Genomic DNA, 67,139 nt, shown 5'->3' with positions numbered 1-67,139 from the left:
CCCTCCTTCCTCCCTCCATCCTCCCTTCCTCCTCCCTTGTGGAAACATTGCGTGAGAGCGCCGCTCTCCATGTCCCGACTATGATTAATGCAGGTAGTACCACACACACACTGAAACCACGGATCTGGCAGGGTTCTGCGTAGCTCTCAGCATGGGTCTGCGGTTCTGTGTGGAGGAGTTACACTCCCGCCTGAGGCTTAGAGCAGCTCGTGGGATCCGAACGGGTTCTAGAGCAGCTCGTAGGATCCAAACGGGTTCCTTAGAGCTGCTCGTGGGATCCGAATGGGTTCTAGAGCAGCTCGTAGGATCCGAACGGGTTCTTTAGAGCAGCTCGTAGGATCCGAACTGGTTCCTTAGAGCAGCTCGTGGGATCCGAACGGGTTCCAGAGCAGCTCGTGGGATCCGAACGGGTTCCAGAGCAGCTCGTGGGATCCGAACGGGTTCTAGACCAGCTCGTAAGGATCCGAACGGGTTCCTCAGAGCAGCTCGTGGGATCCGAACGGGTTCCTTAGAGCTGCTCGTAGGATCCGAACGGGTTCTTTAGAGCTGCTCGTAGGATCCGAACGGGTTCCTTAGAGCTGCTCGTAGGATCCGAATGGGTTCTAGAGCAGCTCGTAGGAACGGGTTCCTTAGAGCAGCTCGTGGGATCCGAACGGGTTCCTCAGAGCAGCTCGTAGGATCCGAACGGGTTCTAGAGCAGCTCGTAGGATCCGAACGGGTTCCTTAGAGCAGCGGTCCCCAACCTTTTTCCTGCCACGGACCGAGGGGGGGTAATTAAATAAAAAAAGGAGGAATATAATCTTACCAATAAAGTTTATATTACGCACTTGCAGTAACTATTAAAGAAGTATTACACCAGTATCTACTCAACATTAGTTGTGGTGTCAATAAGTACTTCTGTACTTCATGTTCACGTTTTTTCTTTCATAAATTCCACATTCTTGTCTTTTACTTCAGGGTTCTTGGTCTCTCTGTGCCGAAGCAGTTTTGAACCCTTCGCTGCCTCGTTAACGAAGCAAGGCAGCTGCACACAAACCCGAGTCTGAAGTCTGACTCCTGGTTTGTCCGTTTGTTTTCCTCCTGAGATCGACTTTTGTTTGTTTGTTTGTTTTTATTAACTTTCGCTAGTTCACGTCTGTTTTTAGTAATTCACAGCTCGAATGTTACGTTGGAGAAAATCCGGTCGTTTTTCAAAATAAAACTAATAACCGATACAACGGAAACGTTATAAATGAGTTATTCTTTCTGTGCGGCCCGGTAACAAACGCCTCACGGACCGGTACCGGGCCGCGGCAGGGTCTCTGTGTGCTGAATACCGGAGACCTTCTCCAGAACCGTTCAGCATGCAGTTCAACCCGAAAGCATCTTCCGATCCGAGGGGGCCTCCCGGCTGAGATGAAGACGACCTGCATGTCCGTTCACGCCAAACAGAAACGTCTTCATCGTTCATCGGTCTTCAGGCAAGGTCAAACGACTGATCGAACACACACACACACACACGCACGCACACACACACACACGCACACACACACACACACACACGCACACACACGCACACACACACACACACACACACACACACACACACACACGCACGCACACACACACACACACGCACGCACACACACACACACGCACGCACACACACACACACACACACACACACACGAGGAGGGTGTGTGGAGAACACGCACCGTCGCCGTTTCTCACACAATAAAAGATTTATGGGCTTCAGTGGGCTTCAGGCGGCCGCTTCCTGTTCAGCTTCCGGGGGGGGGGGGCACGTCTGCTTCCATCCATGGTTCTGGCTTGATTTGTTGGACCTCATCGCCCACCGGTACCTCCGGAGTGGGTTCTCCGGGTCGGCAGCGCAGAACCACAAGCAGGACACTTGGTTTCATGTCCTTGTGGGTTCAGCAGCTACTTATTGCAAAAGGCAAATCATTTATAATCTACTTATAACGATGTTATGCGATGTTATGTAATAATCCGGATACGTTTGCACAGATGACACCATTTTAAAAATAACCAACACCTGCAAGTATGTATGAATAAAAATAGAAATAACACGCAAAGAGCAGTAAAACATGACGTTTGATGGAAATAGTTTAGAAATAGAAGTTTGTGTTTAGGACAAGGAGAAAACAAGTACAACCGGGTTGAACGCCCGGTGTGATGTTGCCCTTCACACCGTGACGCAGCGCGGGCGCGTTACGGGGACATTCCGGGGGTTTATGAGTGTTTACGGTGTAAACTTACATTTTCTGGACCGGCTTCTTCCGTTTCTTGGCTGCGTAGAGGGCCGTGTTCGCCAGCATGGTGGATTCAGAGCGGCTTTATCCCGCGATGGACGTGCGCGTTAACGGGAGCGGGACCCGCTCAGATCCCTTTAAAGTTAGTCCGCCGTTGAGTCGGCCCCGCGCGCGCCCCGGTTTAAAAAAAAAAAATAAGAAAAATAAATTACGTAAACTTCCGTTACGTAGCTAGCCCAAACATTAGCAAAACAGCACGACGTCGTTCCACGCCAGCTTACCGAGCACACGGATACTAATACCCGCTAAAAGTCCCCGGTAAGTTCCGGTAAGTGTTCCGCATGAGCGCGAGCCCCGTTGTGATTTGACAGGGCTGCTGCCGCGCGCTCACCTCCCAGAGCGCGAAGGCTCGCGCGCCTCACTATAAAGGCAGATCAAGAAATATTTAAGGTGGTCCAAATGTAGGCCAAATAAGTCTGTCAGTGCAGACGGGGACTCGGAAAGAGCATCAAACCTGGACGACCTTAACAATGTCACAGCGTTATATTGCAGCGCAGACACTATAAAAGTTATAAATTGATAACTTTACTGTTAGTAAATCCACTCACAAACTACGATAAGATACTTTTCCTTATCATAAATTAGGGTACAAGATCATAAATTAGCATACAAGAGATTTTCCAGAGACTGTGTGATCACATCTGGAGAAAATGTCTCGCATGAGTCATGTTTCAGTTGAAATAGTAAAACCTGTGAATTTGTCTCTGCGGCCTGGAGCTCTTCTGAGTTCAGCTTTCCCACCGTGAACTATGGATCCATACTTCCACCAGGGAGGGGTAACGGAGCCCCCCCTGGTCACCCTATCCTTCCAACAAGCTTTGTGGAAATTCATCTGGCAGTCTTTTCCTTAATTAAAAAAAAAGCAAAATCGTCTCCTGCCTCCGCCTCCCATCGGCTCCACCTCTTGGCCCGGCTGATTGGGCTCAGCTACATAAACAACCTTAAGTATCGTCGTTTTAGTGTGTTTTCTCTCCTGTAATTAAAATCTACTTCCCATTCGGGACTCCTTCACATATAGGAATAGTTCCAGGTTGGGCTAGCAGGCCCGAGGGGGAACTCCTCCTGGCATCCATGTTTCCATGGCAACACGTTGGTTTTTAACGCCAACACACGGCCGAACCGAATCCACGGCGGTGTAGCTGCAGCCGGTATTTAAATGCACCCTGTTTTAGCTTGTTGTAACCTGGCAACCAGAAGGGTGGAAGGTCAAAGGTCAACAACGCAGCGTTTAGTTCCCTCGAACTGTCCCAGGAGACAGAAGACGGGCCGCCCTTCATCGCCCCCTGTGGCGGAGGTGCAGAGGTTGGGGTGTCCCTCCTGCTCCAGAGAACAAGGGGCAGAATGTCTCCTGACGGAGCCGGGACGAGGCTGCAGGATGTGAGGCGGCCGTCCAGCTCCGGCCTGGATAAATCACTGCTTGACACGGATATGGTTCCACATTCCAGGGATCCAGTGGGAATATGTTCCTGCCAAAACCTCCCTCCTCTGGAAAACATGATAGAAAATGAGTCGGCTCTCCCGGGACACTCAGAGCATTTTGGTTCTTGGAACGCCGAACCGTTTCATCGCGTTCCTCCTGGCCAGCGTTTGTTATGAACTGATTGGATGCGTGAGTCACAGATGAAGTTTCCAACCGCCGAGGAGCTGCCTCCTCCTCCTCTTCCTCCCTTCAGTGTCCCACCTGGGGGGGGGGGGCTGTCAGACCCCGGCCTCATTAATCTACAAGGAGCGCCGTGAGGTCCAGCAGTAGCTGCTCGCTGTGACGTCACAGGAGTACTTCCTGCTCCTCCTCTATGACATCATCAGTTCAGATTGGGACGCCGCACCTTCTCACAGGTGGAAGTTTTCGTCTCCATTTACATTACTCTGTGATCCAGGATGTTTAATGAGGAACATGAATAACATAAATAAATGAATAAATAATAAATAAATAACATAAATTATGAGTCCCGGATCAAGTTACTTTGGTTTCCCTCCTTTCTTCCTGCTGATAAAGTTCTACTATTTGAATGATGGTTCACTGTTGGCAGGAAGTTTTCTGCTGTTGCATTGGTTTATACTTGGTCCAACAGCACCGCCTGGCGGCCGACGGCGGTATTGCATCAAGACAAACCGTCACAAACTGGATTGAAAAAGTTCACATTTTACTTCAGAAATTAAGAACAGAATATATTCAATCCAAGAACATCAACTTTTAATAAACATGGTTACATTTTAGATTCATTTCTGTCTCTGAAATATGATTTTTAATTCGTAGTAAAAGCATTTATTCGTTTATTTGAAGCACAATTACTGTAAAATAATTTAATTTTAAGATCTAAATCTAAGTTTAAATCCTTCTTCTTTTTTAAATGCCTCCTGCATCAGCAGATAAACTCACATCCTTTATATTCAGCGCTCTCTCGTGTTGCCTTCAGGTCCTCGTGGACACTGAGGGAGAGGAGGACACGATGAAGGCCGTATTCAGTTACCCAGAAGAGACACAGTGCGGAGATCAGTGAGCCGGTGTTTGTCCTTCATTCGCCCTCCTTGACCTTCAGAGGAGCCGTGCTCTCTAGTGGCGTGTCGTCATCAGACTCTTCATCGGCGTCGTCATCGTCAGTCTCGTTGGCGACGTACGAGCCTTTATGCCTGGACAGACTTTTACTTCATCTCGACTCAGAGTGAAATCCGATCAAAGTTTTATTTCCTGCTTTTTTTTGCTTCAAAACCTTCAGACGGCTGATATCGTCTCCACTTTTGATTTAAAGGACTTTAATCGTGAAATGTAATAAAATATTCGTTTATTGTGATGCTTTTACTTTGGCAGGCCACCGGAAATTAACATAAATAAAACATATTGGTTGGTTTCTCCGGAGAGAGTCGTGATGACTATCTCCGTTTCTGCCCCCCTGGAAGGTGAATTTTTAGGGCCTTTTTGAAGGAGGCCAAAGAGATGCATGTTTTGAGGGCAGGAGTCAAACAGTTCCACCCTTGGGGGGGGGGGGGGTATTGTAAAAAGATGAGCTGCATTATGAGTTGTTTAACCCTGTCTTCTAACCTGAGCCATTTTAGGATAGCAAAATGTCTAGGAAGAAGGTGAGCGATAAAAGCTCTTCATCCTGGTTCCAGCGTTCCTGTTCATCATTCTCTTCTTGATGGAAATGAAGAAACTCGCCAGGCTTCCCGTGGCCACGCTCTCCCCGATGCCGGAGTCCACCCCGGACAGCGACACCTTCAGGCCGCCCAGTTGGCCGAGAGGAAAGGGCGCCACGTCCAGGAGGCAGCGGTGGGAGCCGCGGCATCTGAACACAGAGATCAGGGCAGGGATGCATTCAGGGGCACAACGGCGTCTAAACAAGTCAATGAAGTCGTAACTACCTGAGTGGGGGGGGCATGTCCTGGAAAGGCACCCTGCCACTCACCAGCTCACAGGCCGCTATCCCTAAACTGTAGATATCGGACTTGACCCCGTAACCGTGCGGGTCCTACTGAGGCCGACGCCACGCGGAGAGTGCAGACAGACCGTGTTGATGCTGCAAACATAATCGTCTCAAGTGCTTTTAAAGCTTTACAACAGCATTTTCAATATACGAGAATGAACCAAAAAAAAGAAGCAAACTTTAGATGCATTGCAGAGAATACAGTTTAATCATGTGAGAAAACACCAGAACCGATCAAAGGGACGCTCTTCAGTAGTATTCGGTACTCAGCCTTGACTCCGTTGTACATCTCTATAACTTTCATTCCACATTTCAGATCTCAGAGGCTCTGGACTGTTAGAGGGAGGACAAATAGATTATTTTGGGACTTCAGGGGAATTCTTGTAAAATTAACTGTGTCTTATTTGCAAACTTAAGTATATCCTCAGCACACAGAAGTTGCTGCTCGGTACATTTTCTTGTTCAAACATAGATTAGAGACGACATCTTCTCCATCCATAAATTCCCAGCCAATAAAAGCCACTCATTTCTTACAGCGCACATTCATTCTATCTTAAGATCTAGAGGAGAGGAGATCCACTGGGATCTACTGAAGTCACATGATTTACAAGGAGAGCGAGACAAAATCTACTCTTGGAAAAACGATCTTTCCGTCTCTCAGCCGAGACTGATGAGAACACTAAATAACTTCACGCCAGTTGGAGTTACCCTGAATTGATCTATATGTTGATTATTTAGTCATTAAGGAGCTATTTGAGATGCATAATAGACAAAAAGGTTTTTCTCTAGATTTGTAACGTCTCTGATCTCACTGGCAAACCGATGTGATGGAAAAGTGATTTTATTAGCTTATTGGATGAGGATTCGGCTGGTTGGTTTATAGAGAAATCATGTGCATTGACAGCTGTTTATCAGTGGTTTCATTAGACATCCTTTACCTCGCCTCACTGGCAAAAAAGAAGTATAACGAAACACATCTGAATATGCAGTAAACCTTCTTAAAGCATTTTATTGTTCCAATCAACCACTAAAAAGATAGTGGTTCCCATGGCAAGTTCAAGACTGAACATCAAAGCCATTCCCCACCACCACCCTGAACGCTTGGTGGCTTTGTTCACGTTTTAAAGATCAAAGCATCAAAGCATCCGGAAATGGTATATATATAACGGATGCCACAGTTATGGTTTTATGGACTTAGCTTCCGTCTGGTAAGAAACTTTTATTCTTTACACCCGGTCTATCTCTTGTCGAGCCATTTTGTATGGCCCTTTGGTTGACTCTGACCGGCCTGTGTAGGGTTAATTGGAAATGACAAAATAAACATTTTTAATTTTACCTCATGCATGGACTAAAACTGCATTCAGTGCCCGCTCAATATCACAAATGGTGAAATGTTCACATTTATTTTACCAATGTTTTGAGAAATGTAATTGAATAAATTTATTTTTTTAAGGCAACCAAAAAGATGTATTGCTTAATTATAACATAGATAGATAGATTATAATGTATTCAACTATTGAAACATATTAGATATAGCTTAGCTTACTAAATATTTAGTAATTGATCCAATATATAAATGTTCCTAATTGTTTTGTTTGTTTGATAAGAAATAACAGTTGTATTTTCAAGTACTATATAATGTATTGTTTGCTATTTTTGTGTACTTGGTCGATATATGGTTTCTTGTACACAAAAAGGTATGGTTTTGTTTTTTAATTTTTTATTCTGCTTGAAATAAACTAAACTAAACTAAACATGTACATGTTTAGCTTAGTGCTTTTTTAAATAAAGTTTAGTTTAGTGCTTTTTTAAATAAAGAAAAACTATTGATATGATGTAGAATTGAGTTCAGACCGTCCAATGGCTGAACTGATGTAGAGTTTGAATCCACCCGTTTGAGTTGTGAACAGTTGACGATGTTTCTAATGGCTTCACGTTTCTCTTCCATTTAGAGAGAACACTGTTGGGTTGGTTCGTACGACAGGAGAGAAGTACCGTTTCGTTTATGTCCGTTGGCATGAGTACGGCTGTAAGCACATTCCGGCTTACCGCCGTGAATTTCATCTACCTGGAGCTCGTGCAGGTGACCAGAGCATGTGGCGAGACCATCAACAGCGGTCAGGCCAGCATGCAGTTCTGCACCGAGCTGCAGGAAAGACTGAAGAAGGTTCTCCTTCAGGTATGCACTGTTCAGTTCTTCCAGTCATAGATGGGAATCTTGACTTCTGTCTGTTCACCTCACACGCAGTAATATATTCTAGACTGTATTTACTGACGTTTGGACTCGTTCCTGTCTTTAGAGTGTCGTGGCGTGCCGTCCCGCTCTGGATGTTGTAGAAACCGTCTTCACCGTGCAGAATCTGCTCGGCGCTGGCACCTTTGGGTAAGTCAGATAAGACGTTTCTTGTTCCTACCGACTCTCTGGATTCTCTCTCCAGTCCCGGAGGATGCTGACGTTCTCTTTTGCCTCTCGTACAGGTCCGTCTCCATGGTGACCAGCAAGGCGACCGGTCAGCGCTTTGCGATGAAGTCCGTCAAGCACGGGTCGGTGCCCCCCGCCATGCTGGGCTTAGAACGAGGAATTCTGGCCTGTGCCAGCAGCCCGTTCGTTATCTCCATGCAGTGCTGCTTCTGCACACAGACAGACACCTGCATGGTGATGGAGCTGATGGAAGGTAAGTGGACACACATGAGCTCAATCGTTGCCGATCAGTCACGTACAAGTGTTGTGTGTAGCGCACGCTAACGCTTCATGTATCGAGTACACGTTTGGACCCAACAGGTCTAATGGCTGTCTGTCTCCTTCCGACCTCGTAGGGGGTGATTGTGGTGGCCTCCTCCAAAGGGGAGGACCCCTTCCAGTAGACCTGGCCCGACTTTACATCGCAGAGACAACCCTAGCCCTGGAATACATCCACGGCTACGGGATTGTCCACAGGGACCTGAAACCCGACAAGTGAGTCCCCAGCCCGTCCTAGATGTGAGATTAGATTTAAGGTTTATTGTTTCTCTTTTGGGATTTATGTTTTATGTTTTTATTGCTAATGCCAGAGAAACATTTAGATTGAGCTTCCCTGATGCGTCTGGAGAATTTAGCGGTAGCCTTTTCTCCAACATCTCCAAAACCAGTACGCTCTGACTATCGTAGAAGGGCGGTTAGCCAGACATGCTAATGAATGTAGCCCAGCATAGAACAGACAAACAGTCAAGGTTGCCATAGGATCTAACAACAGTCGTGTTTCTGCTGTTTCCATTGCAGCATATTGATCAGTTCCACCGGCCACATCAAAGTCGCTGACTTTGGCCTGGCCGAGATGGGCAGGATCAACATGGTCTCCAGGCTGCTGGAAAAGCCGGATCGCCTGCGAGTCACCAGAGAGTTTCACTGTTCTGAGGTCAGTCGCTTCTCTTCTTCTCTACATCAATCAAATGCGCATTGCTGGGATTATTACTCGGGTTTGAATTCCTCTCATTGATTTCTTCCTGCAGATGATTGGAACTCCGGCCTACCTGGCCCCTGAAATCGTCCAGAGGACCTGGTACGGGAAGCCGATCGACTGGTGGGCCCTCGGCGTCGTCTTGTTTGAGCTTTTAACGGGGCAGCTTCCATTCTTGCCGAGCTCAAACAATGACATGTACCACGCCATCGTTCACGGTAAGACTCTTTAGATCCACATCATAGCAGATCTGAAAGTTGTCTTGTCCTTGAACAATGATTCAAATGTCTGTTCTCCAATACTTTGTGATTGACCTTCTAAAAACTCTCACCTCAGTCCTTTTGGTAACAAAAGTCTTCTTTGGCTTCGTTTCCAGATGACGTCCAGTGGCCCACAGAGTGCGCCGTGCCGGAGGAGGCCCAAGACCTCATCTACGGGCTCCTGTACAAGGACGCCACGTGCCGGTATGGCACAGGTGAGTGGGAGGACAGGTGGACTAAAGTACACCGTAGAGACATTTGGTCAGGTGTAGCTCTCAGGACAGCTCAACATTTACAGACATAAAACTACATTCATCATTAACCGATTCTTCATGTTTTTCCAGGAGGGATCCATGAGATCAAGGGACAGTCCTTCTTCAACAACCTTGATTGGAACACCCTCCTGGAGCAGGATGTCCCGTGGGTGACGGGGAACAAGACAGGTAAGTCTGAACAGACGAACCCAGACTCCCATTTGACAGGAGCAGAGCGGTAGCTGCTTTGATAGCGGGCAGTTAGCGGCGCTCATTTCAATCTTCTTTGATCTTTAAACAGTTCGATTCATGGTCAGGGCAATACCCTGAAATCTTCAGATTTCTTTTCCCTCCATTTTGGACGGATTTTGATTACCGGGACGTTTAGAGGCGAATACATTTGGATCAACGTAATAACAGCTGATTTATTTGGTGGCATTTCATGTTTGTTTTTTTCTGTGTTCTCTACAGTCCAGCCGCCAAAGGCCCGGGAGAAGCCCATCAGCAGCATTCAGAACAAGCTGCCTGTTGATTGGGCGAAACCGGATCTGTCACCGGGTGAAGCCCGCCAGGTAGGAGACCCTCTAATGAGACCTTCTAGTATCCGTTTCACCTGTCACGCGTTTTACCTGCGACTTTTACGGGCTGCTGTTTGCCACCGCTCTTACAACTACTGACTGCGTTATCTTACTAATTCTGTTCATTTCATCATTTGCTTCTTCCAAGCCTGTAAAGGAGCTGCAGGAGAACCAGCAGGAGGTGGTCCGCCTCCAGAGACTCCTGCTGAAGACGCAGCAGGAGCTCGCTGAGGCCGCCCTCCGTCACAGGGAGGTGCTCGGTCAGCTGGACACCAGCAAGGAGGAACTTCGGGCCATGCAACAGCAGCTCCTCACCTCCGCGGGGGACAACCAGCTCCTCAAGGGAGTAGTTGAGCAGCTGCGGGGGGAGGCTTTCCGCATGAAGCGGCGTTTCGCAGAAATGCTTGCGGAGAAGGAGGAAGCCTTCCGGAGGGAGCTCCTCAAGCTGAAGCAGGAGCTGCGTGAGAGGAGCGAGGAGGAGGTCCGCTTACAGGAACTCCTGCTTAAGACGGAGCAGGAGTTTGCTGAGGCGGAGCTCTACGCCCTCCACCACAGGGAGGTGCTGTGTGAGCTGGACATCAGCAAGGAGGATCTCCGGGCTGTAAAACAGCAGCTCCTCACTTCCTTTGAAGACAACCAGCTCCTCAAGGGAGTCGCTGAGCAGCTGCGGAAGGAGGCTTCCTCCCTTAAGAAACATTTTACAGCAATGGTTGCTGGGAAGGAGGAAGCCTTCCGGAGGGAGCTCCACAAGCTGAAGCAGGAGCTCCACACCTCCTTGGAGAACACCCAGCTCCTCAAGGAGCTAGCCAAGAAGCGGCGGGGGGAGGCTTCTCAGAAGGAGCAACGTTTTGCCTCAATCCTTGCTGAGAAGGAGGAAGCCTTCCGGAGGGAGCTCCACAAACTGAAGCAGCAGCTCCGCATCTCCTTGGAGGACACCCAGCTGCTTCAGGAGCTAGCCAAGAAGCAGCGGGAGGAGGCTTCTCAGAAGGAGCAACGTTTTGCCTCAATCCTTGCTGAGAAGGAGGAAGCCTTCCGGAGGGAGCTCCACAAACTGAAGCAGCAGCTCCGCATCTCCTTGGAGGACACCCAGCTGCTTCAGGAGCTAGCCAAGAAGCAGCGGGAGGAGGCTTCTCAGAAGGAGCAACATTTTGCCTCAATCCTTGCTGAGAAGGAGGAAGCCTTTCAAAGGGAGCTGCTTGAGAGGAGCGAGGAGGAGGTCCGCTTAGAGGAACTCCTGCTCAAGACGCAGCAGGAGGCCGAGCTGTCCGTCATGCGCCACAAGGAGGTGCTCTCTGAGCTGGACACCACCAAGGAGGCTCTCCGGGCTGTAGAGCAGCAGCTCCTCACCTCCTTGGAGGACACCCAGCTCCTCAAGGCAGCAGCTGAGCAGCAGGAGGAGGAGGCCGAGCTGTCCGCCATCCGCCACAAGGAGGTGCTCTCTGAGCTGGACACCACCAAGGAGGCTCTCCGGGCTGTAGAGCAGCAGCTCCTCACCTCCTTGGAGGACACCCAGCTCCTCAAAGCAGCAGCTGAGCAGCAGGAGCAGGAGGCCGAGCTGTCCGCCATCCGCCACAAGGAGGTGCTCTCTGAGCTGGACACCACCAAGGAGGCCCTCCGGGCCGTAGAGCAGCAGCTCCTCACCTCCTTGGAGGACACTCAGCTGCTTAAGGAGCTAGCTGAGCAGCAGCGGGAGGAGGCTTCCAAGAAGGAGCAAGAGGAGGTCCAGTCCCTGCCTCAGGTGAGCCGGCTCATTTTAATTTCACATGTCTACAGATCACACAACAAAACCTTTGGAGATGAAATCAAACATGCCGTTTCTGTCTTTTCAGGAGCTTCCAAAGAAGAAGGGAAAGAAGGCCAAGCGCCTATTGGGCTGCCTGTTTCCCTTCGTTAAAACGAAGAGGAAACATTAACGTCCCTCTGGACCTGGACCCCTCCGATTCTGAACCCGCGGCTGAACCCGGACCCGGTCGGGGTGGAGATCCCGCCCCAGTGGAGGAGTTCAAGTACCCGGGGTCTTGTTCGCGAGTGAGGGAAGGATGGAGCGTGGATCGACAGACGGGTCGGTGCAGCGTCTGCACAGATCCGTCATGGTGAAGAGAGAGCTGAGCCGAAAGGCGAAGCGCTCTCTTCACCGGTCGATCTTCGTTCTCCTACCCTCGGACCTATGGTCGACCGAGCTGTAGGTAGTGACCGAAAGAACGAGACCGCGGGTACATGCGGCCTGAAATGAGCTTCCTCCGTACGGTGGCTGGGCTCTCCCTTAGAGATAAGGTTGAGAAGCTCAGTCATCCGGGAGGAGCTCGGAGTAGAGCCGCTGCTCCTCCACGGGGGGAGGAGATCCTGCCCCAAGGGGAGGGTTCAAGTATGGGGTCCTGGTCACGAGTGAGGGAAGGATGGAGCGGGGATGGACAGACGGATAGGTGCGGCGTCTGCACAGATCCGTCACGGCGAAGAGAGAGCTGAGCCGAAAGGCCTCCGCGTTGAGAGGAGCCAGATGAGGTGGCTCGGGAACCTATTCAGGATGCAACGGCTCTTCTTCCTCGGGGAGCTGAAGCGGGCTGGACTGCTTGCAAACTTTTACCGGGCCACGATAGAGAGCATCCTGGGTCTCAGTGCGACCGTGTGGTACGGCAGCTGCACGGCGCAGGACAGGAAGGACCTATCCCGGGTGGTGAAGACAGCTCAGGGGATTGTGGGTCACCGTCTGCCTGATTTGGACTCAGTTTACACCTCCAGAGTCCAGAGGAGGGCCAGACGCATCGCCACAGACCCCACCCACCCGGGCCACAGACTGTTTGTCCCGCTTCCCTGATGGGAGCGGAATGTTTTGCACTATTGCTTGTGATTCTAACTCTCTCTGTGTGTATATATTGTTTCTCTAAGAAAGAGAATTGAGTTTTTGTATTTGATTTAGTATTTTATGTTCCGATGTTTGTCTTAAGCCGTGGGCCTTCACGCGATATTATTATGTTGGTGGACACATTAACGTCCCTCTGGACCTGGACCCCTCCGATTCTGAACCCGCGGCTGAACCCGGACTCCCCGACTATGAGCGCTAAAGACAGAAAGTGTCCTTTAGCAATGAAAGACAGAAAGTGTCCCTTAGCAATGAAAGACAGAAAGTGTCCCTTAGCAATGAAAGACAGAAAGCGTCCTTTAGCAATGAAAGACAGAAAGTGTCCCTTAGTAATCGTCTTTCATTGCTTGTACTTGTGACATGCTCAATGCAATAAATTTAATTTTATCTTATCTTAATGAAAGCTGAGTTTTCTTTCTTAAAGCTTTTGTTCTCTAAATTTCAGGCAGATTTTTAAACAAAATGTCCTAAAGAGATTTTAAAAAATCCTGCAGAGGTGACTTTGTTTTCTAGATTATCTAGTGATGCAGTAAAATCATCTGCTCTGATGCTTTATCTGGATCAAGAAGCATCAGAACATGAAAATCACCGATCCAGTAACAATCCAGCAGTTCCGGTCATTTATTGTGGGTTTAGTTTCTTTCTTAGCGGTAAATAAAGATCTCATTTTGTTTGGAATCCCAGACGTGGAGACGGGGGGCCCCGCGGGCATCAACGTCTCGGCTCCTATCTCCACGGCAACAGACCCTGGAGGCCGCTCCCTTGCGCCTCACGCTGCTCTCTGAAATCAGGCTGATTAGACGCTCCCCGGTCTGCGTGGCGGCGTCGCACGACCTACCCTCAGTCACCGTCTCGGGGTCGACCTCAGTGAGAGGAGGCGGGGTGTTGGGAGGCGTCCTGACCACAGGGGGGGGGGGGTTGTGTGAACGTCCATGATGACATCAACCTGGAAGGAGGATTAAACAGAGACGGGGTCAGCCCGAGGACTTGAAAGGGGTCTATCCTGGACTCTTTGTCCTTCTACAGGAGCGGCGCCTCGCCAAGCAGGAAGTCACTTTAATCTGATCTCATTTCTGCATCAACTCCCAAACGCGTCTCGGAGAACATCAGATGAACGAATGGGACGCAAACAGCAGCTCGGAAAGTGTCCCGCAACCCCCGGGGTCCGGATCCGTTCCCTCCCGATCCAGCATGCAGCTGGACTCCAGCTCTCAGGCGTCTGCGCAGCTGCAGCTGGTAACACAAGAGATCAGGCGTCTCCACGCGCCTTTGAATTGCTTGGAGGCTCCAGAAATGTTGACCCGAGAGTCCTCGCTTGCTATCACCATGGTGATGAGCAGATACACATTGTGAGTATTTCCTCCTGAGTTAATAAACTCTGGTTGATGACCCTTCAGCTGCAGATGCGCTGGTTAGAGGGGCGTGAAGTGGCCGCAGCGCCCTCTAAAGGACACGCCGTAAAATGCACCAGACCTTCCTACCTTCCTTCCTTCCTCCCTTCAGACTCCTCCTCGCTGCTGCCTCTCCTGCCCTCCACCAGAGTGCGGAGCTGTGCTGACCTTTAGTTGTCACGACGATCTCCTCCTGTCTGAATGAATGCCCCATCAGACGTGGAGCTTTCAGGAGGTGCACCTTTTTTTTCTTCATTTCTCCCAACCACACGAGAAAAGGCATTTAAATTATGGAGAGCCTAAATCTCCTTCACGCGTTCTCTTCCCTGCCACTCTGGATTTGAACCGGTTCCTCTCCGTCGCCATAGCAACCGACATGGTGTCATCCTACATGGCATGAGTGGCCATCTCACGTCGCATCCCTGATCCTGTAATCCTCTCCTGCCTCCACCCCCCCGACGGGATTATAGGCCTCTGTACCACACACACACACACACACACACACACACACACACACCTGATGGCCCATAAATCATTTTGGGTAATTGGTTCAACAGGAAAACCTAAATGGCTCTGCAGCTCAGAATGAACTCGACGAGTAATTTAACATTACCCACAATGCAACGCGGCACAAACGCATGCAGACAAACGGCCCGTTTCATTAACGGCTCTAATCCTGCTTTAATTCCGGCAGCAGACTCTTTCACTGTTTGGCAGCTAATCTGTCAGCACACACACACACACACACACACACACAACAGCAGCATACGGGTGACCTCTCAGCTCGCAGCAGGCCGCCGCCGCCACCACCACTGCCGGAGGGGATTAAGATGTCCAGGAAACACTCTTCATCACGAAGAGTAAAATCACACAAGAGGAGACTCCAGACGCCATTCATCAGTGAAGCAGTTTCCTCTTGAGCTCCTGAAGAAGGCGGAGACAAACAGGCCTCTGTCGACCTCACCTGACCCAGGTCCCGCCCCCCACCTTCCCTCACTCGCCCCTAATCATTTGGGGGAAATGTTGAAGTTGTTGTAAAATAAGCTTCCTCTCTCTCTCTCCTGGAGGTTCAGGTGACCAAATGGAACGCGCCATCACCCACTTTCAAAAACAAGCCGAGTCCTGTCGCATCAAACCGGTGACCTCGCAGCAACAGGAAGTGACCTCCGCGTCGAGGACTCGGGACAGACGCGAGACGGAGCGGATTAACCCGTCTCCATTAATGTCCCATCTCCTCCTCCATCCTGAGGGTTAGGGCCTCTCTCTTCTCCTTTCTCCTCCTTTAGGCATCACATTCCCGCTCGCTATGCGTTTGTAGGAATTCCCATTCAAGCGACGTGCGAGATCAACGGAATTCCTGCACGGCCGTCTCTTCCCAGAAGCGGCCCGGCTTGTCATTCCGATGCGGAGCGAGCCGGGCTGATAGCGGCTCCTCGCCGCAGCAGTGAAAGGATCCCACAGCTCCCATTCAGCCCAGATGAATGGGAGCATCGAACCCAGTCCGAGCCCCCCCCCCCCCCCCCCCGAGGCCCCTGATTCGTAGGATTTAAGGAGGACGATGCTTCTTATGAGGCCTCGTGTTGGTGGTCTTGTTTTAAACTTTGGTATCTCCCTCCAGCGCGTCTGGGGGGGGGGGGGGGGGGGGGGGCAGGATGCATATTCTGGAGCACCGGGGGGGGGGGGGGGGGGGGCATTTATAATAAATTGGTAATAAAACCTCACATTAAAAGTACGTTTAATAATTCGTTTATTATTTATTATAATAAATTATCGCTTATTACATTTTATAAATGTGTGTAGCTCCTTCGCATCGTCCATAGCCACGCCCCGTGCCGTGACGTCACGCGGTCCCTGTCTCAGCAGCTCTCCTCCAGTCCCCCGGGCAGACCGAGGCAGGCACGGACCGCTCGGGCTCGTCGGTGTGCCCCCCCCCCCCCGTTATAAACTTACCGGGTCGGGAGCGGATTATTGTCCGGACCCCCCCCCCCGACACGGTTTGATTTCCTCTCGTTTGATTCCAACGCAAAAAAGATGAAAGAAAAACGGAGTAGAAAGGAGGAGTGACGGCTCCACATCGGCTCTCTTCGCTCGTCCTCGGAGCATTCCGGCCAGCAGGAGGTCAGTTCACGCTGAAATGGACCCGCTCGTAGTTCTAGCCGGAGCTGAAATGGACCCCGAGCTGCGCTGCTTTTAGTAAAACAGCCATTTAACAGGACGTCGGCTGCGCTCACGCTGAAAACCTCTCGGTGGTCGCGTCGTTTTCCTGCGGCTCTCCGGCGCTCCGTAGTGTCCCGAGCCAGCCGAAACGAACTCGCCTCAAGCGGCGATACAATTTAACTTTACGACGTCTATTTACAGTTTGAGCAAATAATTCGATGTTTGGTCTGCGTTTTTGGTTCAAACGAAGTCCAGAGATGAATTCGGCTTCACTTCTGCGCCGCCATGTTTCCCCTCTGATGGAGTCAGAGAGAATTCCGTTCGCCGGACAACCGACTCTAAACGTAAATCATTTTAGTCGCTATTTGAACTCGTCATATTCTTTGCTGTGTGGTTTAAATTAACTAATAAACACGTGGAGATGAATTCGGCTTCATCCAAATGAACAATAAGTCCAGTTCTGCTGTGTTTCTGTCCATCTGTCCTTCGCACCAATCAGAACTCCTTTCACTGCTACATTGTGATTTCTAATGAAATGTCCCCTTACGGCCGGATGTCTCCGTGTCTCTGCTGGTTCCAGGACGCCGGCGTGCAGAGACGGATCCGGCTCCCCGGCTGCTCTTCCTGTGTTGTCCCGGTTGTGTCTGAGGAGCTCCATGGTGATTCTCCGTGGGGCTTCCAGGGACTTTTCCCCGTGACGTCGGGCTTTCCGTCCGTCCGTCTGTCTGTCTGAAGGAGGCCTTGCCGCTTTCAGCCTCCTTGTTTTTTTTTCACCGCAGGCTGAAAATGACAGGAGGTGACAATTAGAGTGCACCTCCTCCTGCCACTGAGGTCATCTGATAAGCTGAAAATCCTCCTTACTCCTCCATCAGCTGCCTCCAGGCTCCACACAAATGACCGACTCTTATTTGTCCTCTTCCTCTTCCTCGTCCTCCCTCCGTCTTCCCCTCCTCGTGTCTTCTGCCACCCACCATTCCTTGTCCTCCTCCCTCTGATTTATCTGCCTGTTCCTCTCCTCCTCCTTTCCCTTTCTGCTGATTCCTCGCTCTCCTCCTGATCTTCATCTCGTCCGTCTCCCTTTCTTCTTCACACACCCCGATCTCCTCCTGCCCTCTTCTACCTCCTAATTCTTCTCTCCTCTATTGTCCACGTCCCCCCCCACTCATGTTTCTCCCCCCCCCCCTTTGCTCTTTACCTCCCTCTCCCCTTCCCCGTCCATCACCACCTGGCGCTGAAGGGTCGTTCTTCCTTCCTGGCGTTTTCCACCGTGTGTCTGTCGGTCGTCTTCATCGCCTGCTCGATTCGGCAGTTCTGCTTCTCCGCCGCCTCGTCGCCGCCAGACGAGGGGTTTTTATCGCCCCCCCCCCGATCGTCACAATTATTCATCCGTCAGCTCGGTTCTGTCTGAAACTGGGTCACCAAGTTTGAGACGCACAAAAAAAAACACACTGCAGAAATGTGATGTTCTGATGTGTGGGTATAAGCTGGGTTTAAATCCTCCTACCCACAAAGCAGCAAAAAGTTCAGCTGGTGAACTTTTTTTTTTTTTTTAAGAGACAGAATTTATGCACAAACGTGTGTTCAGCGTATAGAGGTAATTACACATTTACGCTGACGTGTTATTACTAGTGACTTTGGGAACCCGCTCCGATCGCACATGCCGCCTCAGGAAGTCGCTCCAGTTGAACAGTCCTATGCAGATCTGGTCGACGCCCACCCTGAGATCCTGCCTTTGTTTCCCCCCCCAGATGAAAAGCTGCCAATGAGCCAGCGCTGCAGTGTCGGCCATGGCTGCCCACCGAATCATCAGAGTGACGAGCAACAGCCACGTCCTCCCTCGCTGCAGGTCCGAGGGGACGCTCATCGACCTCAGCGATGGAGTCAGCGGAGCCGGTCTCGGCGACGTCAAAGGTCCGACGCTCACTTTGTGTTACGGCATCGTTAGAACTTTAGAAGTGTCTGTTCCTTCCGTGTTCCGTGTATTCTGACGAGGAGAGCTGAAAATAGGAAACGATCCAGTTTGTCTTTCTGGACCTTGACGCAGATCAGGTCCTCCTTAGCCGACCGGTCCGTTATGCCTGAAGGCTCTTCACCGCAGCGTTTGTAGAACTCAACAAGCCTGATTGAAGTGCTCTTACCTGAAGTCAGGCCCAACCGGCTCTTTGCAATCAAGACGAATCCAAAGCATCATAATTAGAGCCTTACGTTGTCATTCCGTCTTTTGCCTTTCAGTGCCTTCTCCCAGTGCCTTAAGGCTGGACACTTCGGCCTCCTACGGAGACGCACAGGAAGTGGTCGCCATCAAGGATTATTGCCCCAGCAGCTTCACCACCCTGAAGTTCTCCAAAGGCGATCGCCTCTACGTTCTGGACACATCCGGTGGGGAGTGGTGGTACGCCCACAACAACACAGAAATGGGCTACATCCCGGCCGCCTACGTCCAGCCAGTCAACTTCAGGGACTCCTCGCTTAGCGACAGCGGGATGATTGACAGTCTCGGGGAAGGATATGAGGATGGGTCAAAGGAGTGTGGCGGTTTGGGAGAGTGGACAGGGACGAGCCACAAACCCTCCGTGAACCCCTTCACCTGCCCATCGGACCGAAACTGCAAAGACATCGGTGGCAGGAACTCGTCGGACCTTATTCTGTTTGACGCACTGGCGTCGCCTTCATCTCGCTCAGACTTCGATACCGGCACAGTCACGGCCAACGGGTTCAGCATCTGCCCCCTTAGCAGTACCACCAGCGGCAGCCCAAACCAAGAGGACGAGGTCGTGCCCAACCTTCAGAGGACCAATCCGTTTTTTAGGAGTAAACGTTCCCACAGTCTCTCAGAACTGTCCGTTCTGCAGGCGCAGGCGGACCCAAGCTTGCCATCTTCAGGATTCTTCTCGGGCCTGCAGGCTCCTGCCCCGGAGCAGTTCCAGAGCCGAGAGGACTTCAGAACTGCTTGGTTGAACCACAGAAAACTGGCCAGATCCTGCCACGACCTCGACTCCCTGGGTCATAGTCCAGGATGGGGCCAGACGCAGCCGGTGGAGACCAACATTGTGTGTCGCCTGGACAGTACCGGCGGAGTTGTTCAACTACCCGACACCCACATCAGCGCACACCTCCCTGACGGCCACGTCAGCCGTGGAGACTACCAGCAGATCTCCATGAAGGCCTTACTAGACCCTCCGCTGGAGCTGAACAGTGACCGTTGCTCCACCATCAGCCCCGTGGTGGAGATCAAGCTCAGCAACATGGAGACCAGGTCTTTCATCACGTTAGAGATGAAGGTGTTGGTAACTGTGAAGAAGGAGAGTAGTCACAGCGCAGAGATGCTTTGTGTCCGAAGCGACTGCAAAGAAGGGCCCTACACGCCCATCCCCAGCGCCTACATGTACGAAGACACCGTCCAGGTGCAGCTGGACGCTCTGGAGCCTTGCATCTACGTGGCTGTTGTGGTTCGGTCCCAGAAGCTCAGCCAGAACACGACCGTGTGGGACCACATGCAGAGGAAGGTAACTCTGGGGGTTTATGGACCCAAGTACATCCACCCTGCCTTCAAGACGGTTGTGGCCATGTTTGGGCACGACTGCGCACCCAAGACCCTGTTGGTAAGCGACGTCGGCCGACAAGCTAGTTCCAACCCCCAGTGGCCCTCCAGCTGTGGGGGAAGCACCAGTTCATGCTGGGGTTCCCTCAGGACCTCCAAGTGGGACTGTACTCCAACATGTCCAACTACCAGGTGAAGGCCGGCGAGGGTTCGGGTGTGATTCGCGGGTTTCAGGTCAAACTGGGTAAAGTCAGCAGGTTGCTGTACATGATCACGTCACACAATCCCAACATCATCTCAGACTTCACTCTCAGGGTCCAAGTCAAGGATGCCGTGGGCTGCATCCTCACCCAGTTCTGTGTCCAGACCCCCCCGCCGCCTCCAAAGTCTGGCGCGAGGATAACGGGCCAGAGGAGGTTTCTGAAAAAGAAAGAGGTGGACAAGATTGTCCTCTCGCCGCTGGCCGTCACCTCCAAGTACCCAACGTTTCAGGACCGGGGCGTTACAAACCTTAAGTTTGGCAAGTTGATCAAAACGGTGATTCGGCAGCACAAGAGCACTTACCTGTTGGAGTACAAGAAGGGGGACGTCATCGCCGTGCTCAGCGAGGAGAAGATCAAACTGCGAGGCCAACTGCGGACCAAAGAGTGGTACATCGGATACTACCAGGGAAAGATCGGCCTCGTCCACGCCAAGAACGTCCTGGTTCTGGGTAAGGTGAAGCCCATCTATTGGTGTGGGCCGGACCTAACGACCACGGTGCTGCTGGAGCAGATCCTGAAGCCCTCCAAGTTCCTCACGTACATCTACGCCACTGTGCGGACCGTTTTGATGGAGAATGTGGGCAACTGGAGGGCGTTCGCCGATGCGCTGGGGTACCTGGATTTGCCTCTGGATTACTTTTGCCGGGCGGAGCTGGACAACGAGCCCGAGAAGGTCGCCTCGGTTCTGGAGAAACTCAAAGAGGAGAGTACGAACACGGAGAACAAGGAGAGGAAATCCTTCCAGAGGGAACTGTTGATGGTAAGAAACGCTCTCTTCCTGTTTATGCGCTGCGTTCACAAACGCAGGAGGCTTCGATGGACGCGCTCGCGTTGGCCGTTACCGCTCGGATGAATGTTGAGGGGACACGGGGGGGGGGACACGGGGGACAGCAGGCGGGAAGCAGGGACATTACAGAGCGGATGCTTTGTCAGGGTCCCTCGTGTCCCTCTGCTGCGAGCCGAGCTGAAGACAGCCTCACTTCCTGAACAGTCACTTCCTGTCTGGTTGACGAATGCCTTTCTCACCAAGCGATTTCTTTCAGTAGAGTCTCGGGCACTTTATTATGGGATGTTGTTCTGCAGCTGTTCACACAAAGTCAAAGTAAAGTGGACAGAGACTTTCCCAATTCTCACTTTCAACATTCCCCTTATTATTAATGAATAGTTAATTATGATGAATACATGAAATTAATGCCTTCAAACTTCAGAGCCCAAAAACAGCACGTGAAAAATGTTCTGATTGGACTGGAGCCTCCAGGCTTCCATAGCTGACTCGCTGTGCTAACCTGCAGCAAGGTGAGACTAGTCTCCCATCTGGATGTCCAACCGGCTCCGCTTGCTTTATCGGAAACATTTCAAACCAACATCCCGTCGAGTTTCGTGCTAATCTGTGTGCTGGTAATCTGCAGCCCGACCACGCGCGGTGAGCTAATCCGGTTAGCGCCGTCATCCCGCCGCGCTGGAGGTAAATGCGTCCAAAGTCCGGTTTCCTGCAGGACGCGAGCTTCACGCTCCACCTGAGCCGACAGCTTGTGAAACGTGAGCAGCCATTGATCAGGACGGCGCCGGCGGCGGTCCGGGGGGGAGGGGGGGGGGGCACCCGACACCGCCCCTGCAGATCCGTTAGCGGCGTGACTCGAGTTACGGAGGAGCGAGGAGAATAGTTTAATAATAGATCCATGAGGCGGCGCCGATCGCCCAGAATCCAGTTCCAACCCGGTTTATTGATTTAATATTCGCTCCAGTTTTAAGACGAGTCGATCCGGCTACACAGTTAAATGTCGCCGCCCATCTGACCTCCATGACCTTTATGTTAAAGCTACTTCCTGTTGCGCCACCTGGCTGCTTTAAACCCCCGCCCCCCCCCCCCGGCGCTCTTGCTCTCGCTCCTTTCCAGGAACGATCCGCTCGGCTCCTGTTGCCGGTTCAGAGACGGACCGGAACGCTGTTCACCAGATGCACCTGTCTCTCTCTCTCCCTCTCTCTCTCCCCCCCCCCCTCCCTCTCTCTCCCCACCACCAGGCCCTGCTGAAGATGGACTGCCAGGGTCTGGTGGCCAGGCTGGTCCTGGATTTCGTCCTGCTGACCACGGCGGTGGAGGTGGCGTCCCGGTGGCGGGAGCTGGCCGACAAACTTGCACGAGTGTCCAGACAGCAGATGGAGGCATACGAGGCCCCCCACCGGGACAAGAACGGTCTGCTGGACAACGAGGTGAGACGACCCCCCCCCCCCCCCCGTGCCTCCTTCCGTTCCATCAGCCCGTCCTCTTCCGTCCCCCTAACCCTGATCCCGTCCCTCCAGTGCATGTGGAAGCCGGCCTACGACTTCCTCCTGACCTGGGCGGCGCACGTCGGGGACAGCTACCGGGACGTGATCCAGGAGCTCCACCTCGGCCTGGACCGGATGAGGAACCCGATCACCAAGAGGTGGAAGCACCTGACCGGCACCCTGATCCTCGTCAACTGTCTGGACACCCTCCGCAGCTCGGCCTTCTGCCCCACCGGCTACGGAGACTTCGCCGTGTGACCGTCGAGGATGCGTCGTCACCCTTTTCGGGGTGAGGCTTTCCCCGCCTTCAGGCCACGTTTGAATTGTGGCGACTCTGATTGGTTCTCGTCCAGAAGTAGACGTCCCATTGGACGCTGGCGACACTGGAGGATCTGCTCCTTTTTATTTTTATCCTTCTCTCTTTTCTACCTCAGCCTTTGTCTTCATCACTTCCCGTCTCCATGGGAACGTCTTCCCGTCTCTCGTTTCCCTCTTACCTCCCACCTTTGATGTTTTGATCTCCCTTATCCCCCCTCTCTCCACTCGTTCACCCAGAAGAGGACACCTCGGCCCCTTCAGGATAACCACACCCCTTCCTGGACATTTTGTAGGCGGGACCTGTCCTATGTGATTCTGATTGGGTAAGACTATGAGCCAATCTCAGTGCTCATACAGGAACTTCACCAGCGAAGGCCATCCAATCAGCAGGCGGGTTTGGAGACGTCCCGCCTCCGGCTGGCGTTTTTTAACTAGATTTTCAGTGTTTAAAGTTTCTTACAGACCAACATGTTAGAATTAGCTTGCCAAAAACCATTAGCACAATGCTAACGCTCCCTCGGACTCAGTACAGATGCAGTATGTGTGTTTATACAAAATTTATTTTTTATATTAAACAGCAAACTATGGATTACCGGCGCCGTATTCATGTTCACTCTTTAAGTTATGTGCAGATCGTCTATCAGCTGATCAGTCGTCTCATTTTAGCGATTTTTAAAGTCAAAATGGCTAAATTTACTTTGTTCTTTTTCTTTTTTGAGCCAAACGTGTAATTCTGGCTCTTCTGTGTAAACGCTAACGCCGCTTCCTCCACCGTTTAGCGAGCTAGTGCGTGAGCTAATGCTAATGATCTTTGCGTTATTCTGCTTTTCCAGAGTAGCCGAGTATTTGTGGGAACTTTGGACGGCACCGGTTCCAGCTCGGTCCATCGCACATGGATTCTGCTGAAACCGAAAAGGATCAGCAGCGTGTAGCCAATCAGCTTTGATCATTCATTTCTACGTGTGTGTGTGTGTGTGTTGTCTGGTTTCACCGCGTTTAGTGTGGAACGCGGGCGCGGACACGCTGATCTCCTACGGCCTCTGAAACCTGCTCCGTGTTTCTGTCCAGAAGGTTTCAATAAAGCAGGAAACGTGATGATGTCGTGGTTTTTCCCGGGGACATTCATCCTCGGGGGGGGGGGGGCTCCTCTGGAGAATAAAAAGGGTCGAGATGAAAAGCTTCGGGTCCGTTTCATCTCCCGCCGGAGCTTTTAGAGGAAACGGGCCGGGCTGGTTCCACCTCGGGCTCTTGGAGGAACAAAGATAAAAGCCCATTTCTCTGCTCTTGGTCTCGGTTCGGATCCTCCGGTTCTTTTGGCTGCCGCCGCCCCAGAAGCTGAATAATTCAATACAGGACGCTCGTTTCTGCCAAAACCACGAAGAAGGAGCTCCGGTGAGTCTTTGTAGTGAATGTTGCTAAATAAAATCATCACCGTGGTAGCAGAAGTTCCACCGTCTCACCGCTAGGGGTCGCGCTTTCAGCAACGACGTGCGCAGAGGAAACGCACCTTGCGCGAAGCCCTTTCAAAATAAGATCCTAACTGCAGCGGCGTCTGTCCAGGAAGTTAAATGCATTCATTTTTAGACCGACCGGACGTTTTTATTTTGTATTTTTGACGCATTCTTTCTTGGCAGCGCGTCGCACGCCATCGTTTCTAAAGTCGGCGGTTACGCATCGCGTCTCGCACACACGCGGGGAGACGCGATGCGTCCGCGCGTAATCTGCGCATTTGGGAAGACGCGCCGCTGCGTGCGCGGCGACGCGGACCTCTCTCGGCGCGTGATGCTGCTGGAGTGACTCCAGGGATGCCGCGGCTCGTCCGGCAGCCTCCACGCATCCAGGCGGTGCGCCCCGCACGTCCGCTAAAGGCGCGAACCGCACGATCCGACCCTGGCGCGCCCGCCATGGATCCCTCCAGGGGCTGATCCTCCTTCCCGGGCTGCGACATGGGGAACGGATTCTCCAACCTGGGCGCGTTGCACATCGTCATGCTCGGGCTGGACTCCGCGGGGAAGACCACCGTCCTGTACCGGCTGAAATTTAACGAGTTCGTCAACACGGTGCCGACCATCGGCTTCAACACGGAGCGCATCCGGCTGGGCGGCGCGGGGGCCTCCAGGGGCATCAGCTGTCACTTCTGGGACGTGGGGGGCCAGGAGAAGCTGCGGCCCCTGTGGAAGCCCTACAGCCGCGGCGCGGACGGCATCGTGTACGTGGTGGACTCCGTGGACGCGGAGCGGCTGGAGGAGGCGCGCACCGAGCTGCACAAGATCACCCGCTCCCCGGAGAACCAGGGGACCCCCCTGCTGGTCATCGCCAACAAGCAGGACCTCCCCCGGGCGCTGCACGTCGGGGAGGTGGAGCGGCAGCTGGCCCTGGCCGAGCTGAGCCCCCCCACCCCCTACCACGTGCAGCCGGCCTGCGCCATCATCGGGGAGGGGCTGGACGAGGGCATGGACACGCTGTACGGGATGATCGTGAAGAGGAGGAAGTCGCTGAAGCAGAGGAAGAGGAGGCAGTGACTGATGAAGGGCCCGGTGGACTGATGACTGTTAGCCGGGGTCAAATAGGAAACCCACAAAACCGTCAGAATGATTGCGAAGCTGGGGGCCTGCCGGTGCCCCCCCCCCCCCCCAGATGAAGGACTTTCCAACACAGCAGAGATGTTTGTGCGTCTGAGATGTTTTACTCCAAAGATGAGGCGAATAAATCTTCTCTTCCACCCTCCTTCGTCTCCTTGGCGTCCCTTCCTCCACTCTGAGGCGATTAAAGACCAGCTGACCAATCAGAGCCCTGAAGCCTCGGCATTGTGGGAAACGTAGGAGCTCCGCCGAGCAGCCGTGGGATGAAGTTCGTGTCGCCCCAGAGGAGAGGACCGCGTTTGCACCCTTAAAAGAACGCTTTTGCGCCTCGAATGACAAATATGTTCCTTTTCTCTTTACAAATCTGAGAGACGAAAACTTAAATACACTAAAACATACTTATTAATCAAGATATATGAATTGATTATTGATCTTATTGCAGCTGCATGAACCGAACACGCAAACCTCCTGTACGGAGGCCGAAGAAGAGTACTACATGCCTCGAGTACTACATACAAGTACGACATCACATCTCAAGCCAGCGTAGACACCGTCGCCAACGGTGTCGGATCGAGCGTGAACGGACCGAGAGTCAACGTGATACCGTTGCCGTTGACAACGGGCCTGACCTTCATGCGGCGTGGAAGACGAAGCGCATCCCGAAGGCCTCGTGGAGCCCGTCGCGCCGGCACACAGACGCGTTCACCACGTCGGGCCCGGCGCCGGTCGGCGTGCGTCAGTCGAGCGGTCGGACCGGGTCATCTGCATAACAGAGCAAAAACGAGGTTGATCTGGTTACCAAGCAACGAATGCATGCGATACATCAAAAGCCTTCATCAAAGTGCACGTTTTGACCTCGCTCCAGCATCTTCCCGAGCGTGCACGGCTTCCTGAGCGTGCACGGCCTGCACACTCTCTGGTCCGGGCGCCGTCGGCATGAACGATGCACGCTAAGCTAGCAGCTCACACTCACAGAGCCAGTTAAAGGGCCCCAAAGCGAGGACTGCTGGGTGCACGTTGGGTGCACGTTGGGTGCACGTTTACCGACAACGTCCACATGGACTAGACTGGATCAAACTGGAATTGATGTTCATTTCATAATTAAAGTGTTTCCATTAAGTTTGGTTTAAATGCGTAATAATGGAGCACTTATTATTATGAACATAATATTACATGATGTAATATATGCAAGGACACGCCCCCCCTAGGCTGCGCCTTCCCCGTCGGCTGGGAGGACACGCCCCCTACACTGCCTCCTACTGGTACAACTTTGTACCATTTGCTCTGAGCAGTGATTTTGCATCTCTAAAATTAAATGCAAAATTATTTTAAAAAAAATAAAGAACTCAAACGGCTTTGGAATCCGATTCAACATTTAAATGGGTTTTTACACAGTCGTCGCCGTTTATTTTCTCCTTTTTCGGTGCTTCTTACCTTCTTCCCGTCTTTTATCGTCTTCTTTTAGTGCAAATCGTGCACATTACTTCCCAACCTGGAACTTCTCCTGCGTCGCCCTTCCTTTTGAGCGAATGAATAAAGTTTGATTGGTACAAAGAAAGCTGGGAAATAACGGAATAATTTTGGTTGAATAAACAAAACGATCTTCAATCTAACAGTGAAAGTGCTCCAGTTAATTATTACTCGTCCCGTGTGCGCAATTACGCGTGCAGACAAGTAGCTAATTAACAACCCTGAATCATCTGTTGCTATTCTTGACTTCCGTGTTCTCTGGTTCCAGGCGGAAGCAGCTGATGGCTCCTCCCCTTACCTGCGTCCAACCTGAGCTTCGTTTCATCACCTGGTGCTCGTGGATAGCATCGCATGGTGAATAGATACTATTAACACAAATATAAACAATGAATCAATTTATTAATCAAGTCAAACAAGACTGAATCGTGATATTTGATTTGTTCGTATACGTAAAGTAATATTAAAATGATTTTCTGAAGTTGGCGTCGTGTAACATCTGATCAAGAGAATAATAAAGTATTTGTAGTTACTCACTTTGGCCACAAGAGGGAATCATAACGCCACTGTCACAGAAAGACTGTAAAACTGAAACGTGTAATATGGATATTAACCATAGGAGGGCAGTATAGGAACGAAATTGGTCACGCTGGAGGCCATTACCAATACATGTAATTCTGTATATGAATGAATGTATATTTCCGGTGGTCAGTCAAAATAAAAGCATCAAAGTAAACGGAAGTATATTTTAATCAATTTCACGAATCAAGGGTGAGAAAATACTGGTGACGAGTTTAAAACATTTTTTACATCCTTTATGAACAATAGTTGCTGTCCAAATAAAGATAGAGTTTTAAAATAAGCCAAAAAAAAATCACCAAATTAAAACCTTTTAAACAACTCGTGTATGTAAACAAATTTCAGTGACGTGCGGTGAGGTTCGTGTCTGGTGAGGCACAGTCAGATTTACAAATAAATGAACCTACAGCTTATTCATCATTTGATTGGCAACATTTAACGTGTTTTGTTTAAAAATTGGTACCAGCATTTTTTACATATCGTCACAAACCTGACTCATCAGTTTATGACAAAAAGGGGAGACCACACATAATCTGCGTACCTACAAAATATTTCATGAAATTATATTTCATGAAATTATTAAAATCTGCGTATCAGTGTGCGTGCAGCGTTGAATGTGTGTGGATGCGTGTGTGTTGATCAGTTAAAGTTTAACTGTTAAACACGTGTTCTGAGACGTGTCTGTGTCCAGCTGGGGCTGCGCTGCTCCCCGACACGGGGGAAGAGAGAGAGAGAACGGCGGAGTTATGCCAGCGATGGAGGAAAAGCTGGGCTTCATTTGACAGCTTATGTCCTCCAGAACGTTACAGAACACTGGTTCACATCTAATGGACTCTCTGTCAAGCCCAGTCCGCCGCGGTTCTGCTCGAATCGGTCCCAGAAACGGCCAGACGCCGGTCTCACGGGCTCGAAGCAGCAACAGTACAATCAATATAATATATAAATAGAATAAAATCTCTCGGTTCTCCTTTTCCTTCGCTTTGTGTACGCTGATGTTAAGTCTCCGCTGTCCGTCCAAAGCCAGGTCTATCCGGGACGTCCCAAATGTTTTTAGCGCAATTTGACCTTGAATACGCGCGGTCGCTGCTCGTGTTTGGAGGCTTCTCGGTAAATTCTTCATGTCGCAATATCCCATGCAAGTCCAGACATCTTCAGAAGTTGAGAAAAGAAGGCAGGAAAAGCAGAAAACACGGGTTCTTGCTTGACGTCCAGACATCCAGACAGCCAGCGCTTCCGTGTTTACAAGCCCGTCTCAAACGAGCGGATCAGCTGATGAGTGCCTGAATCACTCACTGGCCTCCTATGGGCTGCAGGCTGTATTACACATGGCCTCATTCTGCAGTATTTTAACGCCGCTGAGCTCAAGAACACGTGACGCACTAATTGTATTATTAAAAATGAAAACAATCATAAAATATATAATATAATATCACTGATGTTAGATTACATATTATATGATTTTTATATTATTTTTAATAATACAAATACATGATTTTTATATGATTTTATATGATGACAGGTGAGGCTGTGCCTCCCCTGCCTCCCCTGACTGCACGTCACTGAAACAAATAAAAACCAACATGTCAGGATAGAGGTTGTGGGTTCAACTCCTCATGTTTACTTCATCTCCCAGTGCTGACAAGCCTTTACTTAAATCTATAATCAATAACTCAGCGGTGGATTTCATCACAGCTGCTCAGGCCTTCTGTGATTGGCTGCTGGCGGCCAGGACCTCCCCCAGCATTTGGATGAAGCGGTGGACGTCGGCGAAGGAGTTGTAGAGCGGCACCGGAGCGACTCTCAGCACGCTGGGCTCCCTCATGTCACACTAGACAACACGGAAACACAAGAGTCAGCACGCCACCAAGCATGACCCCGACCACGCCCACGCCGACTCACGGCCACGCCCCTCTTCTCCAGCTCCTGGAACATCTCCCCGATGTGGATGGAGAAGCAGAGCGACAGCTGACAGCCCCTCTGCTCGGGGTCGGAGGGCGTGATGATGCGGATGTGGGGCTTGTGGGGCCGGGCGGGGTCCTGGGAGAAATGAAGCTGGATCAGGTGCTCCAGGTAGCCGGTCAGGAGGCGGGACTTCCTGCGCAGCGCCTGCATGCTGGTCGTGGAAAACATCTGGAGAAAGAGTGGATCAGCAACTGTTAGGCAGCGTTAGCGTCGCTCATTAGCATTAGCACCGATCGCCCCCGTCTTTCTGCAGGCAGCGCTAGCTAAGCTATGCTAACGTCCACCAGCAGCTGACAGACAGTCCAAGGTTCTGCTCGCCACACAAACGTCCTGCAGCAACATTTACACGGGCCAGAGTTCAGAGTCCATTCCTTTATTGGTTCCAACGTGTGTGTGTGTGTGTGTGTGTGTGCGTGTGTGACGGTTGCTCTACCTCCAGACTGGCCCCCAGACTGCAGACCAGCAGGGTGGGCTGGTTGGACAGCCTGAAGCCGTGGACTCCGGGACGCAGGTCCATCACTGGAACACACGAGACAGAAGTGGGACGCGCTGCTTTACACCACCAGGGGGCAGCACCTTCTTACCGTTGTCCATCTTGAACCGCGTCTTAAATTCATGCCCCCACCATCCGGTCAGCCTGCAGGACACCGGAGATCAACTTTACCATCATCATCATCATCATCATCGGGGGGAGGAGTTTTAGCTCCTTCAGAAGTAAAATAAATGCTAAAAGTTTCCTCCGGGCGCTGCAGCTAAATAAAACGCCGCCGCAGCGCGACCCTCACGAGGGCGCCGTACTCACGCGGGTTTGATGCTGTCCCCGTGTTTCCGGTGGATGAACGCTCCGGCCAGACCGCCGGCGCCAGCGTTCAGGTACTGAGGGAGGGAAGCGCCGTCCGTCACTCGCCGGCAGTAAACGGGTCAGCCCGACGCTCAGAGCGGGATGCGTCAGCTGACCTTATAGGAGCACCAGCAGGCGAAGTCCACCCCCCAGGCGTGCAGCTTCAGCTCCACGTTCCCGACGGCGTGGGCGCAGTCGAACCCCACGTAGCAGCCCTGAGAGGCGGGGCGGGGGGGCACGTTTGATTCGTTCACACCTGGCGAGTTGAAGCGTCACTCACGCAGCCTCACCTTCCTCTGCCCCGCCCGAGCGATGGCGGCCATGTTGAACAGCTGACCGGTGTAATATTGAACCCCGCTGAACATCACCACGGCGATGGAGTCGCCCTCCTTCTCGATGACGTCCAGGATGTCCTCCGTCCTCAGAGTCTCTTCCCCCTGAACAGCAGCAGCGGTTAGACTTTACCTGTGACCTTTGACCTCTCCCCTGAAGCAGGAAGACAGCTGGGGGGGGGGGCCAGCACCGTCCTGGGGGGCAGCAGCCGCATGCTCTCCTCTGGGTCGAACCCTCGCAGTCGGATCTGGGACTCCACGGCGTACTGGAGACACCAACGAAGAAGAACTCTCAAAGCAGGACAAACAGCCCAGCTTATGTCCCCTCACACGGACGTTCCCATTGGCCGAGGCCGACCTCTGACCCCGGCGTCCACTCACGTGGTCGGAGGGGAAGGCTTTGCTCTCCAGCAGGACTTTGTGTCTCGCTGCCGTGGGTTTGTAGAAGGACAGCTGCAAGAGAGACGCAATTACACTGAGCGTCCTGAAGGGGGGGGGATGGAGGGGGAGGAGGAGGAGGGGGAGGAGCTCACCATGAGGAGGTGCAGGTTCACCGTCAGGCCGTTCATCAGCGCCACCTCCTCCCGGTGAGCCCCTGGGAGGAGCAACAGCGACAGTGAGGCTGCGTCTCGGTGCATGGACACGCCCCCCCCGCCCCCGCGTGTCTTACCAACAATCCCCGCCATCGCCTCCTCGAGTTCGTCCTCCGCGTAGGCCCAAGGTCGAGGTCCCACCATGTGACCTTGGACGCCTCTGTGAAGAGCAGAGCGTCCTCATTTACCTGCGGTCCACCTGGGGGAGGGGGGGGGGGGGGGCGTTCACCTACGTCTTGGCCCACTTCTGCAGCTGCTCCTCGATGTGGGCCCCGACGGCTTTGGGCTGGAGGCCCAGCGAGTTCCCCGCCAGGTAGAGGCACTCCTCGGCGCCGTCCGCCAGCGAGAGGTCGGCTGGGGGAGGAGGAGGAGGAGGAGGAGGCGGAGCCAGCGTCAGTAACCGACCCCCCCCCCAGCTCTAACGCTCCGAAGGTCGGGACTCACAGGAAGGCAGATCTGCCACTTTGGGAACGTAGAACTTCTCCCTGAAAGGTCTCAGCTCGTCGCGTCGGTCCAGGTCGTCCGCCACCTGCCTGGAGGCGGGGCTACAGCCCAGCTGGGCCGACACCAGCCTCAGCGTTTCCGTCGTGGTCAAACCCCGGGGCAGCTCCATGGCGGACGGCCTGCAGAGACAAGAGCTGCAGATCAGTCTGGAGTCCACCGGGGGACGCCGTCCCCATCGGACCCGCCACACCTTTGGACCCGGGGGGGGGAGGGGGCTCAGCGCCATTTGCTAACTGTCCTGTTGACACAATGAAATGAGACCAATTTAACAATTATGATTCAAGACTTACAAACTTTATTTAAACGTGTCCTGAACAAGAACAAGAAGGAGGTCGTCATTTTGCGCCGGTTATTGATTACCAGTGATCGATCGAATGTAAACCTCGATCACAAACAGAGAGACTTTTTGAATATTTATATTTATACGCAGCTTTTCTGCGCTGATTTAAATGTTCTTTCACACGAGTTGCTGTATTTTTTTTAAACTTGATACCGGATGCCGTTCTCATGCTCTCGGCAATAAAAGCGAGTTTTAATGTGAAAAGCCCGACTCACGGTGGAAGGTCGGTCTTTCTCCGGGACGCGGGGGGGTCTCGTTAACGATTCCTTTCCACCGGGAGCAGCTTCGGATCCGTCGCTGTCCCGACCGGAGAGCGAAAACTACAAACAATCCGCCTGGGAGCAGCCCCGGTCGACGTCCTAGCGTCACACCGGAAATGGGCGGGCTCAGAATCGACGCGTCACTTCCGTTTATTAGTTCATTAAATAAAGGTTGTCCCGCACAGTTTCGTGGTGATTGGCTCTTCATCGATACTTTCACAGCTTCTCTTCTTTCTCTTTCAACGTCTTTGTTTATCGCGGTCCGTCAGGCGCACTTCCGTTGCCTTACTTCCGGTTACATGGCTCTTATCAAAATAAAAGCATCACCTTACAATGCAATTACTGTGTAAACGACGTAAACTGGTGTGTCCTCCATTGATCTTACCGGGTCAAATAAAGGTCAATAAATAATCGATCGCATGTTTAAAAGTGCGACACGAACTTGGCTTTGACCAATGAGGATGGTTGGTGATGGAAGGAACTATTTATTGCTTGTATCACGTGACTTTGACAGCGCGCTCACGCCCCCCCCCCCCCCCTCCCCCCTCTCCTCCTCCTCCCCGCAGGAAAGCGGAGCTCCTCTCCGTCTATCGATTAAACCGGAGCGGGACTGGCGCGCAGTCCGGACGCGTTCCCACCGACATGGACTGTTGCGCATCCGGAGCGCTGCGCCCGATGTTCCCTGGAGGTTTGTGCGCCGCGTTCCTGTGGATGGCGCAACTTGGAGCGTTTGCGCAGAACGGTAGGCAAAAGAAACACTTCGCAGGCTGCCCAAGACGCAAGCTACTTTTTACTTTCACGAGCAGATGGAATAGAGGTCACGTCTAATGGACTCCGGAGTCCCGCGTAAAGGACGCCTTGCGCTTTGAGAGGAGCAGATTGCGCAGAGCTGCGGGACTCGGGCTGTCCTCCAGGTGCAGCCCGGGCTAGACGGACCCTCAGAGGCAGAGAGGAAGACTCGGATGAAGAGTTCCACAGCCTGACAGCGTCTGTTTCTTCTGTTCCATAAAACCCGGTGAACCTTCGGTCATAAAACCCGGGTCGGGCTCAGAACCAAACGCTCCTGGGCTGTCCCGGGTGATAAAAGGCCATTGACCCCGGCGACCCCTCCCTGGTTCACCAACAAGAAGACATGAGGCCGAACCAAAGCGTCCGGGTCGCTGGTTGGGGGGGATTGGTTTAACCGAACCGACTCTCCGGGTCGCTGCTCGGGGGGATTGGTTTAACCGAACCGACTCTCCGGGTTGCTGGTCGGGGGGATTTCATTTCATTTCATTTCATTTTCTAACCGCTTAATCCGTTATCGGGTCGCGGGCCAAGCTGGAGCCAATCCCAGCAGTCAATGGGCGAGAGGCGGGGGACACCCTGGACAAGCCGCCAGTCCATCGCAGGGCAGTCGGGGGGATTGGTTTAACCTCCCCTCGGGTCGCTGGTCGGGGGATTGGTTTAACCTAACCTCCCCTCGGGTCGCTGGTCGGGGGATTGGTTTAACCTAACCGCCCCCCCGGGTCGCTGGTCGGGGGATTGGCTTAACCTAACCGCCCCCCCGGGTCGCTGGTCGGGGGATTGGTTTAACCGAACCGCCCCCCCGGGTCGCTGCTTGGGGGATTGGTTTAACCTAACCGCCTCTCCGGGTCGCTGGTCGGGGGGATTGGTTTAACCAAACCGCCCCCCCGGGTCGCTGCTCGGGGGGATTGGTTTAACCGACTCTCCCTCCGACTTTCCTTCGTGCCTCCTTTTGCAATGATTTTGTGTGTCTGTTCTCTTTCCTGATCAACTCTAGAATTCCCTGCACATCTGTGCTGCTGCGGGCCTCCCCCCCCCCCCCCCCCAGGGGACCCTTCATTAGCCCCACCCCCTCCCCCCCTCCAGCGCTATAAACTCATTAAGCCACCAATTGGAGCATTTTAGCCAGCAGCTAAAATGTTAAAAAAAGGTTTGTCTTCCTGCCTGCAACTCCAGGCGTTCCAGACGGGGGTCAACAGGACCATTTGGGTTCCTGTCATCCGGTCGGACCTTGTTCAGGTGTGGGATCACTGTCCCGTTAAGGCCCCGCCTGCCTCGGGACATCCGAAACACCCTGGATGGTCGTTCTCCTGGACGTGACGATCCCCCCCCCCCGCCCCTCCCCCCACGTCGGACGGCACCTTAAAGAGTCATCTGTTTGGTCCTCTCTGTCATTTCAGCCACTGCTAATGCTAACTGCAGAATGCACCTGGATCCCATTCACTAAAAGTGTTTAGCCAATGGGATCGCCGGGAAGCCGCCTCCCGCGACTCCAGGGTTGCCTCGTCCCAATCTGATGCTTTTGTCTCTCCTCCTCGTCTCTCCTCACCTCCGCTCCAGAGTGTTACCCAGGAGGCCATCAGACTTTAGGCCATCCCTATCGCAGCGTGGACTTCGACTCCACAGACATCCAGAACACGGCGATCCAGAACCTGATCTGCGACCACTCCCTGGCGCCGGGCTGGTACAGATTCCGGATCAACGGCAGGCCGGCGGAGATGCCGACCAGCTGCGTGGAGGTTAGCCGCCCCTAGCGTCCAGCCGGTGGGTGTAAAGGCCGCCTCCCTGCAAGGTAATGACCGTTCACCTCCAAGTGCCTCCTGCAGATGAATCGCTGCGGCACCCAGGCGCCGGTGTGGCTGTCCCTGAAGGAGAACTCGCTGCCGCGGCCCGGCGAGGTGCGCCAGCTCTCCGCCTGCGCCACCTGGCGGTTCTTCCGCGGCAGCGCCAAGGACTGCTGCCTCTTCCGCATCCCCGTCACGGTGCGCAACTGTGGCCGCTTCCTGGTCTACTACCTGCAGCCGACGCAGGGCTGCATGGGATACTGCGCTAAAGGTGAGCTGATATTAACGTCCACGTTTCGCAGCGCATTAAGGGAAAATAAATCTGACGAAACGGATGTTTTAGTCGCTCCGGATTCGGGACCCGGACTCTGCCCACCGGGTGAGGTTGAAGTCAGGGGACGATGCCGAGCTGCCACCCCACCCCCGCCATCCCGGCCGGTGATCACCCCGGAGCTCGTTGGCCAGAGCGTCCACCTGAGGTGCTCCTTCGCGGCGCCGCCGCGGAGCCCGCCGCTGGGCTTCCAGGTGGTCTGGGCCAGACACGTCGGCCCCAGCATGAAGGCCGAGATCAGGCAGGAAGCCACGCTGAAGCCCTTCTCTCTGGCGGAGATGGACGGCGTTCACTTCAGGCTCGGGGAAAAGGTAATTCCTGCCAGACCTGACTTCCAGGAACACGTGGGGAGCGTTTGACCCCCCCCCCCCCTCGAGCGGGCATCATAAGCTTCGGATCATGCCGACCTCTCTTGGCTCGGGTCCAGACTCAGCAGCAGACAGCCGGTGTGTGTCAGATCCCGTTAGGAGGAGACACGATCCAAAGTGTGGTTGAGATTAGAGCCCCTCCTCATTCGTCCTTCAAGGCGGACGGACGCCGACGGCTCTCGTCAACGCTCCTCGGCACAGGCTCGTCGCCGACGGACCAAACCTGTTGTTCCCAGCGAAAACAAAGTAACCAGACACCAAACATGAGGAAACGTCTCCCCACCGCTGTGCCAAAGACGGCCATCTGGTCCGCGTTAGCTTGGTCCGGAACACGTCTTCAACACGTGTGGATGTAGCAGCTGAGGCGGGTCAAAGGGCGCCTCCGTGTTTCTAAATCCCGAGACTGAGTAAAGTGTCCGGGGTCCGATGAGGAGATCCCAAACTCTCCGTCAGACCTTCTCGGGATGGACACGATGACCATCTGTCTCATCCCTGTGTTTTTTCCTGCAGTATTCCTGCAGTGTGTCCTCATCCGGAGACAACTCCAGATCCGCTCCCAGAGAAAGTGAAAGCTTCTACGCTGGACTGAAGGTGAACGTTCCCAAACTGAAACCCGTCTGACAGCCGGGGTTGAGCAACGCTCACCTTTTCTCCTCTCCCTCTGCAGTTTTCTCCAGACTCGCTCCACATAGCAGAAGACGGTGCAGATCACGAGGTGACCGTCCACAGCACCGTGCCCGTCCCCTGCTATGGACCGGGACCAGACCACAGGCATCAGTGTGGCGTCCCTCTGGCCTTGAGCGTCCAGGACACAGGTGAGACCCGAAGGTCATTGTGAAATGAAGGACAGCTCTGCAGACCGCCGTGACCTCCTGTAACGTCCCTCTGGGTCGATGTCTCCAGGCAGTCTCGGACACGAGGCCTCCAACGTGGCGCTGTCCACCTGCCAGGTGGCGCTCCACGCTAACGCCTGCAGCGGCGGCAGCTGCGGCCGGGCTGCCTTCATCATCACCGCCGTCACCGATTTCACCAGAGACGGGAACCGACAAAGTGTGATCAGGGTCTCGCCTGGACCCGGCGCACCAAGGCTGTGGAGGAACTACGTCCCAAAGTCCGTGAAAGTGAGTTGAAGTCTGATGGATGTCGTCTCTCCAGTGTGGCGAGATCGAGCCCAGTGAGTTTCAGCATCCCAGAGACCCCTGGGGGGGGGGGTCCTTGGATCACAAGGAGACCGCCCATCATCCTTGAAGGGCTTGCAGCGACTCTCATGGAGATCCAGGGACCCGCAATTAGCTTTCAAACCAAGTTGCCCTTCACAGCTTGGGAGAGACCGCTTCAGGAATGTGAAGACGGGGGGGGGGGGCGCTTCTACATGCTTCAGAAGTAATGGCCATGGACGTGATGATAGGGACCTGCGGTATGAAACGTAGGTCACGTTTCAGGATTACAGGGGACCTGGAGGGGTCCGCATTGTGATGAAACTGTTACCTTAATTACACGCCGATGAGAAGGACAGGTGTGTCCAGATACGGTTCATAATGTCTGAGAGGAGGGGGGGGGGGGGTCTGATGTTCAAACGGGCCCTTTGTGTCCATGATGTCAGCCGTCCAGACAGCATGTCTCTGGGCGCCCCATCTGAAAACATCAAAGATAAAGGCAATCCTTGCTCTCCTCGTCTCTGCCCCCAGGTCACGGTCCAGGACGTTCCCACTTCCATCTGCTATTCCCTGACCGACCCACACGTCATCACCCTGGATGGAAGGTCACCGACCTCCTGATCAGATCCAGACGCCATCAAACGGTACATTCCGGCGCGCCGGGATCAAACGCTTGACGTGTCTTTGTGTGCAGACGTTACGAGAATCCCCGAACCGGCACCTTTCTCCTCTACCGGAGCCTCGTCCGGGAGTTTGAAGTCCACTCTCGCCAGTGGGACTGTGGCAGCCGACGCTCCTCTGCGGCCTGTACCTGCGGCGTGGCGGCGCGAGAAGGGGACGAGATCGCCGTCTTCGACATGTGCCGCGGCCGGCCGCCGGAGGCCAGGCCGCAGCTCACCCTGAAGACCCTGGGGGGCGGCCACGCCGGCCAAGTGAGGGTCCTGGAGTCCCACCGGGGAAAGAAGGTCACCGTAGGTATCCCAAGCCTTTGGCGATGCCTTGATGTCCCCGCAGGAGGAGGAGCTAACGCGCTCCTGGGTGTGACGCTCCCTTTGTAGTTGCTCTTTCCCTCCGGGGCCTTCGTCAGGGCCGATGTCGGCGATTGGGGGGTGAGCCTGTCTGTCCGGGCGCCCAGCGTTGACTACGGCAACACTCGAGGCCTCTGCGGCACCTTCGACGGCGACGGGCACAACGACTTCCAGGACTCTGACGGCGGCGCCTTTAGTCCACGTGACCTGCGTCACTTCATCGAGCACTGGAGGTCGGCGTTCCGCAGCAGCTCGACGCCAAAGGTTCAAGGCCCCGTTTGCTCAACCGAGTTCTTTCCCGTGTTCCAGGATAACGCCTGGTGAGAGTCTTTTTGACAAGACACCCCCCGCGACAGCTCAGAAGGCCCGGAGGCCGTTCTGCCAGTGCCAGGAAGGCTCCAGCGCTGGGGGGACGAGGACGAGGACGAGGACGAGGACGAGGAGCTTCTCCGGGCCTGCTGCTCAGTCAGAATGCTCCGCATTTGATCATGTGGATTACACATCAGCCTTCCCCTCGATGGACACGACTGTGGAATACATCAGAAGGAGTCCAGAGAGAGAGGAAGGCGTCCAGGATGTGTCTCACTCCAGCAGTCGTCCTCTCGAGAGGAGACACCTCCACTTACCTGGCGAGGACACTGACTTCAGACCTCAGAGGCAGGTGGAGAACTTCTACTTCTTCCCTGAGGATCACCGAGCGGAAGCCCGGCCGGAGGTCCGGCCCCAGTGGCCCACGCCGAGCGGCTTGACCTCGGCCAAAGCTTTGGAGACGTGCCAGAAGGCGTTGGCTAACTCCACTGTTGGCGCCGTGTGCCGGGGCCTGCTGGGACGGCGCCTGGACGAGGCAGTGGACCTTTGCGTTCTGGACCTGCAGCTCAAAGACGACCTGGGCTGGGAGGAGGAACTGCTGCCCTACCTGGAGAACGAGTGCGAGAGGAGACTGCTGGAAAACCGGACCCAGAGTCCAGCGGGAGCGTCCAACGAGGAGGCGGCGGCGGCGCTGCGCTGCCCCGACCTTTGCAACGGACACGGAGAATGTACGGAGTGGGGCTGCCAGTGTTACCCCGCCCATGGCTCCCACGACTGCAGCTTGGCCATCGGTGAGTGTCCGTAACGGGGGCTACACGGACATACGTTGGATCACATCTCCTCTCCTCCGATAGGCCAACCAGTAGAGCTGACAGATTTGGAGAACGGTGGACTGTGTGACATCCGGTCGTCCAACTGTCGCCACATCCGCGTGTTCGGGACCGGCTTCGTGGACTCCGCCGACCTCGGCTGCCACGCGACCAGACTGAAGGTGAGGCGAGCGCAATAAAGTCCGGGCCCCCCCCTTCAGAACCTTCCCTGTAAACCGTCCTGATCCGCCTCCGCAGTACATAAATGGGGTGTGGCTTCCCGGGGAGAAACAGAGGACCGAGGCCGTCGTCCTCAGCTCCGAGGCTTTGGACTGTTCCGTCCCGTCTCTGAGCGGCACGGCCGCCAACGCGGGAGACTTCACGATGGACGGCAAGCCGTACGCACGCTGGGAGATCAAGGTAGCAGCTCCGACCTGACTTGAGGAGGCTCGTTGCTAGTTTGCCGCGTCACACGCGTCTCCTTCACGCCGCAGCTCACCAACGGCGGCTCCCGGTACAGCCGGGCCGGGGTGCTGACCGTCTACGACGGCGTCTGCCAGGTCTGCGAGGCTTCGCGCTCGGGACTCTGTAAGTTAAAGGTAACTCGCATAAAGTGTTTGTCTTTGGGCGGGGCTTATCCGAGGTGTCCACACAAATCTTACTTCAAGCGCGGCAGAACCTCCTGATGGAACACAAGCGCTAATTATCACACGGCGATGAGACACCGCTTGAGACGGCACGCGTTTGCCACTCCAGCAGACGGCGCGCGTTGAGCGCTGGCGTTCGCCGACTCGCCGGGGATCCCCAGAGAACGCCACGAAGCAGACGGAGGTCCGTCCCACCATTGTTTCGCACAAACCAACCTGTCCCGCTCTGTCTCCGGTCAGGAGAGGACGTGTAACATCGATGGGACGTGCTTCGCGGCGGGGGATTCCAGTCCCAGCAGCCCCTGTCTCCTCTGTGACCCAGACGCCTCCAGATTCAGCTGGTCCGTGAACCAAGGTACCGAAGGTCTTCTGTATCCGCCCGGGGAAGCGGAACATCACGATGACCTTCTAAAGAACACGTGCACCAGTTTCCCACCGTGACTGGTGCACGTTCACGTCTGCACGGGGGGGGGGGGGGGGGGTGTTTTTGCTGCAGGTTTCCGTCCTGTAATTGTGAATGGCGGTGAAACCGGTCTTTATCTCTGAGCGGCGGACCCGGCACGCCGCTCACTGCGGTAGCTGTCCAGCTGTGGTCCGGTTCTTCACCATCAGCAGATGAAAGGAGCGGGGGCTCGAGTTTCCCAGCATGCCCTGACCTGCCGTTTAACCGCACTGAGGGCGCGAGGGGGGGGGGAATCACATGGCTGATTAGCACAGCTAGCCATCCTTACTCACACTCAACAAAGTCAGCAGAACCGTCTCACATTCAGGCCTGAATGTCCTTGTTGCACTAATTGTGATGGATTTCTTTGAAAATTAGTTGAACCGATTCATTTTCCTTGAAACGGTTGGATTCATGTTGGATTCAGGCTGGATTTAGGCTGGATTCATGCTGGATTCATGTTGGAATCAGGCTGGATTCATGTTGGATTCAGGCTGGATTCAGGCTGGATTCAGGCTGGATTCATGTTGGAATCAGGCTGGATTCATGTTGGATTCAGGCTGGATTCATGTTGGATTCAGGCTGGATTTAGGCTGGATTCATGCTGGATTCATGTTGGATTCATGTTGGATTCATGCTGGATTCAGGCTGGATTCATGTTGGATTCATGCTGGATTCATGTTGGATTCATGCTGGATTCATGTTGGATTCATGTTGGATTCATGCTGGATTCATGCTGGATTCAGGCTGGATTCATGTTGGATTCATGCTGGATTCATGTTGGATTCATGCTGGATTCATGTTGGATTCAGGCTGGATTCATGTTGGATTCAGATGGAATGATCTCAACACACCGTCAGGCCGTCGGGTTCGGCGTTCCATCACGCTGAGCAGGTGCTTCCTGAGACCATCATCACTTTGCTGCCTGTCAAACACCCCCCCCCGGGGCGGCGTAATCTCACCGGGGGGGGGGGGGGGGGGGCCACAGCTGCAAAGCCATCCAAGCAGAGATCAAAGGATTTGTGCAGGAGTCAACAAAGTCCAGCTCTGCCTCTTCTTCCTCCGCCTCCAGCCAACGAGCCGCCCACCTTCCACCCTCCCCGGGGCGACTTGAGGACGTTCGCCGGTGAGAACTTCGTCTACCAGTTTGCGGCGTCGGACCCCGAGGGCTCGGCGCTCCTCTTCCAGCTTGAGGAGGGGCCGGACGGGGCGCTCCTCTCTCCTGCGGGACTCCTCATCTGGAGGGTCCCGTCCTTTCCAGAGGACGGGGGACATCGACCGCAGCACTCCGTCCGCTTCACGCTGTCGGATGAGTGTAACGCTCAGAGCGCCTTCGCCGTGGAGGTAGCGTCCGCAGCACGCCGGACCTTTTGGGTCCACTGAGCGTCCCTCCATGAGTGTTCAGCCGCCCCTTCTCCGTCGGCTCCACAGATCCACGTGGTACCGTGTGGATGTCGGAACGGGGCCTCTTGTGTCACGGACGTCCACGTCCCCGCCGGCAGCGGGGGGCACCTGTGCGTCTGTCCTGAAGGGACGCGGGGCGACCTCTGTGACGAGGATGAGGACGACCCGTGTTTGTCGGCGCCATGCGTGGTCGGCGATTGCGTTAACGCAGCCGGCGGCTACAGGTGCCGGTGTCCGTCCGGACTGAGAGGCGAGTCCTGAAAGCGGGGGGGGGGGGGGGGGGGGGGTCTGGACGGCAGCGCGCTCGATGCTAACGGGGCGTCCGTGTCTCCGGCAGGCGCAACGTGCTTGGAAGACGTCAACGAGTGCGAGGAGAAGCCTTGCTACCCGGGAGTCCCGTGCTTCAACAGTATCCGCTCGTTCGGCTGCGGCCCGTGCCCCAAAGGCATGCTGGGAAATGGGACGACGTGTACAGGTAAGCCGTGTTTGTTGCCTTTTAACAGGGAAGCTGCTGGTTAAACTGGAGACGAGGCGCGGCCGCGTCTGAAGTCCTTCCTGCCACACATGTGGCTCGTAAACGCGCCAGCGGGCTATTAGCGCTAATTAGCCCCGGTCGAGGTGTTTGATCCAGAGTCCAGGGGACAAACCGGAAACCCTTCAGCGTCTCTCTCTGTCTTCACCTCACGCTAGTCCCCGCCCCCACCACATCGGCCCCCCGCGCCGCTGTCTCCAAAGCACCAGATGTTCTGGAGCAAGCATGCAAAACAAAGACTTTCCAGAAGAGCTCGAGTGGTGCCCCCTCCCAGACGAGGCCCGGGGCGAGGAGGACTCGTCCAAACCAGTCTGGAGACCGGAGACAGACTCCAGGAATCGACCCTACGGGCGAGACGGACGGGGGCAGCGCGGCAGTTCCACCCGTCGCGTCCCACACCGACGCTTTGAGGACAAGTCACGGTACTAGATCCAACCCGTCCACAACCGGCGTGGTTCTGAGGAACATCTCAGGAGGTAGATCGATGTCTGAAAAGGTTCTGGTGCATTCTGACCCGTCTGTGTCTCAGGATCCGGTCACGTGACCGCCTCGGCCACGTGTGCCAGCCGGCCCTGCTTCCCCGGGGTCCAATGCATCGACCGCAGGCCGCCACACGTGGGCTTCGTCTGCGCCCGCTGCCCGCCGGGCCTTTACGGCAACGGACGCATCTGCACCAAGGACGCCAAGGCAGGTAGGGGGGGGGACTCTTCTTCTGAACGCTCGCCGGTTGCCACAGCAGGCCGTGACCTCGACTTTCCTCAGCATCCAATCGGCTGCCTCGGCAGCGGCCCGCAGGGAAGACTCCCGGGAGCAGCAGCAAAGTCTCCCTGCTGCACCTGCCCGACCTTCCCAGCAGGCACCTGTCTCTGTCTAGCGCCAGGGCGGACTGGGACAGGGCACCGCGCCGGGTCCCGGCTTCAGGGAGGGGCGGTGGGACAGGGAGGAGAGAGGCCTCCGGGGCTTCAGCCAGAGCCCCGCCTACCGCAGCCAACGCTGCCGGGACACGCCCCGGAGCGAGCGTGACGGCGCCCCACGGGACCGCCCCCGAGGTGAGCTCACCTTTTCTGTGCTGTCTTACGATGACGAGCGTCCAATCAGCTTTCACGCTTTCATCCAGTCCGACCACACGTCGACCGGCGAGACGCCGTCCAAAGCGACGGCGTCCCCCGCCGCTCTGTCCTTCTCTGGAGACGAGACTGGATCTGAGGGCCCGGAGACGGCGTTCTCGACGCGGAACGCAATCTGCGACCCGGCGTGCGCGAACGGCGGCGTCTGCGTCGCTCCCGGCGTGTGTCGGTGTCCCCGGGGTTTCCATGGAGACGCCTGTCAGGAAGGTAAGGGCTTTCCCAGCGAGCCCAGCTTCCTGGCTTTACGCTAACTGGCGATTACGATGCGTCCGGGCAGCTCTGTGCAGGTCCCCCTGTGCAAACGGAGGCGCCTGCGTCCACCCGCAGACCTGCTCCTGTCCCTACGGCTTCGTTGGACCCCGATGCGAGACCGGTGAGTCCGAGCCGCGCCCGTTTCTCCTCCCCCTTTCTGAATCCGCTCTCCTAATGAACGCGATTCGTCCTCGTGTCGCTCCAGCGGTGTGCAGCCGCCACTGCCACAACGGAGGCCGGTGTCTGTCCCCAGACCGGTGCACGTGTCCCCCCGGCTGGACCGGCCCGTCCTGTCAGACCCGTGAGTGTGTGTGTGTGTGTGTGTGTGTGTGTGTGTGTGTGCTGACCTCCAGCGCCGATGCTCTCGTTCCTCTCCAGCTCGGTGTTCTCCCGTGTGTCTGAACGGAGGTTCCTGCGTCCGTCCAAGCGTCTGCCGCTGTCCTCTGGGGTTCTACGGGGCCGAGTGTCAGAATGGTCAGTCATCCGTCCGTCCATCCGTCCATCCATCCGTCCATCCATCCATCCATTCATTCTTGCTCTCCCCCTGCAGCTGTCTGCAGCCCCCCCTGTAAGAACGGCGGTCAGTGCATGAGGAGCAGCGTCTGCTCCTGCCTGCGGGGATTCACCGGGAGGCGATGCGAGAAGAGTCCGTCTCCTCCTCATCCTCGCCTCTCCCCTCTCTCTATTCATCCCTTCCTCATGAAATCTTCTGCCCTCTCTCTCTCTCTCTCTCTCTCTGCAGGTGTGTGCGAGCCCATGTGCATGAACGGCGGCAGGTGCGTCGGCCCCGACGCGTGCGACTGTCCCTCGGGCTGGCGAGGACGGAGGTGTGACGAGCGTGAGTCGGATCATCGAGTCGGTGCGTTTCCGCCCCTCCCCCGTGACGGACAGAGGAACTAACGGACGAGACGCACGTCCCGTTCGCGTTTCAGGCCCGATTACCGGGCGCGCGGCGCTAACGCTAACGCTAGCGTCTCCTTGCCTCCCAGCCAGCTGCGTGCGGAGGTGCCTGAAATGAACGAACCTGTTTTTTTCAGCTCCACATCGCTCGGCGCTGAGACACCTTCATCATCGTCATCCTCACCTCCGTGACGACCTCAGAGAAGAAAGAATAGTTTTATGAAGACAGACTTCTGACTGTAAATGGCTCCAAAGCGACCCCTCTGTATCAGAATTTATTTATTTTGTTGTTCTATATTGTCTCACGTTTGTTTTGTATATATCTAATCAATGTATAATCAATGACTTCTCATCAAAGCTTGTTTGAGCTTTGTTTTGTAAGAAAACAAATAAAGATCCCTGTAAGGTGTTAAATGTTCCTTCAGGCACAGGCCCCTACCCAGAATGCCGTGCTTTCTTTTCCCCTGATGACGCCTTCACGTCATAGGTTCCGCCTATAGCTCGACCTATGACGTCATAAAGGTCACCGATGCCGATTCCGGCATCTTTTAACCCCTGTTTTTTTACTGTTTGATTTAAACTGTCCTCAGAGACACGGTGAAGCCTCAACCATCGATCACTGGAGGTCTACCGCCCTCTACTGGCAACAATATGACGTCACCGTCTCCCTGAATACCTGACTGAAAGGTTCGGTCTGAGCTCCAACACAGGCATCGATATTTATATCAAGAATCAAGAATCAAGAAATCTTTAATGTCATTCATACACTCTCATGCACAAACGAAAAACAGCACTCAGGTCCCAGCTCGAGGCGCACAACACACATTCATTCAACTAAAAGTTGAATGAATGTGCCATCCCAAAGATGGCACTGGGTAAGGTGGAGGGGGGGGGCAGACCGCAACAGGTGCCCCATCCGCCCCGCCCCTCCCTTTCCGCTCCACCTGTCCGCCCCAGAACGCGGCCGGGGGGCCGGACGGCCCGAACCCCCTCGGTCACCGGATCGGCGGCAGCTGCTCGTCCCCCCCGGTGCTATTTTCACCCCCCCCGACGCGCACGACCCCGGCAGCCCCAGTCAGACCCGAGCAGAGCCTGCAGGATGAAGTCCGCATCCAGGGAGCGCGACGGCTCCACCGGCGGCTGCAGCCCCCGCGTGGAGCCGGACCTGGCGGAGGAAGAGGAGGAGGCGGAGGAGGAGGAGGAGGAGGAGGAGGAGGAGGAGGAGGCCGGTGCGCCGAGACGAGGGAGGAGGAGGACGAGACGTCGCAGCGGCGGCGGAGACGCGCGTCTCTCCGGGGAGAGCCAGCAGAGACAGGCGGCCAACGCGCGGGAGCGAGACCGGACGCACAGCGTGAACAGCGCGTTCACGGCGCTGCGCACGCTCATCCCCACCGAGCCCGCCGACCGGAAGCTGTCCAAGATCGAGACGCTGCGCCTGGCCTCCAGCTACATGTCCCACCTGGCGAACGTGCTGCTGCTGGGGGAGGAGTGCCGGGACGGGCAGCCGTGCGTCCGGTACCGGAGCATCCTGCACGGTACCGCCTCTCTGCGACCCATCTGCACGTTCTGCCTCAGCAACCAGAGGAAGCTGGTGAGTCGCCATTCCCCCTCACAGAACCAGTGACGTCACCACGTCCCCCTCATGGTGGGAGGAGGGTCCTGGTTCAGGGACGGGGGGAGACGCGTGAAGACGCTGCTGCAGGACTTCAGACGCACCGGGCCCTGGTTTTGGGGCGAGATGGGGGGGGGGGGGGGGGGGCTATTCTGGTCCCATGAAAACTACCCCCCCGTCCAGCTCCGGTCACGGACGAGCAGCTGCTGCCTTTGGAGCTGATGACGCCTCCACGTCTGTCAGAAATAGCACGCTTTGACTGGGGTCGACTAGTGGCCGGATGTGGAACTGCAACAACACGAAACCCGATCCGAAGCTTCTTTGTTTTGGTTCAACAAACATCAATCAGATTCTGGTCCAGACTTTTATCTAATCTGCTTAAACACAGGAATGACGACACCGAGTCCCGCCCTGATCAATACATGATCAATACAGCACCTCCCGATCATCCCAGATTAGGACCCAGTGAACGAACACCCTGGGATTGCAGATGGAGTGACGTCATCACCGGTCTGTTAATTGGGTCAATCTGGGATCTGCTCTTGGTGACGTCACCCTAACCCTCGTCAGGAAGCCGAACTTGTTGCTGCCTTCACTGACTGCAGGAGAGCAGAGCTCCGTGCAGCTTCACCCCACTGACGCCTCACAGAAATGTTTACTTTTGCGTTGTTGCACAACCGATAAAACCGCGGTTCCGCCTGCACAGGAATGCGGCTCAGAGAGCGACCCGTTGAAACCGGATCCTCGCCCTACCTCAAAGCGACGATAAACACGAAGGCCTACCTCTCGGTCGGGAGTACTTGAATACCTGAAAACCGTCTTTGCACTGGAGATTCTGTTAAGCTGAAGAAAGTATTTTTGTACAATAAACGGGTTTCTCTCCAGCCGCCGTTCTTCCCGACTCCAGATCCACCCGGCGTGCGAAAGACGACGCCCGAAGCGAGCGATTTGAGTTGTGAGACAAACGTCTTCACCTCGCAGGAACCGACTTTAAACACTGACGTGGCTTTTGGGAAAGAAAGAAAAGAATCAAAAGGAATGAATTTCAATAATCTTTATTTCATAAAAAAAGTCAATTGGTTTATATCAGATTAAAGAAAGTAGAAACCACAGTAACCAGTTAGCCAACTGGGGGACGTCGACATGTCCAACAGGTTTACTCGGGAGGAAAGGTGAGGCCCGAACGAGCGGGGATTAAAGCAAATTACAAAGAGAGGGGGGGGGGGGGGCTTTGGCCAAATCAAATAAACTCAAAAATAAGTCACTTCCTGAATCAGGTTTTTGAGCTGCTGCCGCCGAGATCACGTGGAATGTTTGGTATCCAAATCGTAAAAGACGTTATTACAACCGAAATAAGGAACCGTCCGCCGCGGGACGAAGGGAGGCAGGAAGGAAGGAGCGCTTCTCTTTCAAAATAAATGACTTTGAGAGGGAGAGGGGGAGAGAGAGAGAGAGCGAGCTGGGCCTAAAGTAGAAGATTCACCGCTCCTCCTGCTAATAAAAAAGATCCTCCGGCCGCCGAGGCCCTAGTCCGTCTCCTCGTCATCCGACTCCGACTCTGCAGAGGGGAAAGCGTTCAACGAGGTCACGTGACGCGAGCTTCCAGCCAATCTCAGTCCACGGCGTCCGTTTTTTTTACCTTCCTCCGCGCTCTTCAGCCACTCCACAAATTTCTTCATCTGTTCGAGGAAGACGCTCCGCCCCTTGGACAGGTGGGCGTCGGAATACCACTTCAGTATGGCCTCTTCGCTCAACACGTCAGCTGTTCAGAGGACAGAGTTAGGGCCGACCTGCGGGGGTGGGGGTGAGGACGACGACGACGACGCACCTTTGTAGAGGAGCACCACGATCTTCTGGAAGGCCTTCATGAAGTGGTTGTCGTAGCAATACTCCTGGATCTTCAGCAGCAGGCTGAGCTCAGACAGACCCTGGGAGGTGAAGGCCTTCAGCAGGAGGCTGTACTGCTGCAGGAAGAGACAGGGAGGCGGGTGATCAATCAACCGATCGCCGATCGGCGCTGAAAGCAGCGGCGTGGAGTACCTTCAGGTGCTTGATGGCCTGCTCGGTCACCACCTCCTCCTTCTTGTTCCACTCCACGCAGCTCATCACGCTGGTCCAGATGATGCCGATCATGGCCTGCTCGGAGAGGTTGGCCTTCTTCATCTCCTCTTTGGTGAAGGCGATAATCTGGAGCGACACACACACACAGGCGGGGTCAGAGCCTCCTCTCGGGCCACAGGACGGACCCACAAGACCGCGGCCTCGCCTCCTTCTGAGGGTCGCCGCTGGACATCTGCTCCTGGAGCTCCTTCTGCAGCTTCTTGCGGGCCGAGATGGACTGCTGGTTGCGGACGAAGTCGCCGAGCTCCTTCAGGCCCGCCTCGGTGAAGTACTTGGAAAAATGTTCGCTGCTCCGTTTGTTGGCGGGGAAGAGTTCCTGCGGAGGACAGGAACGCGTAAACCCCGAGAACCAATGCCCCGCCGCCGCTCCCAACGGAGACTCACCATCAGCCTGTTGTCCATGCCCACTTTGCGGAGACTGGCGGCCACAGAGTTGATGTCCTTCTCATTGATCCACGACTTGAACAGCTTGACGGCGAAGGCCGCAGACACGCCTGGACGGACGGACGGGGGGACAAAGCGCTGCGGGTTGTGGGATCGGCTCGGAAGCGGCGCAGCGACGCGTTCCGGGCCGATCCGCTCACCTTCTTTGACGAGGTTCTCGTTGAAGAGGCTGTTCAGGATGGAGGCCGATATGTTGCCGTTGGCCAGCAGGATGCCGGTCAGCATGGCCAGCTTGTTGCGCTCGGACTCGTTGAAGCCCTTGAGAAACAGCAGCAGCTGCGGAGCAAACGGACCCGTCGGTTTCGGCACATGCCTGCGTGCGATTTATTCATTTCAAGGACTCGCAACATAATTTTTAAAAAAAAAAATCAGGCACCGTCTGCTCACTTTTAAAGCCCTCAACGTCCCGCTCCAACACTCACCTTCTTGATCTCATCCTCGAAGCCCTTCTCCAGGTACTTGTAACGCCGGATCAGCTTGTTAAACACCTGTTTAGCGGGGGGGGGGGGGGGGGGTCACACAGACAAAAGCTCGGCGTCAGAGCTTTAAGCTCCACGGCGACGACACACGGCAGCCGGCGACGCTCGCTACCTGAGCGTACGCTTGCATCGTCTCTAGGTCCTCTTGTGCCGTGAACAGGCAGAATTCGGTGCGGGTCATGTCGTCCGATAGATTCCCGCCCGGCGCTGCAGGAGAGGAAAACGACCACGTGTAAACGGGACCGTTCGGACGGCTCCCGAACGACGCGTCGCAGAGACTCACCCAGCATTCCGCCGGCGACCAGGATGTCAAAGAGGGTCTCTGCATACCGGCGGTAGTCGAGCTTCCCACCAGAGGTGTCAAGGAACTTCGCAACTGCTTCCAAGTCAGTGCCAGTTTGATTCAAGCCTTGTACGATACTTTCTTGAAACTGAGTAGGGTCAAATCTCTCCTTTTCATCTGGAGGGGCAAAGAAAGCAGTTTCTGTAAATAAAAGATAAAATAAAACCCCGCCCGGGATGTGAAGACGGAGACACGAGGAAGACACACCGACCTCTTTTCCTTGTTTTGAATCGCTGGCCTGTAAGCGTCGGCTTCTGCGGCTTCTGATTATTCATAAAAGACACCTTGAAAGGGAATAAATCACGATCAATAAAGCTCAGCATTTAAAAACGTGCTTAAATGTCGAGTACCGATGCGGTTCCACGTCATCGGGAACGAGAACAAACCAAGACGACGCGCTGGAACGTCAATCACGAGCAACGCGCAAGCGTGTGACGCTCGTGTTGTGAAAGATTCCCCGTGACGTCACAAGGCGTGTTCTTATCTAACAGATCAGACCCGCCTGCCAGATGACGTAGCGACGAGAAACGTCGGTTCAACAGAATAGGAATAGTAAAATGTCGTCTAAATCACTCCGGAATAGTTTATTGCTAGTTCCCGTATTTTGTTTTTTTACACCATATCGTTCGCTGGATGGAAATAATTTCCCGTCAACCGGAAGCGGAACTGTTTTTAATCGATGTTCTTATAAATAAACATTATTTTGTTGCGGAATTCGTCCCCTTAAAAAAAAATCGACATTATTTTATTGCGGTATTTCCCCCCCCCCAAAAAAATCGACATGTAGCTAGCTCTCCATTAGCATCAGCTAACTCCGGGCCTCACCATGCGCCGAGCTGGTTAGCAGGGCCCGCTAGCTGGCTAAAGGTGTTTGCTTAAATATTAACTCACAACGTGGACGGTGTCCACACGAAACACCTGAAGCACAACCCCTCATTTAAATGTCACACCAGACTTTTAATTCCTGTCGAGGTATTCCTCAAGTCTGTGAGCGTCATGAGGCTAAAGCTAACTTAGTTAGCCGAAGAGAAAGGGCTAGAACTCGCCCTCCGGCGGCGACAATGATGTCGACATACCCGGCTTAAAAGCGCCGCTTCGCACCGTCCGACCCGGCATTTTGGAGTCTTTAACGGCGACTTTGAGTGCCCGACAGTTTTTTAGGAGCGTTAACGGCGGGTACTCACCGAAATTAATGCAGATAATAAAGCGGTTGTCAACCAGGCGAATCGAGTCAAACGTCGAGTCTCCAAGTGGGCCTAAACAAAACAAAAAAAGCCTCCGCGCGAAGACTTCCGGTGACGCCGCCCTCTGCGCATGCGCGATCTGGTCAACCTCCGTCACGAACATTTGCGTTTATGTTTCAATCCCAGTGTGGCAGCACCGTTAACAGGTTATTAATTCACTTCTGTATTTATAACAACCTGTAATAAATGAACAATTAACACAGCGAGTGCAATTTGATTGATTGATTGATGGATTGATTGATGGATTGATGTCTTCCGAGCTGCAGGTGGGCCGTTCCAGTCAATGACCACATCTGATACTTAAAACAAACTTCTAAAATGATTCTGATATTATCAGTGTATTGATCATCAATAGCTGTCTCTGTCTCTGCAGCAAGTCATGCCGCATGCTGCATGACATGCTATAATGCTATTGATTAGCTCTGCCCCTTAAGGCCCACGAGGTATAGATTGTGTTGACGTTTATTACACTAGTTATTGCTGCAGGAAATAGACTGTTCCTGAATCCGTTTGTGTTCTGATAGGTCGATCGGTAACAGATCAAACACCTGTATTTGATTATGTTTTTAGCTTGCTGGAGACAGTGGGAGCGACAGGGAGTACAGAACACACACGCAGTACACCCAAGATACTGTCTACAGAGAGTACCACACACACGCAGTACTCGGGGCTACAGGAGTATTTGGGCGTGGGTCATGTGTGCATTTGATTGTTTTCGGGGGGCTACTGAAGAAACACGCGACACACCGGGTTTGTGCTCGATAAATGTTGAAGAATTTATTCTGATCCGGTCGGATGTGAGAGCACAATCAATTAGATTTACATCCTACTGAAGAGGTTATTGATTCTCTACAGCTTCCCGGTGTCGGGTCGGCCAGGCTTTCAAAGCCTCGTGTTTCTCTAGAATAACAGGTACAAGCAAATCCCTAAAGTAAATGATTCGTTAAAGTTAAAGATACTGTTTGCTGAGTTTAAAACTAGTTTCTCGTTTAGGCACATCATAAAATCTGTCAGATGTTTAAAGCCCACGGTTTGAAGGATCCTGGTTTGCTGGTTGGAATCTGGAAAATAATCGTAAAAAAAAAAAAAAGTGTCAATAAAAGGCAACGGTGTTTACTGCCGTAAATAAACCGCGCACATCTGGAAGGACTTCTGCTTGACGTTGTTCTACCTTCTGAATGAAGGGGGAGGCACATGCCAGGCAGGTCCTCTCCGGTGTCGAAGGCGTGTCCAGCTGGAACGGGCCGACCAGACCGGACTCCGAGCGGGCCGCCACCACGGCCTCTTTGATGGCGAAGAACACGGAACTGCCCAGGAACAGGGTGGGTTCGCCAATTCCCTGCAGGAGGAGGACAAGGCGACGGCATCAGCCGGGCGAAGCTGCGAGGTCGTCCGCCACACGGGGCGTTCGAGCCGCCCGCTGACCTTGGAGGAGTAGATGGCGTGGGGGTTGTACGAGTCCGCCAGCAGGTAGACGTTGAGGCGAAGCGGCAGGTCGCACACGGCTGGGATCTTATACTGAGACGGGCCTCGAGTGTACAGGAGCCCGGAGGGGGAAAACTTCAGCTCTTCCATGGTGTAGAGGCCGACGCCCTGCAGGAACGCTCCTTCAATCTGGGGGGGGCGGGGGCGGGAAGACAAAATGGAGGCAAGACAAAAGGAAGAGGAAAGGATCACCTTCACTCACCTGGCCGACGTCCACAGAGGGGTTCAGGCTCCTCCCGACGTCCACCACGATGTCCGTCCTCACCGTCTGCAGGGAGCAAATGAGAGGCCGCTCAGAGACGTCTCGGGCGCCAACGCCAAACCCTCCGACGGAACGGGTTCAACCCACCCGGGAGTCTCCCGTGAGGACCTCCACCTCCACCTCGCAGCAGCACACGCCATACAAGAAGTAAGGGTAAGGGTGCCCCTCCTTCTTGTCCCAGTCCATGTAGTACTCCGGACCCCTGAGGACAACAGGCGTGAGTCCCCGCACGGGCGGGTCCAACCGGAGCAGCCGCGTTTGGACCCGCCGGCGTGGAGGCGTGAGTCCCCGCGCGGGCGGGTCCAACCGGAGCAGCCGCGTTTCTGTCCTACCTGTAGAATCCAGTCGCCGACAAGCTGACTTGATCAAAAACCGCTGCTTTGACCTGAGCGCAGAGAGAGAAAGTCACTTCCGGGACGGCGGCACGTCCTCGCATCCATTACCGAATCATACCCAACTCTCCCATGATCCTTTGGGGTCCTTCCTGCGGAACGGCTCCAGTCGCTGGTACAGAACCTGGCAGGCGTTCTGAATGAGAGGAAATCAAACGTAAGTCGCTTTTAAGCCCGGGCGCCTGGGGGCGGAGCCTGAAACCGCCGCGGGCGCACCTTGACGGCGATGCCGTTGGCGTCCGTCCCGAAGGAGGCGGCGGTGGGCACGGTGTTGGGGACGGTGTTGGTGCTGGTTTCGCTGATGTAGATCTTGGAGGAGGGAATATGCAGCTCCCTGCTGGCCACCTAGAAAGAAGCAACCGTTGAGCTGAAAGGACAAGAAACCCGTCTCCCGCGTGGACGAGGGCGACGCCCATTCAAAGACCCAAACGAGAAAATCCTGCATGGAAATACCTGCTGCATCTTGGTGTGGAGGCCCTGACCCATCTCCGTCCCGCCGTGAAGGACCAGAACCGAGCCGTCTTTGTAGACGTGGACCAGAGCTCCAGCCTGGTTCAGGAAGGGCTCCGAGAAGCCGATCCCGTGTTTCACGGGGATGATGGCGACGCCCCTCTTCTTCCAGCGGTTCCGCTTGTTGAACTGGTCCACCGCTGCCCGCCGGGCTCTGTAGTCGGACTTGAGCATGCACTCCTCCCAGCAGCGGTGCAGGTTCTCCGGGTCGAACTCCAGCTTGTAGTGGGTGACCGACGGGCCTCTGTACATGTTGATCTCCCGGATCTGCCGAGGAGAACAGGTAAGCGGTCAGACCGGGCTCCGACCACCAAAATCTGACACCAAGAGCAGGAGGCGGAGCCGGGCCTGGTCTGCAGGGCGTCCCAGCGCCATGGCGACGTCATTGACCATGTTCTCCACCACCAGTAGGCACTGGGGTATGCCGAAGCCCCTGAAGGCGGTGTTGGAGGGCAGGTTGGTCCTGCAGATGGAACAGCTGCCCCGCAGGTTGGGGATGTTGTAGGCGGCGTCCAAGTTGAGGAGCACCTTCTCCGCCACCTGGAGAGCAAGAAGACGAGCAATGACTGCGCGTCGCTGCCTTCGTCTCCACGCAGACCTGAAGTCCAGACGGCGCCCACCAGGGTCGATTCATCCACCGTGTTCCCGCCATTCATGAAGTACTGGACGTCTGCAGCCACGATCCTCCCGTCCCTCATGAACCCCACCTGAAGACATCACGGATTAGACTGTCCACGCCGAACTGGACCAACAAGCGGTCTGAAAACGCATCTCGCCGAAGGGGCGTGGCCGTACTTTGTATTTCGCGAGGACGGGGTGGCGGCCTCCCGTGATCAGCATGTCGTCGCCTCGCTCCAGGATGCAGCGCACCGCGCGATTGGTCCTGCGCAGACGATTCAACGACACGGCTTTAGCACCTTATTTGGGCTCCAGTGGACGCGCCTGACCCCGCCTCCTTCCAACGACGTTCGCGAAAGGAAACGAGCGTGACTCACTTCCACGCAGCCACAGACGTGATGCTGACCAGTATGGCGGTTTTAGTCAGCTTCCCGCCGAACGCCCCCCCGATGCGTTTGACGTGACAGACGACTCTGTTGGACGGGATGTCCAGCGTCTCCGAGATCACCTCCTGCATTCACACCGTTATTCACACCCGGTTCGGCGTTTAAACGACGGACGGCGAAATGTCGGCGTGCCTGAGCAGTCGTCGGCGACTGAGTGGAGACGTAAACGTTAAGCTCCGCCTGCTCGCCGACAGGAACGACCAGCATGCTCTGGGTCTCCATGTAGAAATGCTCCTGGCCCCCCATTCGAATCTCTCCTGAGGAAACACGCATGGAAGTTACGAAAGAGCCGCTTTTTTTACCCCGGGGCGCACGGACGCCGCCGGCGCACCTTCAAAAAGACGATCTGCAGTCTGAAAGGCTTCCGTCAGGCGTCCTCTCTGGATGTCCCTCCGGGGTTCGAAGAAAGACGACCTCGCGATGGCGTCCTCGATGGTGAACACGGGGTCGGGCAGGTCTTCATAGCCGATCTTCACGGCCGCCGCTCCTCGTTTGGCGTGCGCCCTCGAATCGGCGACCACCGCACATAATATCTGCCCGATGCAGGACACCTGCAGAAAAACGGGGAGACGACTGCTCAGGAGGACGTCTCTACCCCCACCCGACAACCGCCGGCGTGCCGGACGACCACCTCGCTCTCGGCGAACAGCTCCTCCGTGTAGCCGTACGCCTCGCGGACCTTCTTCCCGGGAATGTCTCTGGCCGTGACCACGTCGAAGACGCCCGGCAGCTTCAGCGCTTCGCTCACGTCCACCCCGCTGTTGGACAGACACGGACAGATTTAACCACAGCGCGCCAGACATCGGGCCGGTCCTCGTTCGCCTCACGTGATTTTGGCGTGCGCTCGAGAGCTGGTGACTGGAACCAGGAAGAGCTCCCCGTCCGTCTTGGGGATGTCGTCGCAGTACACAGCCTCCCCCGTGGCCTGGCTGATGGCGGAGCAGTGCATGATGGGACGTCCCACCGGGTCCCAGTCGCTCTGGTTCCTTGACACATGCTGCAGAAGGAGAAGCTTAGAGCAGGTCTCAGAGAAGGGGCCCGTGAGACAGGAGACGTTCTCACCTGGAACTCCTGCAGGTTGCGCTGGAGCTCTCTGGGGAGGGGCTGGATCGCCTCCTGGACCTCGCCTGTGACCACGCCCTGTCGACGACAACGCCGCGAGTCCCGGTTTGTAATATCCCAGCTCCTATCTCCGGTCGTGCGGTCCGACCCTCCTACCATTTCTCTGAGCTTCTGCAGGACCTCCAGGTAGAACTTGAACAGGAAGCTGAGCGTCAAAGAGCGACGGAACTCCACCTTCCCTCCAGGAGCTGAAGGCGGGAGGACCAACTCGTCCAGGAGGACGTCATACGCCCGGCCGAGGGTCTCCTCGTCCCAGGGCCTGAAGGAAGCAGGTTATTAAATGGGATCTGAGCTCATTCTGTCCACCTGAAGTCAGGATGAAGGGGCGCAATCAGAGACCGTGTGATGATGGCGGCGCAGGTCTCGGCGGCGCTAACGGTGGTCGGCCCCATTCCCCCGAAGTAAACGCTGAGATCCTGAACCACCCTGGAGCCCTCGGAGAACAGCACCCTCATCCCGGTGGTCACGGTGGCGAAGGAGCCGTCTTTCCTGGGAGCCTGGCGGAAAGCTTGAACAAACTCCCACTGCGGGAGGGAAACGGAGGGAGGACAGGAGGAAGAGGAGGAGCAGAAGAGGAGGCGACAGGGAAGTGAAGGCTCTTCATCCCCGCTTGCAGAGTTTGGGCTGGAGCAAACTAAAATGAATGACCTTTCTGGAGAAGGGAATCAGAACAGAAAGAACAATCTCCTCGGGCTGCAGGGCGGTTTTCCCGAAGCTGACAAAGAAGTCTCGATCCAGAGGAACCTCTCGTCTTCCTCCTGGCGGTTTCAGACACGCCCATGATTTACAGCAGCCGCTCCTCTTCACACTTCCTGCGGCGCCAGCTTACCGTCAGAGATGACGCTCAGCCGGCTCCTCCCGGCAGCCAAGACGGGGTTCAGGTCGGAGTTCGGGTACGCACTCATTATGTTGCCCCCCAGGGTCTGAATGTGAAACACACACGTGGTTTCTGAACAACTACAGAACGCTCCAGCAACAGCAGAGGAAGAGGAGGAGGAGGAGGAGGAGCAGCGTCTTTACAGCGACATTCCGGATCTGCTGGTTTCCCAGGCTCCTCAGCTGCTGGATCAGGGCTCTGAACAGCTCCGTCTTCTCCTCGGGATACGAAGGAAGCAGCTTCTCCAGAACGGAGCCGACTTCAAACAGGCTGCAGCCGGCGCCGATCCAAACCCCTGCAGGGAGGACAGGGTTAGACAAAGCCGTTGGGTTCTCACCCCCCCAGCCGGGAGATGACCCACCCTGGGACGTCTGGGCGACTTCAAACAGCTCCGCCACTCGGGCTGGAGATATTATCAGAGGGTGGAGGACGCCTTTGAACTTCATCTCTGGACCTGCGACACAAGTCGGACTTCAGGACCGCGGCGCTGACGCCGTCGTGTCGGACTTCTGCTGCTGCTGCTCACCGATGTGGGTGTTTCCCATGACCAGGGGAGCTTCGGGGTTACTGCTCCTCAACTGGACCAGCTCCTCCAGGGAGGCAGGGGACACCCACGTCACCCTCTCCCCTCTGAAAGTCAGAGTCTTCGGGGACGCCTTGGCCTCCAGCTGGGGACACAAAGCCGTCTCTTAATGTGACAGTCACCGGAGCGAATGAAGTGACTCCTGCCGAGGGACGTACGATCAGTTCAGGAGGGAAGATCAGCTCCTGGGTCGGGTCCAGGGGGAGGAACTCCTCCTCGTCAAACAGCTGGATGGATGAAAAACAAGGATGAGTCATCGCAGCCTCAGAGTACAGCCGAGGACCAGGTCCAGGGACACCTGGGCTCTCAGGGCTCGTGAGGATGTCCCGGTTCCACTCGAGTTAGAGTCTACGGACGCTTCTACTGTAATATGAAGCGTCCCCAGGAAAACCAGAAGAAAATAAAGGACAACAACAAGGAAAACAAAAGCTCACACGCGGTGGTTCTTCAGGTACTTCAGGTACTTCAGGTACTTCAGGTTCTTCAGGTTCTTCAGGACCGTCCTCTCCGTTCATACAACAGCTTCCACACGCGTCGTCCGGGCAGCAGGCGGCCTCCTGCATGCAGAAAGCACCGCATCACACGGAGCCTCGCGTGGCCGAGATCACACATCCCGGTGGGACTCGACCGGGCCTGCAGGAGTCCAGGGACAGTGTCCTCTGCTGCCAGAGATCACACCCCAACACACGGCCCAGTGTTGAGTGACTTTTTAAACTGGTGTGAGCGATCGTCGTTTGGGAGCACGGTGGCACAGCGGTTAGCGCCGTTGCCTCTTCTCTACCTTGTTCCTTCTCAAGGCTCGTTTTTTTCTCGCCTCTACTCTACTACAGGTTCACGGTGAACGTAGTCAGGCTTGCGTCGCCTGTAACCGAGACAAAGTCAACATGTAATCTCTCCACTTGATCTGCAAACATTGAGTAAGAACGAGCTCCAAGCTTCCCGTCAGGACTCCGCTCTGGTTCCTGCTGACTCAACTCAGCCGGACAGGAAACCCACTGACGCGGCATTTAGCTCTGCACCGGTGACACGATAGTGAACTGGAAGTGAAAGTGAGCAGAGTCGAGGTGACAAAGACTTCTTGTTTTATGTTTTCTTGGACACTCTGTGGAAACGGGACAGTTTGAACATGCAGAGCAGACAAAGTGGATCTTCCAGAACTTGTTTGATTTGCTTTGATTGTTGTTAACCTGAACATGCCAGTGAGGTAAAGAGATCAAAGCCAGTGACCTCCAGGACATGGAGCGGCATCACGTGACCTGGACAGTGTTGGACCGCAGCAGACGTCACAATGAGAAGAAAACTAAGGAGCCTAAACTCAAGGGAAGAGGACGCTAGAGGACAGTGGAGACAAAGCTTCACCTGGGACTTACGGGAATACAGTGTCCAAACCTCACGCCATCCGTTTCTACAAGTATTCTGTACCTTCATCACTCCAACACTTAGTAATGGCACCGTGCCGCGCACGTCGCTGGTCACCAAACCGCAACCGTACCTGACAGAAGGTCCTGCAGCCGTCGACGATGGGTCGATACCCAGTGCAGCGACACAGATTACCTGAGAAAGCACAGACGATGAGGACGGTTCACCCGGTGGATCAAAAGATCAAAGGGATCAAAGGAGAAGCAACACACCGGCCAGGGCCTGCGTGACGTCCTCCAGGCGGGGCTGGGGCTTGTTCCTCAGCAGGGTGTACATGGACATCACCATCCCAGGGGTGCAGAAGCCACACTGGGAGCCGTGAGCCTTCGCTATGCGCTCCTGCAAAACATTTCAATGATTGGCTAACAATACGGCGGAGAGAAGCGACAGCCAATCAGATCGCTGGAAAGTCTACCGCTAGCTTGTCAGTGGCACTACCGAGGCTATTTAGTACGAAGGAATAAAACGTATTCACACACGGTTAATATAATATAACCATTAAACCATTGGTTTAGTGTCAGCAGGCTTCCGCAGGGATTTGTGATGATCCTTTGAATCACGTTTCCTGGACGAGGGACGGGAAGAAACCCGGAAGCCACAACGTTTAAATCGGGACCGTATTAATTTAGCATTGAAGTAACAACCTGGAATAAAAAGGCATAAACTAGTCGCTGAGTTTAAGCGTTACCAAATGTTTGGTCTGTGGTTAGTTAGACTAGTCACCAGGGCTGCATGCAAAGACAAGGATTAAACTAGTGAGAAATAAAATCTAAAAGACACAATTAGTGCACTTTATCCACACAATATGGGTGTAATTTATACTGAATAATACATTTATTCTGGATCAGGATTTGCTTTTACAATTTAGACATCTCACATTCAATTTTAGAATACAAAATGTTGATTCATATTTATATTGGAGATGCATTTAAATTGCAGTAATTGTTTGTAGTATTGATACATTCAGAATGTTCTGATGCAGCTTCTGCACAACTTCTAAAAATTAAAATAAATGTTTTTCTTGTTATTCTTATTACACTAATGTGCATATTGTCTGCATTGAAAGGCACCAGCAGCACTTTGGGCTTGTTGTCTGCTCTAATAAACAACTGAAGTTGTTCAGAAAGTGTGTTTCAACATCAGTTTGAGTCCAGACGCGGTTTCATTGAGTCAGCAATTTATGAATTCCTACAAAGTAAAAGCCTTCATGTTCATTTAATTCAAATGAGGGTCCAGATCGACTCATGTTGTGTGTTCAGGTCTCATCGTGTTGTGTGTTCAGGAACCTGTTTGGAGTTAAACCAAAAATGAGAAGTTACAATGTCGGCTGTAGAAAAGAGAAGAAACATCCGGTAATGTTGAACATGCAGAATCGTTGCCACGGCGACACTGCACGGCGACACTGCACGGCTGTAATCGATTGTTCACCCGCGGCCCGGAGTGAACCCGTGCCGCGGGCTCACGCACCTGAACCGGGTGGATCCGGGTTCTGGTGCTGCCGATGCCCTCCACCGTGGTGACGGCGGCGCCGTGCAGCTGGCAGACGGGCAGGAGGCAGGCGTTGGCCGAGTGATGTCTGACGGCGTGGTGAAGGTCGTCTCACACGCCGTACCGCCGACGGGAACGACCATCAGGGCGGAGCAAGAAACGGATTATTCAAAGGATACACCACGGTTCTGGTGGCGGGCTGGTAGCGCGACACCATGACGGTGCACGCCCCGCATCCTCCACCGCCGCAGCCGGACTTGGTCCCGGGAAGCCTCACTGGGGGCCGCGGTCAAGGTCACACCTGATCAAGCAGCCAATCAGCTCAGAGACGACAACGCGGCGGGAAAGGATACGCCGTTCTCTGAGGTAGGACAGCAGCACGGTCTCCGGGTCGGCGTGGCTCTCCGTCACCTGCAGAGGACGGGGACGGGGACGAGGACGGGGACGAGGACGGGTCGGGGACATTACGTGCACTTTTGTTTAACATTTAAAGTACATAATTCACATTAAAAATGGGAGAAATGTAAATATATTTAAATACAAACAGACAATCAGGGAAAAGGTAACAGACAGGGAACTGACCAATCAATGACAGCAAGAACTGATGACGTAATGATCCTATTATTGATAACGTGACGCAACAAGCTTTTAGTTCCATTAAAAAAGTTTAATCAAGTGCCGGTTTTAGTTCACCTCATCGACGAGACGCGACTGAACGCTCTAAAGGCTCGACTCTTCTCATCGATCACCAATTAACTTGCGACTAGTCAAGCGGATGAAAGTCTTTGATCGGCGCTGAAAGACGCACCGATGGCGGCGGAAGACGGCAAAGACGCGGCTTTAAACGCGGACGCACCTTCTTGCCGTTGACGAAGAAGCAGAGCTTGTCTCGTTCTTCTGACATCTTTCTGGAGTCTGACAGAAGACAAGACCAACAACAGGAAGTGCGGCGTCCGCCCGCACTTTCAAAGTAAAACCTGAAAAAAAAAAAAAAAAAAAAAAAGGAAACCGGCGAGCTGCCCTTATATGGACCGGCTGCGCGTGACGTTGGGCGCAGCTGACGTCACGTTGCGTAAAGGTGGGATTCGAACTGTAAAGTGTTTCTCGTGCTTTTACAGCAGGACAAGGTTCATATATATTTTTATTTTATTGTTATATTGCATCAATTGAGTAATTTAATATTAGTTTTATTGGTATTGTTAAATGTGGATGATTTATGTACAAAGGACTTTCAACCGAAACAAGGGCTTTTTTGAAATGCTCCTCTTAGACAGGATGTATGACTGTACTTGTACTGTAATACATGCTACTGTGTGACTGTACTTGTACTCTAACATTCTATCTAATAAATATATTCATCATCATCATATGGAGAAAACAAAGAACCCGACTCAAAGGAAGAGAAGTTTAGAGAACACCTGGAACTGCAGCAATTACAGGAATAAACGTCACGGCATCGGGTTCTACCAGTCAGTGAAGGTAATATTCTGTAATCTGTGTACTCTTTAGTGAGTACTGGTTGTAATAGTCACTGGCCTAAAGAGTATTTACTGGTGTTACATAATAATTAATTATCTGGGTTTCTATAAACATTGATGTTGGGTCATTAAACGAAACAAAACTCTCCCTTCTCAGAGTCTTTATTTACTGCAATATCAGGACAGTATCAATGAAAAAAAGAAAAATGAAAGAACTAGAATACTTTGAATCTGGGTGTGGACAATCAGTATCCTGCTGTACCCTGCATAATAGACGTAAAAGTATTTTCCTTGTTGAGAACCCCCCCCTCCCTCAATATTTCGTAAGCTTTAAAATGCTTTAAAAAAATTAATTGGTTACAAAACTAAATTTAATTATTGCAGTATTTCATGCCGGACTTCTCTTTTATTTCTCTCCTGTCCCATAAAAGAAGAGGAGAGCGGGGGGGGGGGGGGGGGCTAAAACAATTCCTCTCCGAGTGGACGGGGGTAAGTTTACTTTAACATCTAATATGGAAAGTCCCTGCATGAGTACAGAATGAATACTGACAAGTATCAGGAGTACTGTGTGTGTGTGTGTGCAGGACTACCAGCTGTCCCCTGTCCTTTGGTCAGTGTTGTCTCAGGTTCAAAAGGTACATCGTGACGATACTTTGGATGCTTCTTCGTCTTTTGTTTTTTAACTGCTTACTAAAAACTCCGGATACATTTTTATTTAGACAGAAAAAAATCATTCAAAGCGAAAAAAAACGTAACAAAAGTATAAACTCTTCTCCAATATTTTCTCGTACTTAATTGAATAAAATTCGTTTCTTTTACTTTGAGAAAATGGAAACATAAAATATATTGGTTAATTGTCTCCAACTTTACCCATGTCGTTCCTATACTGCCCTCCTGTGGTCACTATCCGTATTACATATATTAGTATGAAAATATATTCTTCAAAAGAGGAGGGCTGAGCTTTCTGTTTGATGTAACTTTGGAATTAATATTTTAAATGTGTAAAATCATTTAAAGTTTAAATAAATAGCAAAGGTTTGTCAACCGATTCTGTTAATAACAAAGTTATTTAACGAAACGAGCCAGTAATGATATTGGAGCGTTCTTGTGTGGTCTGTAACCGTGCTGCGCTCCTGTGGACAAGTAGGTAACTACAAAAACATTGATGTAAAGTTACACGCAGTTAGATGTACCGGACAGCTTCCGGTTATGACTTACAAAATACTTTTTTTTTTAAATCGTCAGAAGGACTTCGCGATTGTGCCCCAGCTAAAAGTGACGCTTCTGTGTTCATTTGTTTAATAAATGGATTTATTCTTTATGTTTATGTTAATAGTAACTAGGAAGACACTTTAAACACGAAGGAAGGAAAACACGTCAGCTGCTCAGTTTGTAAAAAAAAAAAGCATGGAGGGCCGAGACGCTCCAGTTTATAAAGACGCTTCCAATTATCGGCCAGTAGAGGGCAGGGCAGCACCAGGAAACGCAGGAGTGTGTCTGAGACGTAATTAAGTCTCCACTGTGACCTTTGACCCCGACCGCTGACGAACATAAATGTATTTATTATTTTACTTTATGTACCTCAGAATAACAAAATAACACACAACGGTCACGTGGACAAAAATATGTAGACGCCCTGTCACGTTTTACAGTCACGGGCACCACATGTCAATACGTGGCTTATTGATCAGTGGGAGGAGTCACATTTTACTCCGTAAAGCACTGTCGGTTCCAGTCAGGTGACATCATCATGATGACATCACCCGTGTGTTCCATGTCCTGGGAAACAAAAAGAAAAGAGCGTTCACATTTACATGCTACATTACTAATGATCAGGTGATCGACACGCACGCACACGCACACACATGCACACACACGCACACACACACACACACACACACAGCGAGCCCCAGCTGGTTGAGCTAGCTCCTCTCTCTGAGCTGTTTGCTTGGTTATGGATCCCTGAGGGACGCCGCTGCCTCCTGTGAACAGCGGATCTGTGCCAAGCCCTCACTACACGGTGTGTGTGTGTGTGTGTGCACGCACTCTGGCTGACACTTCCTCAAACACGTGACAGCGGACGACAGAGCAGAGAAGTGTGTGTGTGTGTCTGTGTGCTCAAGAACAAACTACATAAAGTTATACTCAATGCTATTTGAATACAGACACGACGCGTGACGTGTGTGTGACGTGTGTGTGTGACGTGTGTGTGACGTTTGTGTGACGTGTGTGTGTGACGTGTGTGTGACGTGTGACGTTTGTGTGTGACGTGTGTGTGACGTGTGTGTGTGACGTGTGTGTGACGTGTGTGTGACGTTTGTGTGTGACGTGTGTGTGACGTTTGTGTGACGTGTGTGTGACGTGTGACGTGTGTGTGACGTGTGTGTGACGTGTGTGTGACGTGTGACGTGTGTGTGATGTTTGTGTGTGACGTGTGTGTGACGTTTGTGTGACGTGTGTGTGTGACGTGTGTGTGTGACGTGTGTGTGACGTGTGTGTGACGTTTGTGTGTGACGTGTGTGTGACGTGTGTGTGTGACGTGTGTGTGACGTGTGACGTGTGTGTGACGTGTGTGCGACGTTTGTTTGTCAAGCGTGTGACGAGCGTGTGTGACGTGTGATTTCCAGGATAGCACATATGGCTGCTAATGCTAATACCAACATTGATATTAAATTCATGAACCTTTATTATTTTATTCTTTTGATGTATAAAGCGCGCGCACACACACACACACACACACACCTTTAAATCAATGGTTTGCTGCGTATCGAGTACATTTACTCGATTACTCGTGTTGGAGCTGCTGATCGGCAGCAGTAACTCGTACGTTTTGGAACGCGCCGGGTCCCCCCCGGCGTCTCTCCCGACACTGCAGGGATCTGTCCTGCGTTCTCGTATCCGTGGTTACGGCCGTCTCCGGGCCCTGCCGGTTGTTCCGACCCGGCAGAGGCGGCGCCGCTGCAGATGTTGCGCCTCGCTAATAATAAAGCCTCTAAATGTGCAGCTCTTAGTTTCACTCTGAGCTTCCTCCGTTTGCAGAACTTTGTTCCATCCCTCATTCCCCGGCATAATTACGGCTTTACGGCGTCCTCCAGCGCTCGGCGTGCCGGAGATATGTCTCCCTTCTTTTTGTCTTCGGCGTCCGGCGCTCATTAATAATTCACAGACACAGAATGGGAAATTTTCGTGCAATTTGCCGCAGCTGAATCCCAGTTATTGTTTTGCAGAGTGCCGCTCAGAAAGAGGAATCCTCGGACGGGGGCTTTGTATTCCTGACTCTAATTTGGCAGCGTCTCTCTGACAAGACACACATCATTAGGGGGGGCAATGAGATTTAGGCGGGGGGGGGGGGGCTCCGTCCGTCCCGTCAAACACACTGTCCTCGTCTGTCGCCGCTTCTTCGTGCTTCCGGATGCCGTTTGTTCGTGTTTATGCTTCATATCTATCGATGTTTAATTCCGTTTGTTTGCATTGGACCAGGCAGCCGTTGAATTATTCACGGCGGCGGCGGCGCCGCCGAGGAGACGGCAGAGACACAGCGACGGATGTTTTTCAGGCTCGGCGAGCCACACCGAAACAGACACCGGTCCAACAGAACCGCTTCATCCAAAGTACGAAACCTCCTGCAGAAGAGATGTCCAACTCAAACGGCTCTTTCCTAACTGCCCCCCCCCCCCATTTTGCCTGGCCTGACCTATTTTGTAAGAGTATCTCATAACGGGGAGTTTAGGGCTGTTTAATGCCGGGTGACACAGACGTGTCCTCCAGTCTTTGTTTCCCGATCCCTGGCATCTCCGCTAAAAGATCTCAGAAGAAGGAGCGCTCCTTTCTGGCACCCGGCCGCCAGAGGGGAGGGGAGATTGTCAGGGCGCATCTCTTCTCTGCTCGCCAGCCATTCCTCAGGAAGCTGGTGTGTGTTTGTGTGTAAATGACCCCCCCGCTCCTCTGCCTTTTGTTGGGTCAGGTAAACGGAGGAGAAGGAGGTGAAGTGGGAGCTGACTCCCCCTCGAAGGAGGTTCTACCTGAAGATCTTTTCTGAAATCACAGGAACGCCTCCAACATTGCTGCAAACATGCCCAAGTGAAAGGCGGAAGGAAAGACGGAGGCGGAGGAGGAGGAGGAGGAGGAGGAGGAGGCCCAGTGGGCCGGTTCTTTCGTGTGATCCGCTGGTCGGGATCCGATTTGGCTGCAGGAGTTCTGCTGAATGCTGGACCGACGGAGTCCAGTAATCTCTCTGACCCCCCCCCCGTCTCTGAGGAGCTGAGAGGGAGTCCATCCAGAGTGGGGCTCAGTTTGAACAGGAGACCACGGTGTCATGTGACAGGAAGTGAGACACCTCAGCGTTATCATCGGCAGTTGGAGATCAGTTTCATCTCACTTATATATCAACGTCTAATATTATATTACATTAAATCAGGATATTTTTGTTATATTGTTGAATTAAGTTAAATTTGTTACATTTAATTAGTCAGTTTTGATAAATCTAATTAGTCAGTTTTTGTTACATTTACGGGAGTTAAATTAAGTCGCCGTTTTTTGTTACATTTTGTTACATTTAGTTAAATTCAATCTTTTGATTTTTGTTATATTTTGTTAAATTTAATTTGTTAGTTTGTTGCATTTTATTAAATTCAATGTCGATTTTTGTAAAATTTTGTAAAGCATAATTTGTCTGTTACATTTTGTTAAATTTAATTTGTCAGTTTTTGTGAAATTTTGTGAAATTCAATCCGTCACTTTTTTTTTATTTTGTTAAACATAATTTGTCCATTTTTTTTTAAATTTTGTTACATTTCGTTAAATTCATGGCAACATTCAAGCGGTTTGAGTTTCTTTCACGGTAAAAGAACAAAGTGAAATGGTGGCGACACAGAGGTGAAGTGAAACAGAGAAGCTCGTCTCCCTGCTGCAGCTGATAAGGACGGGGTCGACCTTCCCCCCCCCCCTATGAGAAGGCTGCGTCCAGGAAACACCAGTTTCCCCCCAATCAAAAGTTCCATTAACCTGGAGCGCAGGGAGCTAATTGAGAGCGGCGCGGGTGAGACGTGGCGGCGGCGTCAGCGGACTTCGTACGGCAACACGCCTGTAATTACGTGGGATAAGAACAAGCAACAACAGGAGGAGGACCAGATCATGTTAGCACGAGGAAGAGGAGGAAGAGGAAGGCTCTGGAGGAGCTCGCCAGCGCCTCTTATCTGCTTCAGAGGCAGAGCGATATTCTAATCTGCACCCCAGTAGCCTTAAGCCCTGGTACGGCGAGAGGGCCGACCTTTGTTCTGCGTAATCCCTCCACCCCGGCGAAGGGAGGTCATGTTTGTCAAAGCGTGCTGAAGTGAACACGCCGCCGCTCCTCCTCCTCTTCCTCCTCCTCCTCCTCCTCCTCGCCAGCTTCATTTGGAATTAAAAATGCAGCGATTCTGAACTTCAGATCTCTGGAGGGACGTAAACAAGTAGGAAGGGAAGTGTCCTCAGAAACGCTGCCGCAGGACGCTTGTGTTATTCAGCCGGGGGGAGGTGGGGCGGTGACCAGAGCGGCCACACCTGGCCAATCACATGCTGCCAGAGCACTTTGGAGGAGGAGTGAACTGTGACCTGGATTTGAACGGCGTGCTTTTACACCTCGAGCAGCCCGAACGGTTCCCAGACTGGAGAAACCTTCCCTCCTCATTATTACAACAATAATAATGACTATAATAACTAGAATGAGTATTTTTGTACGGATGTTTTCTTCCTCTTTTCTTTTGTTTTAATGTATTTGATCTGTTTTCCTGTTTGTTGAAGCTGTTTTACTTTGAAATAATAAAATCCTGTCATCTTTT

The 67,139-nt window shown here is 53.5% G+C and overlaps 8 protein-coding genes across 10 annotated transcripts in view; 4 read left to right on the top strand and 4 right to left on the bottom strand.

Moving 5' to 3' along the window:
* LOC137912103 (aryl hydrocarbon receptor-like) overlaps window positions 1-2,318 on the bottom strand; it is a 22,449-nt gene extending 20,131 nt beyond the window's left edge. The window contains exon 1 of the mRNA XM_068756460.1: window positions 2,260-2,318. Coding sequence (XP_068612561.1) covers window positions 2,260-2,318 — 59 coding nt within the window. The remainder of the gene's footprint in view (window positions 1-2,259) is intronic.
* A 16,140-nt stretch (window positions 2,319-18,458) lies between these two features.
* Window positions 18,459-23,001, top strand: sh3bp4a (SH3-domain binding protein 4a). The gene is given in 5 exon segments (XM_068756242.1): window positions 18,459-18,582; window positions 18,904-20,301; window positions 20,304-21,235; window positions 22,498-22,686; window positions 22,777-23,001. Coding segments are annotated over 5 exon segments (2,868 nt in total).
* A 2,006-nt stretch (window positions 23,002-25,007) lies between these two features.
* arl4ca (ADP-ribosylation factor-like 4Ca) lies at window positions 25,008-25,583 on the top strand. Its single transcript, XM_068756243.1, has one exon. It carries the CDS (start codon window positions 25,008-25,010, stop codon window positions 25,581-25,583), a length of 576 nt encoding a protein of 191 aa, XP_068612344.1.
* A 3,654-nt stretch (window positions 25,584-29,237) lies between these two features.
* Window positions 29,238-43,944, bottom strand: kynu (kynureninase). Of its 2 annotated transcripts, none has more exons than XM_068756589.1 (14): window positions 43,845-43,944; window positions 31,862-32,040; window positions 31,651-31,771; window positions 31,495-31,577; window positions 31,358-31,419; window positions 31,206-31,277; window positions 31,016-31,090; window positions 30,783-30,929; window positions 30,609-30,707; window positions 30,454-30,527; window positions 30,236-30,288; window positions 30,085-30,170; window positions 29,589-29,819; window positions 29,238-29,517 (listed from the first exon to the last, which is right to left on the bottom strand). In XM_068756589.1, the coding sequence occupies exons 2-14, from the start codon at window positions 32,028-32,030 to the stop codon at window positions 29,386-29,388; spliced, it is 1,404 nt and encodes a 467-aa protein (XP_068612690.1). In that variant the 5' UTR covers window positions 32,031-32,040; window positions 43,845-43,944; the 3' UTR covers window positions 29,238-29,385. The 2 variants fall into 2 exon arrangements, with proteins under 2 accessions (XP_068612690.1, XP_068612689.1); XM_068756588.1 differs by lacking the exon at window positions 43,845-43,944 and adding an exon at window positions 32,477-32,564.
* si:ch211-246m6.5 (von Willebrand factor D and EGF domain-containing protein) lies at window positions 33,164-44,515 on the top strand. The gene is given in 28 exon segments (XM_068756621.1): window positions 33,164-33,263; window positions 34,868-35,046; window positions 35,134-35,362; window positions 35,435-35,733; window positions 36,301-36,381; window positions 36,458-36,605; window positions 36,694-36,911; window positions 37,479-37,552; window positions 37,642-37,918; window positions 38,006-38,208; window positions 38,285-39,075; window positions 39,139-39,275; window positions 39,352-39,513; window positions 39,588-39,692; window positions 39,981-40,095; window positions 41,255-41,526; window positions 41,614-41,836; window positions 41,924-42,064; window positions 42,268-42,633; window positions 42,636-42,809; window positions 42,881-43,167; window positions 43,236-43,452; window positions 43,523-43,618; window positions 43,703-43,798; window positions 43,876-43,971; window positions 44,048-44,143; window positions 44,240-44,335; window positions 44,487-44,515. Coding segments are annotated over 28 exon segments (5,307 nt in total).
* A 981-nt stretch (window positions 44,516-45,496) lies between these two features.
* On the top strand, window positions 45,497-46,893 carry LOC137912270 (basic helix-loop-helix transcription factor scleraxis-like). Its single transcript, XM_068756620.1, has 2 exons — window positions 45,497-45,988; window positions 46,716-46,893. Exons 1-2 carry the CDS (start codon window positions 45,497-45,499, stop codon window positions 46,776-46,778), a joined length of 555 nt encoding a protein of 184 aa, XP_068612721.1. The 3' UTR covers window positions 46,779-46,893.
* A 155-nt stretch (window positions 46,894-47,048) lies between these two features.
* On the bottom strand, window positions 47,049-49,776 carry LOC137912241 (eIF5-mimic protein 2-A-like). 2 transcript variants are annotated; one of them, XM_068756590.1, is made up of 11 exons: window positions 49,608-49,776; window positions 49,337-49,513; window positions 49,166-49,260; window positions 48,997-49,062; window positions 48,715-48,850; window positions 48,515-48,624; window positions 48,276-48,446; window positions 48,050-48,196; window positions 47,838-47,973; window positions 47,649-47,771; window positions 47,049-47,567 (listed from the first exon to the last, which is right to left on the bottom strand). In XM_068756590.1, exons 1-11 carry the CDS (start codon window positions 49,717-49,719, stop codon window positions 47,536-47,538), a joined length of 1,305 nt encoding a protein of 434 aa, XP_068612691.1. In that variant the 5' UTR covers window positions 49,720-49,776; the 3' UTR covers window positions 47,049-47,535. The 2 variants fall into 2 exon arrangements, with proteins under 2 accessions (XP_068612691.1, XP_068612692.1); XM_068756591.1 differs by lacking the exons at window positions 49,337-49,513; window positions 49,608-49,776 and having other exon boundaries at window positions 48,715-48,887.
* Window positions 49,777-51,400: 1,624 nt separating this feature from the next.
* On the bottom strand, window positions 51,401-60,746 carry aox6 (aldehyde oxidase 6). Its single transcript, XM_068756236.1, has 33 exons — window positions 60,699-60,746; window positions 60,196-60,253; window positions 60,022-60,118; window positions 59,822-59,930; window positions 58,567-58,693; window positions 58,428-58,489; window positions 57,409-57,492; window positions 57,094-57,162; window positions 56,879-57,020; window positions 56,714-56,806; window positions 56,496-56,647; window positions 56,305-56,398; window positions 56,124-56,233; window positions 55,815-55,999; window positions 55,572-55,734; window positions 55,416-55,493; window positions 55,181-55,350; window positions 54,985-55,111; window positions 54,685-54,904; window positions 54,486-54,610; window positions 54,285-54,418; window positions 54,085-54,172; window positions 53,910-53,996; window positions 53,638-53,829; window positions 53,233-53,556; window positions 52,996-53,124; window positions 52,841-52,915; window positions 52,720-52,772; window positions 52,475-52,589; window positions 52,328-52,393; window positions 52,066-52,254; window positions 51,812-51,979; window positions 51,401-51,701 (listed from the first exon to the last, which is right to left on the bottom strand). Exons 1-33 carry the CDS (start codon window positions 60,744-60,746, stop codon window positions 51,651-51,653), a joined length of 3,984 nt encoding a protein of 1,327 aa, XP_068612337.1. The 3' UTR covers window positions 51,401-51,650.
* Between the last annotated feature and the right edge of the window lie 6,393 nt (window positions 60,747-67,139).

Source organism: Brachionichthys hirsutus, chromosome 24 (assembly GCF_040956055.1).
Source record: "Brachionichthys hirsutus isolate HB-005 chromosome 24, CSIRO-AGI_Bhir_v1, whole genome shotgun sequence".
Taxonomy (NCBI): domain Eukaryota; kingdom Metazoa; phylum Chordata; class Actinopteri; order Lophiiformes; family Brachionichthyidae; genus Brachionichthys; species Brachionichthys hirsutus.
This window is presented reverse-complemented; position numbering and strand designations above follow the sequence as displayed.

What these genes read in the sequence shown, in the direction of transcription:
- aox6 (XM_068756236.1), bottom strand. Translation starts at nt 60,746, where the DNA reads ATGTCAGAAGAACGAGACAAGCTCTGCTTCTTCGTCAACGGCAAGAAG. An exon ending in TGCGCCGCCATCATCACACG is followed by an intron (nt 55,735 to 55,814) that starts GTCTCTGATTGC and finishes TGCTTCCTTCAG; the next exon opens with GCCCTGGGACGAGGAGACCC. An exon ending in CCTCCCCCTTCATTCAGAAG is followed by an intron (nt 51,702 to 51,811) that starts GTAGAACAACGT and finishes ATTATTTTCCAG; the next exon opens with ATTCCAACCAGCAAACCAGG.
- LOC137912270 (XM_068756620.1), top strand. Translation starts at nt 45,497, where the DNA reads ATGAAGTCCGCATCCAGGGAGCGCGACGGCTCCACCGGCGGCTGCAGC. An exon ending in TCAGCAACCAGAGGAAGCTG is followed by an intron (nt 45,989 to 46,715) that starts GTGAGTCGCCAT and finishes CCGCCTGCACAG; the next exon opens with GAATGCGGCTCAGAGAGCGA.
- arl4ca (XM_068756243.1), top strand. Translation starts at nt 25,008, where the DNA reads ATGGGGAACGGATTCTCCAACCTGGGCGCGTTGCACATCGTCATGCTC.
- kynu (XM_068756589.1), bottom strand. Translation starts at nt 32,030, where the DNA reads ATGGAGCTGCCCCGGGGTTTGACCACGACGGAAACGCTGAGGCTGGTG. An exon ending in CCTGCTGGTGCTCCTATAAG is followed by an intron (nt 30,528 to 30,608) that starts GTCAGCTGACGC and finishes TCCCTCCCTCAG; the next exon opens with TACCTGAACGCTGGCGCCGG. An exon ending in TGGAGAAGAGGGGCGTGGCC is followed by an intron (nt 29,518 to 29,588) that starts GTGAGTCGGCGT and finishes CGTGTTGTCTAG; the next exon opens with TGTGACATGAGGGAGCCCAG.
- LOC137912241 (XM_068756590.1), bottom strand. Translation starts at nt 49,719, where the DNA reads ATGCTGAGCTTTATTGATCGTGATTTATTCCCTTTCAAGGTGTCTTTT. An exon ending in CGTGGTGCTCCTCTACAAAG is followed by an intron (nt 47,772 to 47,837) that starts GTGCGTCGTCGT and finishes TCCTCTGAACAG; the next exon opens with CTGACGTGTTGAGCGAAGAG. An exon ending in GCTGAAGAGCGCGGAGGAAG is followed by an intron (nt 47,568 to 47,648) that starts GTAAAAAAAACG and finishes TCCCCTCTGCAG; the next exon opens with AGTCGGAGTCGGATGACGAG.